The 72,089-nt window shown below is 38.3% G+C and overlaps 2 protein-coding genes across 3 annotated transcripts; one reads left to right on the top strand and one right to left on the bottom strand.

Moving 5' to 3' along the window:
• The first annotated feature begins 471 nt into the window (after nucleotides 1-471).
• Nucleotides 472-38,932, top strand: LOC108671877. Of its 2 annotated transcripts, none has more exons than XM_047885300.1 (8): nucleotides 472-552; nucleotides 7,150-7,864; nucleotides 26,492-26,629; nucleotides 29,312-29,592; nucleotides 29,808-30,051; nucleotides 31,288-31,469; nucleotides 31,698-32,582; nucleotides 33,016-38,932. In XM_047885300.1, exons 2-8 carry the CDS (start codon nucleotides 7,454-7,456, stop codon nucleotides 33,248-33,250), a joined length of 2,376 nt encoding a protein of 791 aa, XP_047741256.1. In that variant the 5' UTR covers nucleotides 472-552; nucleotides 7,150-7,453; the 3' UTR covers nucleotides 33,251-38,932. The 2 variants fall into 2 exon arrangements, with proteins under 2 accessions (XP_047741256.1, XP_018014958.1); XM_018159469.1 differs by lacking the exon at nucleotides 472-552 and adding an exon at nucleotides 3,102-3,496.
• Nucleotides 38,933-42,081: 3,149 nt separating this feature from the next.
• On the bottom strand, nucleotides 42,082-60,392 carry LOC108671868 (cytochrome b5 reductase 4). The gene is made up of 14 exons (XM_047885248.1): nucleotides 60,081-60,392; nucleotides 59,649-59,792; nucleotides 58,377-58,547; nucleotides 57,770-57,870; nucleotides 53,434-53,587; nucleotides 51,800-51,880; nucleotides 50,093-50,217; nucleotides 49,315-49,401; nucleotides 48,664-48,889; nucleotides 47,579-47,682; nucleotides 46,505-46,782; nucleotides 45,155-45,251; nucleotides 44,274-44,431; nucleotides 42,082-43,073 (listed from the first exon to the last, which is right to left on the bottom strand). The coding sequence occupies exons 1-14, from the start codon at nucleotides 60,268-60,270 to the stop codon at nucleotides 43,019-43,021; spliced, it is 1,971 nt and encodes a 656-aa protein (XP_047741204.1). The 5' UTR covers nucleotides 60,271-60,392; the 3' UTR covers nucleotides 42,082-43,018.
• Nucleotides 60,393-72,089: the final 11,697 nt, after the last annotated feature.

Consider the following 72,089-nt stretch of genomic DNA (forward strand, 5'->3'; position numbering starts at 1 on the left):
GCAGAATGCATAGCAAGATACTGACGTTCAAATATTGATGATAAACCGTTGTTTAAACGAAATTTAGTCGTAGTTATCGTTGTTTCGACGTCATTCTTTGCCTGGAAGGAAACGAAATATGCATCAAGTGAAGGAGAAAGGTGCCACTAGCTAGGGTTGCCAGATGGCAACAGCAGAAAACGGCCTATTCAGCTAGCGAAAAAGTTATAAGAAGACCTCAAATTCAATATATATAAATAAATTTGTAACCTGTAGTGCAAGAATTCAGTTTTCAGTGTTAGAAAAAACCTTAATCGTATGCTATCTATTGAAATGTGCAATAATTTTAAGGCTTTCATAGATTTTTACCCAAGATAGGCAGTTTGAAAAAATGGCCAAATCATTTCATTTGCCCAGTGGTGCGGCAGCACAGCGCGTCCCGACGAGACGCCGTTGCGTATAAACTATAACTAACGTCAGTTGAGGCTAGGATCTGCTAGTGCTTGCATGCTTGCTAGCGTAGCTAGTGCAATGTTGCGGGTTCTTAGTACAAGTTTTATGCGTCCTTACAAGGTAATATTGCGCTCTTTCTTTCTGGTAAGGTTCAAACACTCAAGAAACCTATTCAAATTATTTAATTGTTTTATATTACTGCGAAATTATCTTAAAAAATAGTGTTTAATACCAGCCAAAATTCATCATATTAAAATTTTAGTTGATTCCAGCTCAGGATAAAATATTCACTCGTTATTACAAAGAAGAACACTGTTTCTTACCATTACAAATTTAAAGTACGTTTAGATTATTCATCATTTTTTATTCATTAGGAAATTTTGGATATGATATTCTAGATTTCTAGAATTTCGGCGCTAAAGGTTTTTTACATCAACGTTATAGATAGTGATATCAGTAGTTACTCAAGTTAACCCTTCACTGAATTAAAATGACGTGTAGGACTAACGCTGGTCAAAAACAAAGTGAATAATGGAAATAAAGATAATTATTATTATTTTTGCCGATGTAATATCTTCAGTCACTAACCACAAATGGACACTTCGATGGAAACATTTACTTCTAGGACAATGTCGCTATTATTAATTTAGTTTTAAACTTAACCCAGGAGCAGATTTAATTAAGTGAAAAATACTTGATGACGTACGATGATGTTAAGCACAGTAACGCGTTCCCAAAAATGATAATAAAATCGATAAAAATACAGTATCAATCATAAGCCATTATTTACGTTAAATTATATATTTTGTGTATAATATACATACAATGATAGATATACAATTGTGAATATTAGATGTAGGTATTTCAGAACAAAACAGGGTTTTGAAAGCGCCACTATGGTTCAGACTCGCACATGTTCAAGAGACATCGTCCAAAAAGCGATGCAATTTTTGCCTTTTATGGGTCATTCTGACTCAGCTTGACCCATCAGTGTTGCGTGCAGAAATCGGGTCACTATTTGGACAATTCGACCCATGCATTTTTCTTAGTTTGCGTTGTCAAGATGTATATAGAGTCCATTATATATATGCACCCATCTGATAAGAGGGGCTTTGTCGTCCCATTTCTTGACGGTCTCTTGATAATAACTGAATTTTGTCATAAAAATACATGAAAAATTGTATTAATTTAATATAAAATTTAATATATAGATAATATGTTGCCGTGAAATAAAATTCAACGCTAAATAAATCTAAATCTTTTAATTATGTTTTTCTTTCGATAATTTACTTTAGTAGATCGTTTAATATTTTTTTGTTTTAATGCAAGAAAAATTCAACGTACCATAAATTTGTACTAACTAAACAATAATTATACTCACCACTTTTTGCGATATTTCATATATCAGAGAAGAATACATACTTTAGCTTTCTATGTAGTAATGAAAGTTTTCGAATATATCACAGTTTTCGTGAGCTGAATTGAGATGGCATTTTACAGCCATTTTTCTTCTGTGCCATCTTTTATGGAATGAAATTATTCAATTTAATTAGATGCGAATAATATTTAATTGTAAAATGTAGGTATTGTGGTTCACTCCTAAAAATGTCACGGACGTTTGGCGCCATATTTGTTTACCTTTTCCATCAGAAAAATAGAAACTTACAAAATTTAAGAAAAATGGCCATAGACGCTGGAGCTTCTGATTTTACTTCATCTAAGGAAAAATAAACGCAAGTACATGAATACATTGCATACAATAGTTTTAAAACGACGATCTAATGAATGATCTTAATTAATACTAAGAAACAATAATAAATTATTCGCATACCTATGATAGCCTATACAAATTCTAAGTGACGATCATTTGACTTTTCTAATCTAATTGTATTTCCATATTATTGAAATCGATTGACCATTACATTCATAGCTAATTGTACAGTTTTCACTAGAAATGAATAGCATTAACTATTTTAAACTTTGATTCCTGAATTTGGAAATATGACGGGTGGGTAAGCAGTTAATGCCTTAATATATCTCTACCAAATATAACGATGTATGTAGATGATGTAAAACTATACTTTACGTACCAATTAAATAATATTTTAATCAATGTATCAGTAGATGCCGGTCAAAGGCGTTAGGCATGATGCCGAACCAGGCGACCCTCGGCAGTCAGCAACAAATAAAGGAAGTGTCGGTTTGAAAGACAAGGACAGCTGGGATTGGTGGGAGGGAATCGGTGCGAGAGGTCGCAATTTGATTCAATGTTGAAGTAGTTTAAAAAATATTTTTATATTGCCTGTCAAACGCTTATAAATTCAAAAACAGAAATAATGTAATTTAATCAAATATATATACTGAAGTTAAATAATTATCTTCATCTAAAAACTTATGGTTGAGCTTTCATCCATTGACGGAAAGAAATCAGCTGATAATAAATTTTGAATATTTCTTAATTAACATAATAACATCATATATTTTTATTCATATATTTGATTATTCATTTAAATAATCTTCTGTTATTAGAGCTTTTTGACTTCTGAGGTGAGAAATAATATTTTTGTGACGGACTAGTTCGTCAAATTGTAAAGGATGACGGCTCTCCTTTGTATAAGCAGCTGTGGAGCGCGAGAATACTTGGCAAGTTCAGACAGTGTTAACGCAACGTCGTTTGTGTGAGGGTGTGTGTCGTCTCACCACACTGGTCGCCTAACTGTGATACATATTTTTTATTTATAAGTGTGTACAGCGACCACCTTATAAATTTCACACCATTTTCTTTCCTTCTGTTAAATTCTTTACAAACCTTTTATCGCGCTCGATCGTCAAACTAACTCTACGGAGTCATTTTATGGGAAGGCAGAGGAAGAACCTTTGTTCACGAAGCTAACCGACGAGCTTCAATTTTTACATCTCTCTTCATTTCTACGTAGTGAACATGTCTCTCTCTCGTAGCGGAAACGTATTTTCCGTTATCTCCATCACCTCTACTTTCTCTTCTTGTTTCTAAATAAGACTCGCTGAAAACGCAACGATGCAATAATAATCCACACAAACAAAGGTTCGTTTTGAGTGTCATCGATCTGGTTAGCTTGTCCCTGTTGACCCTTTACTTTACTCTTCAGTAGTTTAATAGTCATGTCAGTGTCAGTCCTGTAGCATAGGTACTGGCATTAGGCTTGTCACAGCTTGATTAAAAATACTATTATTAGTAGATTAGATTCCAAAATTAGATTCCATTAGTTCCAAGTTACCAAGTATAGCCAGAATACGGCAGTTGATAATTTTTATGTAAATTTTTATTACTTTCTTTCAATTTAATAATATAAATTAATTAAATAATGAATTGAATTTCAGCGCAGCCATTTTGTAAACTGGAACAATGGGCAGAAACCACCCGCAAATGCCAAATGAGACCTACCTAACCTAGCCTAGGTAAATGAAAATGCCTGTGCTGACTGCTGAGCTGTGCATGTATGATGTAGACTTTACTAATTTTTTTACTTTAAGAAATACAACACATTTTTGTTTGCAATTTTTAAAAACCACCTGTTAAATTTGACAATTTATTATTACTTTTTATTGGATTTTTTGGGAAATTTTCTCTGATGTTCCCGATTGGTGTCTTAACTTGCTCTAATGTGATTTAAGAAAAATCACCTTGAATATTAATAATTATTATATATTAGCATGATATAAAATACAAAAGTTGTCAATAAATATCTCCTTTATACCAAAGTGCATTTTATGATTTTTTCAATTTATTTGAATTTTTAGGAGACATTTTGATCATATTTAAGACATTCCATTGTGGTTTTGTAGAAAAAATAAACTTCATAGTGGCATCAAAGATATTACTTTGAGTTATATTAGCCTTATATGAATTCTATGCTCAACATTATTTTTATTATAAATCTAAGTTTTTTATTTTAGTTTCTCAATGAAAGTTGAAAAACCTACACTGGTCTTTAAACCCATTTTTTACTAATATTCACGATATTCACTCTCACTGTTTCAAGGCTTTAACATAATTTTTAGCGCATTTTCTCATTTATGGAAAAAAGGTGCTATTGTGCTCGTCATGTCTATCTGTCTGTCTGTGACTTCACATTTTTGTTGATTTTAAGTATACTTTTAAACTGCACTAATCGCAATGAAAACTGATTTATGCACAAGAAAATGTACTCTCTGTCACTCACTGCAGTGAGTACTGATCTAATTTTTTATATTATTTTTTTGTGTAACCAACTCAAGTCTATGAAACAAGTTTGAATTAAATTATTCATAACTAAAGACATCTGATTAAGTCTAGTTGTCAAGTCAAATACTTAATTCAAGAATAAGTAAACTAAAGACAAAGTCATGCATCTTAAATGAGAATTCAAGAATAAGTAAACTAAAGACATAAAGTCATGCATCTAAAATGAGGAAAGCAAATTTAAATGATTTTTTCTTGTAACTCATTGCTATTTTGGCTCCTAAACTAGACAAAGAGCCTTACACAGGATTAGAATTCTCCTATTGAGGAATGAAATCTCACAGCTCCAAAGTGACTATTTTTTAATACATCAGGAATTTTGTGGCCTGATTGCATACTTTTATTAAAAATCACATAGGAGGCAATTCATCTAGCAAGAATTTAACCCTTTACGCCCTGGCGTGACAAATTCGTCACACAGAAAAAAACATCGGTTTTCCAACAATTTCATGTTTTCTGTCATTTTTTTGAAAAATTCACATGAATAAAAAAGTCTTAGATTTATTTTTTACATATGTGTACCAAGTTTCAAAAGATCGCTGCCATATCTACTGCTCATTTTTATCAAACTACATAATTTTCCTTGATAAATTACTGTCATAATTATGGACAAAAAGGGAAGAAATCTAAATCTAAGGAGAGAAAGAAATCTAATACTACTGTGCAATTGAAATTGGATTCGTTTTTCTTTTTCAGTAAAAAATAAATTTTAATTCATTCGCATTTCTTTTATTTATTTCCTCTATTATTTAGAAAAAAATATGATGAATTTTAGTGGGAAAAAAATTATTATGAACTTTGCTATTTTTTAGGATTCATTATAATCATTCCCATATATTCTTAAGTTTGATTAGCGCAGTTTTGCTTAACACGGTAAAACTCGGGGATTTATTAACCATGTTAATCAAGGGATTGCTGTATACTCAAAAAATTTCAGACTTGTAACACTAGTAGTTTTTAGTTAGGAAGCAAAATTATGCAAAATCAAAAAGAAAATGTGTTGAATTAATATGTTGAATTAATATCAAAGTTGGAATTGATGTTAAACATTATAGGTTGGGTAATTGTAGAAAAATGGTAAAGTGTATCCATCTAGCGAAGATGACAAAAATTGCTAAAACAGCATCTAAGAATTTTGACAAAATTAGAAAACTCCCTAAATGAATTTTGACATGAGATACATACCTGGTGGTCTATTTTTTTATTTCATTGCATTATAATAGGTCCTGAATGGTTATAGCAGTAGTTAGAAGGCCTAGATTAATTTAGTTTGATGATTTTTTGATAGGTGTTTTTTTTACCTCCAATTGGCAGGGGTTGTTTTTAGAGTCTGTGACTATATATTTATGCCTAATTTTCCTCTTTGAGCTCCCATCAATGAAACGTGACCTGCCTCCTCTAGTCATGTTATCCTCATGTAATAAACAATATAATTCCTAATTTTGTACTGGATGCAATAAACTTTTAAGTTTCATTTAGATAATATGAAATGCTTTAAGCTCTGAAAATTGAACAAAACTTGTTTGTTACAAATATTACCTTGTTTATGTTAAGCTTGCATTACACTGGTGACTTGTACTTTATTAATGCTGTGCAAATCCTTTTTGATCTGGTGTTAGTCTAGAGTTACCATGTAAACCAGTAACTTATATATTTTATTATGAAAAGGCTAATCTTATAAATTTTGTGTCCAGTTAACTTGTTTTATGGTATAATGAGTCTTTTGACAGAAGAGGCTTTAGAACCCATCATTGTATTGCCAGAGTAATGAATTCATTACAAAATAAGTAAAGGTTGACCCTGTTACTAATATTATAATTTTTAATACATGTTTTGTTTGATATAATTAAAGTCTAGATAAATAGAATTATGTTGAAATTAGATGCCATTTATATTTTTGTATTCAAAGAGTCAATCATTTTTGTCAACAGTCCTGATTGAAATTTCAACCTAGGCTCTACATAAAATGAAATATGTTTGCATTGCAATTCTGCCTGGGGAATGCAGGGATGGTATATATCTATGTGTTTATTAACGGTTAGAGTCCCTTGCATTATATTCTTGTAAAATGCTGCTTCCAAGATTCTTTACTAATGTTGTCAAAACACAGAGTTGTAAAATTTATTGGTAAACCTTAAGCATTTAGAGTCTCCCACTGTTAACATATTTTGTCAAAACCATACTATTTTAATAGATTTGCATGGAAAATGTATACAATTGTTTATCTGTTATATTGAGCATGGTACTTTTTATATATGTCACCACTGACCAATGGATTGAAACTTTTTTGCTCCCTTTTGCACGGTAATGTGGTTTCCCTGATGGCTTGAAGAAAGCTCAACCCTGATTTTACAAAAATCATACATGGGTACGCTTTGGGAAGAGGCATACTATTTACTTCTAATATTTTTATAAAATATTCTATGAAATAACGTAGATAATTTTTCTTTTTCCAGGGTGTGGGTGAGTGAGTGGGGAAGTTGAGGCTGCTGTTGACGCTACTGGCAACACTGCTGGCTACCAACGCAACTCTCGGCTCACGGATATCTTCAGTGTTGCCATTTTCTCAAATTCTTCTGTTTTAGTCATTTCTCCCCTCTCCATTCTGTTGCTTTCTCTGAACTAATTTTTTTCTGGGTACTCTCAAGTCACAATCTTGAGAGTGAAATCTTAGTTGCTTAGTTCATCATCAGTTTGTCAGCAATAGTGACAGCAGTGTCAGCAACAGCATCAGAATATTGACATCATCACAGTACAGTCATGGTGGTGAGCAGCCAAGCAGAGGCAGCATCGCTGTGTGGTGATGGACAAGATATACAAGAAGCAGTCATGAGCAACCTAGATGAACACTCTGAGGTGCCTGTGTCTGGAGCTGCTGGGGTGGATGAAGAGATGAACATGGATGTTGATCTACATCTCAAACATCAGATCTTCTGCTCAACCTCTATGATCGCCAGCTCCAAGTATCCTCAAGATGGTCTGCCTGAGTGCGAGCCATTCCATCGCCATTTACTGCACTCGGTGTGCATGGAGGAGATGTACAATATATCCAAGCAGCCCATGCCATGTCTGCCCCTCAGCCCTGAGGTGGACCTGCATGAAGCCATCACAGAAGCTGTTGCACTCGAGCCCAAATACCAGCCTGCACTCACCCTTGTGATGCCTGCTCGGGTGAGTACATATTCTTATACTTATTTGAAATTTGAATGCATATATAATAGCATGTTGTATACATACCTGCTCATATTATCTACTGAGGAAAGTAGTGGTATACTGTACTACATTAAGAGCAATTGAAAATTACTTATGTGGAATTGTTTGAGCACATGGAGTGCATTTGATGACCTTTGTTCAATTTAGGCTACTATTTCTAATTATTTAAACTCGTTTTAAAGTTTTATTTACTTCAGAGCCAGATTTATTATTAGATCTGGAATAATTACTTGCTTTATTTTCTCAAATCTAAGTGCAGAGATACAAGTTTTTTGATTACTTGGGTGTTGCTCCACTCAATCTTGCATGTATCTACCCTGTTATCTGCTGATGACTCATGCTCTGGTGCATGGTCTGATAAGGTCTTCAAGTCACTACTTGTCTATTTTTGTATCAATTTCAACCACTCGCTTCTCAATCAAGTCTGCTTGTTTTTCCTCTTTTTGAGTTGAGCAGCAATATTTTGTCTGATCCGTGTTATATTTATGAGCTGAACTTTATTCATCGAATTTTGTATGTGTGAATCAACATTATTTGAACATTGTTTCAACATCATTTGCCAGTTGGTTAATTCTGTGCTGGTATGTTGAGAGGTGCTTACCTGCCACTCACTCATTTCTGTTGAACTGAACTGTTATCTAGAGCATAGTTGTTATTGTACTGAACTGTTATCTGGAGCATAGTTGTGTTCATTATTTCTCAGATTGTAAGTCATGGCTCATTTTCTTAGTAATTCTGTGGCCTATTTGAAAGAGAAAGTCTGTATATCAATTACAGAACGGTCCATCACATGATTTTGGTATGTTAAGTGTGATTAGGGCAATACCGTACTTGGCTGCTAATACAGTGAATATGACCTAGCTGAAAATATGACCCGAGTGACCACGTTTGTAAGATTCGCCCATAATTCCACCATCGTTAAGCATTCGTGCTTCGCTCGTACTAAATAGAGTACATGTACAGTACGTGATTTGAGTTATGTGTATATAAATGTGCGAGTGGCTGAACCGTGAGAAATATTTGTAGTTACGGTACCTAGATTGAAACCATGAAAAATATTTTTTATTGCGAAATAAGTTCGAAACTCCGTTCTCCATCACTGATGGCTTTTCCAGCTTAACGCACCTATCACAAACGAAATATCAACCTCTACGTGTACTTGGACCGCTACGTGTACTTGGGCCGCTACGTGTACTTGAGCCGCTACGTGTACTTGGGCCGCTACGTGTACTTGGGCCGCTACGTGTACTTGGGCCGCTACNTGGATCGTTATTGCTGAACGATTGCTGGATCGTTATCAAAAGAGAAGCATTTCTCAAATGCAGTAATGAAATGAATTTCGACACGGTTCTTGAGGTCATTTCATACATTTATTTTCTAAAAACTCTGAATTTCCTATCGTTATTTCTGAACGATTGCTGGATCGTTATTGCTGAACGATTGCTTTATCGTTATTGCTGAACGATTGCTGGATCGTTATTGCTGAACGATTGCTGGATCGTTAACTAAAGAGAAGCATTTCTCAAATGCAGTAATGAAATGAATTTCGACACGGTTCTTGAGGTCATTTCATACATTTATTTTCTAAAAACTCTGAATTTCCTATCGTTATTTCTGAACGATTGCTGGATCGTTATTGCTGAACGATTGCTTTATCGTTATTGCTGAACGATTGCTGGATCGTTATTGCTGAACGATTGCTGGATCGTTATCTAAAGAGAAGCATTTCTCAAATGCAGTAATGAAATGAATTTCGACACGGTTCTTGAGGTCATTTCATACATTTATTTTCTAAAAACTCTGAAGTTCCTATAAAAAAGTATTGTTTGCTAATCTTCTTTGTTACAAACTGTTAACTGAAAAACTCCAACTGTAGACTTTAGAAAAAACTGTACTAAACTCCACACTGTAGAGACCGAAACTTTCATTGCGTGAGGTTGAGACCTCCAACCCAGTGTCGTGCAGCTCACAACATGTCAAGGATTATAATTAATGTTTGTCACGTCATTATTGGCGTACACAAAGCTGCTGTTGGCGACAATCTTTGCACTCGTAACTTTTCAGGTCACTTCCTCTTCGGCTTTAAACCTCGTGGCCCCGCTGTGTTTTTGTTAGTTTCCTTGTGCTCTTTTATCTAGAACTGTTTTCGTTTGCCTGTATCAGGTATTGTTTTAAGTCATGTTCAAGTTGGTTCTAGCAACAGGCTACTTGTTTTTTGTTTATATTGTGATGGTTTGTAGTGGTGCTGAAAAACATTGAGTTTGATTTCATAATAAGAGTTACAGCTCGTTGTGCGTGCAATGCATGAAGTTGTTTTGCATTCAGGAAGAGATGTATTTATTTACAACAAAATTGATCCTTTTTATATCCAGAAGTATACATAGAATGGCCTTAAAACTGATCCTTAGCTTTTGTTTTAAAAAAGAATTAGTGGAGTGTTGCCATTTCCTTGTGGTGAGGTTAAGTGGTATAAATATTGAAGGTTAATGGCCACAAATTCAGAAAATTATATGTTGAAATTTCGGATCCCTAAATCTGGGCAGAATTTAAATTTTATCCAGTAGTGTGGTACCTGTACTACATGTAATCTTAATTTTATTGTCATTACTATCACTACTTTTACCTCAAATTAAATGGGTGAAAACGTGACATGACAATTTAACAAACAATTGATGAAAACGTTTCGGGGACATGCCATTAAATGCTTCATTAATTTGCCAGCTAAGCAAAACAAGCAGTCAAGATCAAGAATTATTCATGTAATTTAATCGCGATCAAGTAATGTTGTCAACTATCGACTCGACGATTTTCTTACGAAGCCTGTCCCTTCGATGGTTCAATTCTGTTACCTGATCTGAGGTGCCTCGCCGTATGGCGTTCAGAAGAGAGGAGCCTTGTGAAACTTCGTAGTTTCTACCAAACGCTCCGACGTAGTTTCTACCAAACGCTCCGACGTAGTTTCTACCAAACGCTCCGACGTAGTTTCTACCAAACGCTCCGACGTAGTTTTTACCCAACGCTCCGACGTAGTTTTCACCCAACGCTCCGAAGTAGTTTTTACCCAACGCTCCGACGTAGTTTTCACCCAACGCTCCGACGTAGTTTTTTCTGGGCGTGTCAACGAATTACACCGCAATGAACCCTTAATTTATTGAGGCACGTTTGAGGTAATACAGTGATCAGCTGTTGCAGCCTATCACCTGTACCTCTCTCATTATCCTGGTCACTGAACTTGAACCGAGCCACTCGCTTGCATCTCTCAGGCTTGCCTGCCAACATGCTTCTTCGCATACTCGGGATGTGTTCAATAGATGACACTCTTAGTGCCCATATACTCGGGCTATTTTAAATTGATGGAGCTCTTCTTGTGTTTCTTAACTTTATTGTAGTTGAGCCCACAGCTCAACCCTGACTTTGGGTCTCAATTGAAGCCACGGTTGTGCCTCCCCGCTGCTGTACTCGGAAAAATGAGCACGAATTTGTCCAAATTGCGATGCACTTTTTACCCTTGTGTGGGTCTTCCTGACGAAGTTCAATCCTGCAAAAGGGCGTATCCGTTTTCTGTTTGTGCTGTGGATAAGAAAGTGTATCACTATTTGGATTGAATGACCCATGTATTTTTCTGGGTGTGTTCGCGCGACAAAGACCGGAAGCGCTGCGCAGCAACCGTTGTGTGGGTCGCGCAATTCATCGCTCGAGCGCGTCACGTTAGCAACGTAGTTCTTCGATGTAGATGATTTTTTCGTCGCAAAAATTTATTCGTGAAAAACTGCTCTCTTCCCTGTTCATGCTATCTCGTTCACTTAGTAGCAGCTAACAATTTCTTCCACTTGATTCTTTTTTATGAAGAGCATCTTGCTCTTGCTGCTGGATCGTTATTGCTGAACGATTGCTGGATCGTTATTGCTGAACGATTGCTGGATTGTTATCAAAAGAGAAGCATTTCTCAAATGCTGTAATGAAATGAATTTCGACACGGTTCTTGAGGTCATTTCATAGATTTATTTTCTAAAAACTCTGAATTTCCTATAAAAAAGTATTGTTTGCTAATCTTCTTTGTTACAAACTGTTAACTGAAAAACTCCAACTGTAGACTTTAGAAAAAACTGTACTAAACTCCACACTGNAAGGTCGCTTAGCGCCGTGTGCATGTAAAGCTTACCAGGTCATGCTTGCAGCCGCCTGTCCCTGCTATCTCTCGCCTGCTGTACTCTCTCTCTGCTCTAGAACTGTGCTATCGCTGCTCTAGAACTGTGCTATCGCTGCTCTAGAACTGTGCTCTCTCTGCTCTAGAACTGTGCTATCGCTGCTCTAGAACTGTGCTATCGCTGCTCTAGAACTGTGCTATCGCTGCTCTAGAACTGTACTATCTCTGCTCTGGAACTGTGCTATCTCTGTCTCTTATACACATCTAGATGTGTATAAGAGACAGACCCAACGCTCCGACGTAGTTTTTACCAAACGTTCCGACGTAGTTTTTACTCAACGCCCCGACGTAGTTTCTACCCAACGCAGTTTCTACCCAACGCCCCGACGTAGTTTTTACCCAACCCCCCGACGTAGTTTCTACCCAACGCAGTTTTTACCCAACGCCCCGACGTAGCTTTCTACCCAACGCCCCGACGTACTTTCTACCCGATGACCTCGCCACATGCTAATCTACCCTGTAGATTGTCTACCTGCCATTTGCAGCTGGGCCGACCATTTTTGGCGCGTCGCGATTGCGTCACACTTCACCTGTACTTCAGTTCTCGTATAACTGTTGCAAGTGTTCGTAATTTATGTGCAAAAACAGATTTAAATTGTATGTCTGATTCATTGATGCAGTATATGTTGCTATGAATAATACTGGCGAGTTAGTATCGTAAATTGTCGGGTGAAAGTTGAAGCTAATAATCATTGTGCCTCTCTGGTGCGAGCGGGAAAGGGTTCCAATTCTGGCAGCGGCGTAAATTAAAGTGAAATTTACTAAAATGAATCGCTCCATGTAATTAACAATGATGTAAATAAGCAACATTCGGGGTTATAATTACGTAAAAATGTATTTATTCAAGAATTTGAATTCCCCAATTTGAACTTGAAATTTAACATTCATGGTGAACGACTTTTAACTGCAAGAGTTGTAGGTTTACTCAAGTACTATCTTCACAGCGAACTAATCCCGTCATTTGGAGAAAAATGTAATAGCCACGCCGTAAGTTGCGAGTGCACTGCACAAGCTTATACATACATGAAAAATGGCGTATTGTCCAAATAGCGACAGACTTTAGTTCGTTTACTGATACGCTCGTTTTCGGCCAGGCCACACAGGGGCAAAAAGTGTATCGTTATTCGGACAAATTCTCACTAATTTCTTCTGAGTGCATGCGCGCGGACGGCTGCATGCGAGGCTCGCTGCAGCTATTGCGCATCTGTGCATGTAGTTGTGGGAGGAGTGGGGAATTAAGGGTGGGGGGGCACATCCCATTCCCCTCCCCCTCTCCCTCCCCAGCAGTGGGTCCGGTGTAGAGGAAGGGGGATTAGTGGCCTGCTTGTGGAAGCAATGTTAATGTGTCTTGTATTGCTTGTTTGCAGCTTTCCTAATCCAATGTCCTGCTCCATGTATTTGGGTCGCTTCACCAACGATGCTACCGAACAGGCATCTGACGTTGAAATAACGTTGATGAAACATTGTTGCAACGAAATTAATTCGTTATCAACGTTGTTTCAACGTCATTTGCCTGTAATGTATAGCACACATTTGCTGCTGCTGATTTTATGTTGACCAACTTCATTTAGCTGCTAGTACCTTATTTATTCTACTTGAAGAACTAATTCTTTGTGATGAGCTAACATTTGCTTTCGTTGATGGTACCGATATTGTTTTTGATGAAAATGTTGCGATATCTTTGTCTATTTACTGTTGAAGTTAGCATGGCATGCTGAAGTAGTAAAGAGTTGGGTTATTGATGATTCCTGTCCTGAGGAGCGATCTCTCTTAGTCTGCCCTCTATGCTACTGCAAATACCGCCGTTTTTAAATGATAATAATCTAATTTATTGACCGTTCTTTTGTTTGAGTTGTTCTGTTATGAACTGATTTAAAGAACTGGACTCACGTTGCGCGTGTTCCTGATGCATATGTAATGAGTATACCGTATATATGTAATGAGGGCGAGCTTTTATTGGAGATTCAGCAAGAGTGAAAGGTTTTTGTGGCTTTACAAAGGAATTGTATAATTTTGAGGGCAATCAGAAACTCGAAGTCCAAAACCTCCTATCCAGCACGTATTGTTTTCTGGACTCGAAAACCTAACATTTAAAATTAACAATTAAAATAATCACTTTTGTTTATTTACAATGTTTCATCCCCGTAAATATAAGAGTAACCACGCGCTCATAAATAAATATTGATGACGTCAATACTGCTTTGATGCAATGTCCTGCCTTGCCTTGCACTGCTTGTTCAATATTGTATTATTCGTTCCATATTCGAAACGCATCCTCATAGTCGCCCACCTTTTTTTACCGAACCTTGACCGCCATTTTCCTCAATAATCTCAATATAAATGCCGTTTTACAAGCAGTCCAGTTTAGCCACACTGGCTGATAAGCTCTTCACTGCCCGGTTGTTATCCAATTCTATCAAAAAGTTATCAATGTGGGACAAGTTCACATGTGCACTTATATGAGGTATACAACACTGGAGTTTGAGAATATTTTTGTTTCTTTATTTCTAACTCACAATTTCTACGTTACGTTCTTATAATTACTAATATTTGTTTCTTGGGATCAACATGCCAGCACTTCAAAAAGTCTATTATAAAGGGTATTTTTATAATTAGTAATATTAGTTTCTTCGGGCTAACTTGCCAGCACCTTGTTTAAAGGATCAACAAGCCTTGTTCGATCGCTTTACGGCTCACAGTTTTTGGTATAAGTAAATCGATATACCTGGTAATAATGGTTCCATTTAATAAGTTTGCCAGCATTTCCTGTGAAAGGTCAACGCGCCTTGTTCAAGTTGCAGAGTGTTCGCCTTACGGCTCCAGGCTCACAGTTTTGGTATAATTGAATCAAATCGATATACCTGGTATTAATGGTTTCATTTAATAAGTTTGCCAGCATTTCCTGTGAAAGGTCAACGCGCCTTGTTCGTTTTGCAGAGCAAATGTGTCTTTGTTTGTGTCACGCCCAGCGGCGCCCACAAGGTCGCTTAGCGCCGTGTGCATGTAAAGCTTACCAGGTCATGCTTGCAGCCGCCTGTCCCTGCTATCTCTCGCCTGCTGTACTCTCTCTGCTCTAGAACTGTGCTATCGCTGCTCTAGAACTGTGCTATCGCTGCTCTAGAACTGTGCTATCGCTGCTCTAGAACTGTGCCATCGCTGCTCTAGAACTGTGCTATCGCTGCTCTAGAACTGTGCCATCGCTGCTCTAGAACTGTGCTATCGCTGCTCTAGAACTGTGCTCTTTCTGCTCCGGAACTGTACTGTGCTCTCTACTCTATAACTTTGCTGCTTTAGAACTTTGCTCTCTACTCTAGAACCCTGCATGGTTTCTAGAACTGTGTTCTCCCATTCAAGACTCTGTGCTATTACGCTAGACCGTGTGCTTCACTTCTGCCTTCGTTGCTTCATAACAAAGCTGCTCCTGTTAGGCAAAAGACTGTCTTGTTTTGCTTGCGATTTGAACTCCATACTGCCAAGTATGTGACACATCAGCCAGATCTCTGACTCTTCATTTCAAGAGTAACTTTTGGATCACCAAATTTAGTTATATTTTCGCGAAGTACATATTGTTGGTCAAGCGTTTTCTTACACTCATCTCTGTACGTAGCATAATTCTGCTTCTGAAATCGCTGGTAGCGTTGTGAGGATCTATCACGTCAATCACGTTTCCCGAGTAATGAATGCTCGTCGACGGTAAATTATGCACGCATGTTTCGCACTACGTCAATCGTCTGACGTCAGTAAACGGGTGAGGTTATTCCTGGATTGAACCCCAGTGACCAGCACGCTATGTAGAACAGCTTTGTTCTTACACCGTAAAATGGTTGATTGTTCGTCGAGGAAAACATATAAGAAGGCAAAGGTCTGTCCCGTTTAAAAATCGCCTAGGATTATTTGTGTTTATTTAATTATTTCAGGCTAATATATTTATAAGGCTAGGATTATTTGTATTTTTTTGTAGAAAATTTGTCTAATCCTGTCAGATTGTGTTGAAAAAAAAAAACAGTTTCATTATTGTATTTGCTATATGCAATATTCATCACATGCAAATCTCAAGTGAAATAATCTCAAAGGCATGTAATTATGGCTAATATTAAGCGTAAAAATATCATTTTCGCACCAATTAGTTTCATCAGGAAGGTGCATCTCAAAGTGAATGAGAAAAAAATATAACGCAGTATAGGTACTCACTGCAGTGAGTGACAGAGAGCGCATTTTCTCGTCGACGAAACCATGAAGTCACGGACCTACAGACAGACGGACGGACGGACAGACGGACATGGCGACCACATAAATGAGAACATGCGCTAAAAATGAACGCACGGTCTACCGCGACTGAGCGGTAAAGAGTATCTGGATCACGATCAAACACGATCAATGATACGAGCCGTCAAGGCGAAGTCGTGTGTCTTGGGAAAGCTTCAGGAATGTATGTGAAGATGAAGTTCAAACGAGATGATATATAATGTCTGTACGCTTGTACAGACATTATACAGACATTGTCTGTACGCTTGTACAGACACGAAACAAATTCGAAAATACAAGTTTGCTGTGGCAGACCATTCACTACAATTAATGTATTGCCTTTGTCACATTTCTGTCGACGCCTCACTCGGAAAAAAGTTGAACTTTTTCTAAATTCCGATGCACTTATTGCTCATGTGTGCTTCAATCCTGATCCATTTTGTCCCGGCAAAAATGCACCTAAATGTTAGTTGTAGAAAGTGTGTCACTATTTTTACAATATTATCATTACATTTTTCTACGTGATGCCACGATCAGCGGGCGCGTGACAGACAATCGTGACTTGACAGCGGCGAGCGGCCGCACCTCTGTCGGTGTGCCGCTCTACCTCTTGACCTTCTGTGCTGCTCTTGTGCTTTATGCATTATATATTCTTCGCCGTCGCTTGTTTATTCGCCGTCGCTTGTTTATTCGCTGTCGCTTGTTTATTCGCTGTCGCTTGTTTATCCGCTGTCGCTTGTTTGTTTATTCGCTGTCGCTTGTTTATTCGCTGTCGCTTGTTTATTCGCTGTCACTTGTTTATTCGCTGTCACTTGTTTATCCGCTGTTGCTTGTTTGTTTATTCGCTGTCGCTTGTTTATTCGCTGTCGCTTGTTTGTTTATTCGCTGTTGCTTGTTTATTCGCTGTCACTTGTTTATTCGCTGTCGCTTGTTTATTCGCTGTTGCTTGTTTGTTTATTCGCTGTCGCTTGTTTATTCGCTGTCGCTTGTTTCTTCGCTGTCGCTTGTTTCTTTGCTGTCGCTTGTTTATTCGCTGTCACTTGTTTCTTCGCTGTCGCTTGTTTCTTCGCTGTCGCTTGTTTATTCGCTGTCGCTTGTTTCTGCTAAAAATTGCGATTTTTCTGGCATCATTGTATTCACTTGGCGTTACTTGATACTATAGGGCCTTCTTCTTAACCATATTTATGAAAACTATATTCATAAGAAAGACACTTTTCTAATCCCTTCGCCCATGTTATTGTTTTGTAATTCTACGTCCGCTTGTAAAACTGTTGACATTCTGCGTGTGAGTTTGAGGCGTTTCCTTATGTATTAAGTTAATTGTAATTTGTATACGTCAAGTCAACACAATTACACGCCTAAGGTCTTGGTTCCCTCGTTATGGAACGACGATCCGATCGTTCACTCAGACAATGAATGGGTCATATTGTCCAAATAGCGAGGCACTTTCTGCACGCACCCCTGATATACGCACTTATGACGGGCCAAATTGGGTCACGCTGACGGTTACAACGGCAAAAAGTGCATCGCCATTTCGACAATGTCTTACTTATTTATTTGTGCGTTTTTTCGAGCTGGAGCTAACGATCACGGCCCCGGCCGGTGTAGGCTGTCCTTTGTTTCGGCTTGGGTGCCGAGTTTCTTGCGTGTCAGTTTCAGAAATGTAGGTCAGTTGGTCATTCCAGGCTATAACTTTGTCTAGTATTTGAATTGAGCTTGAGTGCTTTAGTGAAAAAAAGAGCCGCGGTCGATATTTCGCTTAAGTACACGTAGTGGTAATAAGTACCTACACGTATAGTGGCTTAATAAGTACACGTGGTGGCTTGATAAGTACACGTAGATGCTTAATAAGTACACGTAGTGGGTTAATAAACACACGCAGTGGCCTATGTGAACATAGCGGCTGAGTTTTCATCTGTTATTGGTGGGTTTAGCTTTAAGCTGCCAGTTATTGGGCGGTGGAGCTATGAATCTATTTTTGATAGTACGGACGCTGGAGGCAAATGTTACGTGCATTTTTGCGCTGCTTGTCTAGACAGGCGCCCAGCTTCCATGCTGTCGCTTTGACGTGAGTGTTTTTTTGTGAGTAATTTAAATGCTGTTCAATTTGTTAGCATATAATTCGTGATATAACTTGTGCGATTTGAGGGTACTTACAATAGACTTACACGTGCATAAATATAAACTTATAGGTACCTTATTCGTACCACCGTCAAATACTATTAGGAGTGAATTAAGGATTTCAGGTAAATACGTATGTGCTAAACCTTTGGCACTATGTACGTCGAGCGTGCAGTCATGTAGCTGGATTATGGACAGCCTTGTACGGGGCCAGTTTAAAGAGCCTGCCGCTGCTGCTAGTGCTGCCGCAGCCAAGGTTGCAGGAAGAAGCAATTGGTGAAGATAGCGAGGTCTTTAGCTCGAGGCTTTGGCACAGCACCTTGCATCTCGCCATCGCTTTGCGGGTTCCTTGCTTCTAAACGCTTTCTGCCTGCTCACTTTCGTCCATTCGCTTCTTCTTAAATTCTCCTCCATTCATGCAATCGCTTTTTTTATCGAGATATCATTCTGGCCGTTTTTTATATGCACTCTGTTTTGAAATATTCTTTATTTTTATTCTGATAGCCCACGTGAATCGTGGTCTTACATTTTTTCGCCGTCTTCTGTAAATGTTGAGTACTACACTGTTTTTAACTGAAAATTATTACTTTCATAGCTGTTGCCTCACGACCTATCATCTGAGAAATTATCTTCATAAAATGGACCAGCATTTTCTTCATAAAATAGACCGTCGCAAGCATTAACTTTGAACGACTGATAGCTTACAAGAAATATATTCGGTGCAATCCTATTAGATATGCAAACTTTTCAAATCTTTCTATTGTGTTATGTAGCCTCAGTATTAGGCCTTTAATGCCCATTACAAAATTTTTCTATGTCAAATAATTTTTGAGTTGTGGGGTTTTTTTTTAAAAAAACGAAAAGTGGTCTAAGTTACCCCGCCGGTCTAAGTTACCCCATTTTACGGTACACAGTTTTTAACTGAAAATTATTACTTTCATAGCTGTTGCCTCACGACCTATCATCTGAGAAATTATCTTCATAAAATAGACCAGCATTTCAACTCTTTCATGGCTCGAATTGTGCTTTATTTTTTTTTTAATTTCACCTCTGAACGACTGATAGCTTACAAGAAATATATTCGGTGCAAGTTGTACATACACACACAGACTGCTCACACAACTAGCAGAGTCGCAAGTGTACACGTGAGCTTAACTTCTTATTGACAGGCATACGTGGGAGGAACAGAACTTGTGCCTCGAGAAGCGCTGCTCTGAAATCTAATCGCATTACTGCATCGGCTTAGACTTGAAGTTGCTACGTTCATGTTATGATCCTGCACTGTGCTTTCTCGCTGTCAATTACTGTAATTGTTTCTTAATGATGATGATTGTGCATTAGTTGGCCTTAATTTGACGCTGGATGAGGCATGAGAATTGATTACGCTTGCGACGGTTTGTTTTTGTTAATAGTAATCTCGACCTTGACAGTGAAAAAATTGTCTTATTCTTAGCGTTTTCTCAGTTCCCAAGCCTAGCCGTCGGTATGACAACAGTAACATTTTTGTTTAGAATTTGTGACTTTGAAATTCTTTTTGAATCATCCAATTCTCATCAGCTTGGAATGAGGATTCAAAATAAGTTCTTTTGGTATCCAGATTAGCTGAATTCATTCTCAAGACGCGGCTTAAGTGTGCTCGTGATAAAAGGGTTCAAGTTGCTTACGGCGTGATTTTGGCCAGTGTAAATGCATTTATTCCCTGACACTTAAATTTGTGTCTGTAGCTTTCATTCAATTGTGTGTTTCTTTTTGTGCGTTCTTTTACCTTTTTTCTATCGCCTAAAAACTGACCTATACAAGTATATTATAATTAGAGCAAAGTGCGCGGGTTCAGTGAGAACGTTTCACGACTTCACGCTGGTGCCAAAACTTGAAGCTGCGATGCCAGGGCGTTTTGACACTTGCAAACGCACTTTCTTAATTTTAAATGTTTTGCCTCATCATTGGGAGAAATAATAGTAAATTAGTACTCTTTACTCCAGTATTGGGAGAAATGACGAGAAATTAGCACTATTTGTGCCATAATTGGGAGAAATGAGAATAAAAATGATGACTGTTTGGCCACATCATTTGGAGAAATGATTGAAAACAACGTTTACGCTAGTTTTGGGTTATCAAACCATAAAAATATTTCCAGTCTATTTCGAAAACTGGAGAAAATTTTTATAAAAATATTCAGCATGTATTCATAGCTGTGCGGGCTGCCTTCAACCTAATGTTATGGATCGCAAGCTTGAATATTTTATGCCCTAAACTGTATATGCTAGAATATATATTTTTTTAGGAATATTCATTATTCATGAATATTCATTCATTGAATTTGAATGTATTGTCGACAAAATTTCAGCTTTTATTTGTCTTGGAAGTCGTGGAATTGCGGGGCTGCAGCTGTCCTGTTCCAAAGCTAGTGTCCGTGGTGTCGAGAATAATTACGTTTTCGCAACTTCGCTACGTGTTCGCAGGTCGCTACGTGTTCGCAGGTCGCTACGTGTTCGCAGGTCGCTACGTGTTCGCAGGTCGCTACGTGTGCGCAGGTCGCTACGTGTTCGCAGGTCGCTACGTGTTCGCAGGTCGCTACGTGTTCGCAGGTCGCTACGTGTTCGCAGGTCGCTACGTGTACTCAAGAGAGTTTTACAATACTGTACAGCCCCTGAACCGCTAAGCTCATACGCTGCCTTCTATGGCTTTCTCCTGAACCTTCCTTCCCATCCTGGCGGCTCTATACCGTCTCTTCCTCCCTGTCCTGTATCAGCAACGTACACTTGGTGTATCATCAAATTTTACTCGTACGTTTTGTATGCATCTTTGGCGTGTTGTAAACTTTATTCAGCTGAAACTTGTCGTCCGTGCACCATCGGTTTTCTTTTAATTACAAATTGTTCAGTAGGAAACTTATCTTCGTTAATATAAAATTATCCCTAACTCTCGATACTTAGTACCAGCAAATTTTTTTTTTGTATTCCCTGCTATTTTTTTTAAATTTTAGATAATATTTGAATCGGTCTCTTGGTATAGTTAGCAGAAAGTTGAGTTCCGAGGACATCCTGCATTAGAAGTCATTGCACTGAACGCAGCTACTCCAGTCTTGCCCAACAGACCTGACTGCTGCAGTATTTATCCTTGTAACTTTCTACACGTCCCAGGATACTAAGGAGCTCCGTATCACGCTCACCACTTAGCATGACTGTCTTTCATGTGTCTTATATTTGGGATTTTCTTTTATTCGTTGACTCCTGTTACGTTCATGGATAGAAGATAATAAAACAATCGTTGAAATTGTCTATTTTCTGCTTTATGCTCTCTATCGATGTGTAAATCCGTTTTCAGATTGAAACGCACATTTTTTCAGGTTGCAAAAAAAGCCTGAAGGTTATCCTTGATGTTTCAGGATTGTGGGTAATGTTTACTTGCCCCGCATTCGATATGATTGGTGTAGTTAAACGAACTGTAAGTAGCGGGTTGACCCACTTGCTAACTACTTGTAGCCCCTGGTATTAACACCGAGTTTGTGGACTCCAATTACATAGCAGCAGAGTTCAGGGAGATCGCTGCATGCATCTCAACGAAACGACACGAAAATAATCCGTTCGTTGCCGCGTCAGATCACGTATCGCTGCTGCAGAGAGGCTGGTCAACCTAACCTTTCTCCTCACCCCCTCGCCCTTCACTTCAAGCCTTTCCTCTACTGTTAATTCAACACACAGGCGACATTAGTCTTTCAGCTGTCATAGATCTCATATCTTCACGCATCAATTTCTTAACCCTAATGTATGTGCCGGCTATCGTGAGGCTATTTTAGCTTCTACGGCCCCTGACTTTATTTTTGCTTGCTTTTATTCTTGCTGCAGAATCAGGAATATATGAAAAATTTATTGGAGTGATGTAAGTGATTTAATTTGTGAGTACTCGCTGAATTATTGTCGCTTGCTTTTTTAACTAAAAATCACCAGCTCCTCAGTAGAATTCATTAATTTCTAATTAATTTTCATTAAGTTTGTTGGGTGTGTGATTTCAAATGAAGATAATCGTTCACTTTAGGTGGTGTACGTCACTTTTGAATCCTACATCTCTCTTATGCACATTAGACGCCCAGCTTTCAATAGACTTATTTGGCGTCATTTTGTCCTACTTTTACAAATAACGTATTGGACTTTTCTCTATCTTAACTTTAGCTACCGATGTTCAAATATAACAGCACTCGATATAGTGCTACAAAGCGTGGTGTATGAAAGCTCCAAATAACCTCAACCTACTATATTAGTAGCATTCCTAGTGCGCCTTCCTGTTGAGTGTTGACTGCACACACAACGCGTCCTAGATCGCCGTGATTACGCGTTTCACAAGATGACATGTTTTGCCAAATGTGAATACATTATAATTAAGCCTTCTATTCTAGGTTATTTTGCCCTTGCTGTTTCTGCATGAGCTTTTGCAGCTTATATGAGCATTAATATTATTTCTCCGTGATGTAGGTATATAGCTGTTGAACTTCGTCTCAATTGAGTTGTTAAGTAAACCGTCGTAAATCAATAGATGTTGCCTAACTTGATGCGGTGAAGCTAATAATGCTACCTAATGGGGGCCGCTTGGACTTTTTTTATAAAATTTCGTATATTTCAGAGAAACAAGACCGTATAAAGAGCAACAAGACCGTATATTCTGATCAATTGCACCAACATATGGACGGTCTGCAATAATGACATTTACCACCTTTAGAAGGCAAGGCATCAGTAATATGTCGAGCGCTGCAGCACATCCTGACGGCAAGGATGACTCAGCTGTTTTCGCGTGCGGGTCTGGTCTTGGATTTCAAGGCTACTGCCGCAATGATACCTGTCATTTACGAGTCTAATTTAGGGTTAACACCTCTATAAGGCGGATGTGTGTGCAGGTTTCATGGTAATCCCGCCGCATTTTAAAGAACTGTGGACATACTCCTCGAGAGATGTCTTTCCGTGGTTGTTCGTGCTGAATAAAGTGCATGCAGCTAATGATCCTTATTAAAATTCCAACAGAAATCGGTAACTTATAAGATTTGAACTAGTCCCTCTTGGACGCAGCTTGTAGGTTGCTTGATCTCGCATGCTAATTTTTAAACGTGGTTTTATTGGGCGTTTCATTTGAGTTGCTGTTCTTTTACATGGTCTCACGGTTTTCTTGTAGTTGAAGAATTGTGAATTTGTTGATGCATTGCCAAAGATGTTTTAAATCTGTATATATAATTAAATGGGTTCAACAACTGCATAAGAGAAAATGATAGTCTATTTATTTTGCCTGCAATTACACGCTAATGGTCTGATTCAAAATGAAGCATTTCCGCTAGTACTACGTTATAATATAATCGAGTTTAGAAGTATACAGGCAGCTTCATTCCATGCGAGAGTTGAATCGTTGTAGGCACAACTTGTGTTGCTGTTGCAGCCCATGCGGGCATTCTATTTTGTATAGTGTAAACAAGAGACTTTTTGGTTGACCTTCTCTCTCGGGTACTATAAATAGACCAACAGGTGGCATGGATATAACCATTATCATCCATTAGATATCGAGCGAAATGTTGAAGTAGATAAAAAATTATGAATGAACCAATTTCTAAAAAAATTTCTTGCTTGACACTATTTTCATAAGAAATAAAACTGCTGATGAATAAATGTACTATTCTTTTCATATAGGTAGAAATTCTGAATGTTCATAACAAATAAAAATACTGATGAATAAATGTACCTACCATTCTTTTTATATAGGTAGAAATTCTGAATGTTCATAAGAAATAAGAATGCTGATGAATAAATGTATTGTTTTTATATAGATATTGCGAGCTTGTAGCACATCTTGTAGCGACGGTCATGTGGAAGACCTTCACTTTAAAGTAAGATTATCTCCACTGAAGAAGCGCCGCAAAACCGCCTCATCCGCCTCGTGACCAGCCAGCGTGGATGCTTCTCGAATACTTTCAATAAAAGAAGATAGAATTTTTTTTCCTATGCAAGCGTTTTTTTGTAAATGCTCGATTTTTCTTTTATTTTTCTCTAGTGTGATTATTATTTTTTTTGCCTTAAAGATATAAAATCAATTTAAGTGCGCTTGATCAAATTGTTTCGTCCAAATTTTTTTCATCACTTAAATTTACCTCCATTTTATTTATGCAAGAAGGATTTTCTCTCGGTGTAGCTGTGGCTGTTTTTCTCTTAGTTGTGTTGAATGTGATGCTGCTAGACTGCTAGAGGATGTAAGCCCTAACGGCCCCTAAGTGAAAGAAGATACAAAATGGCTTAAACTATCGAACACTTCCTGTCTGCTCAACTCAAGTGGGAATTATAGTGTAAATATTAATTATATTTAGCTAAATCTATCACCTTTCCATGCTAATTCTGCAGTACTTACAACAATCTATTGCATTGACGCTCCTATTCCTGCGTTTTCTTTCTTTATTATTTTTTGTTTGATCGTTTAGATGTGATAATAGGCTTTCTAGTCGACGATTGTTATTTTTTAATTTTCTCTTAGAAATGAGAACGTTGCTTTTTATGTCCTTTTTGGAACAACAAAAAAAATCGAGAAATCGGATCTTGAGTTGCGAGTCTCTGCCGTGTTAGGTATTCTATATTTAAAATGCATGATGTCGAAGCTGCGTTTTACAAGTGCGACTTGTTTGGCAGTGAACAGAATGCGTTCTTCCGGCCCAGCGCAAACAATGGGCATATCTTAACAAGCTGCCGCATTCGCAGTCCTTTGCTAGAAATTCTTCCATAATTCTCAGCTGTATCCATAATTCTCAGCTGTATTGCATACTGCCGAAGGTTGCTTGTTCCAGTGTCTAACCTATGCTTGTGAGGCGTAATAAAGTGGTCGTCCTTCAAATGGACAAAATCTGTAGGATGAAGGTGAAAAAAAGACGACCGTCTGCTGGACGATTGATGGCATCAGCTGCCGTTTGTGGCTCTGTGGCTGAGTAGTGTGCTTGTATTGCTAAATTTTTGCTTATTTTTTGAAGGATGAACTTACTGTTCATTGATATTCTACTGAGATTTGCAGTTAACTCGAAGTGAATTTGAGATTTGTTGTTGATATTTGCACTTCAGGGATATCGGTAATATCGACGCTCGAAGTGTGGATTCGATATTACTTATCTACTCGTGTTAAGTACGCGCAAAATATCGGGAAATTGGCTTTAATATATATCTAGAAAGTCATGCATCAACGTTCATTAGCATGTTCAACTGCCGTACAGAAATATATATATATAAGCTACTTGATCGACGTGCTGTGGTGGTGGCTAGTTTCGTTCTATCAGTCAAGAATCTTGACGATTATTTCACAAGTGGTGTGGTAGTTGTTCTGCACCTGGCTATACTGTAGGGAAATTGTACTGTCCGTGTTCGAAACTCAATGCTGCCGTTGTTGTGCACATCTATTTTCTGTGCATTGATTACTTCTTGTGATATATACCTGCTATTTTCGTGCCATTCACAGGATATATACTGAATGCTCAAGTTGATTCTCAGGGTAATGTCTCCGTTGACCTTCGAAATGAATTATTCCCATGTCTACTGGGATTAATTTTTCTAGTTATGTTTGTTAGCTGAACTCGACTGCATCGATGTTACTTATTTCGATTTAATAACTAGTTTACCATCGCACTGTTGTGATTTACTAACCGGTATACCTGGCCTTGTATTGTCCTGTTTAGGTCCACTTACTCGTGTAGTTTCTGACGCGCTTGCTAGCCCATATACTTTGTCTTTGTATTTCCCGTTTAGTCAATACTACCTCACGTACGTGTGTGACCTGTTAACGCGAGCACTTTTGTGCTTTGCTCACCCGTATACCTGGCCTTATATTTTTCTAATTGGCTGTATTTTTACTTCTTGTATTATTTAAGCTAACGAGTGAGCTTGTCGTGCGCAGAGCGACGAGATCACTGTATACCTGGCCTTGTATTTTCTAATGTGCTGTATTTTTACTTATTGTATTATTTGTTTTATTAAGCTAACGAGTGAGCTTGTCGTGTGCAGAGCGACAACGAGATCAGCGGTTACATGCGCAACTCGTCATGCCACGTGCTGAGGTTCCTCAAGATGTGGTACGAGCTGCCGTCCGACGCCCTCTTCCTCGCCATCAATATCATCGATCGATTCCTCACCAGGATGAAGGTGACACTTTACTTCTATTTCTTCCTTTTGATGTTGAATTGTAATTAATTTATGCTAGATTAACGTGAACTCTCTTTTGGCCTCAATAGACAGACAGCTCCCTCACCGGGGTGAGTTGACACTTGTATTGTATTTTCCAAGTTTGGTGTAAAATTTAAAGATTTATGATAGTTCGATATTGCTGTTTGTCGACAATATTCCTGCGCTATTCGGCAGGTGTAAGACCATCGCCTGAAGACTAAGATTTTAGGCTCATGGTTCTGGTCGGGTTTGAATTGCAAATCTATTAGCTAAATTATTATTTGCCGGCAATACAACATATTAGTTTTTTGTAAGAAGATAAGTTAATTCAACCGTATGTATTCCTGTAGTACTTGAGAATTTGCTTGCTGTAATTTGCGTGATAGTTATTGTTCTGTTTAAGGTTAAGGAAATATGTGTTAAAATGCAACACACATTTATGATTTTTAATTTTATAATCAGGCACATTTTGATTAATTTGGATGTTCAAACTTCGTCATTACACAAATACACTTATGATTGATCATTTGTGTTCTTTTCGTGTATGAACTCAGCTGCAGCATGTTCATCTGTGTCAACATTTACCTAAGCTGTTGACAAACTTAGGTTGCAGGCGGCCTCGCCGCTCTATTTCTAGAGCCTCGCATAGTGACGGCTTAAACCACACTCTAGTTTGATCCATGTCAGCTGTTTTAATCTCTTTGTTTGTACACAAACCTACTTATGTATATATGGTCTAATTTCAATTTCTTCAGTTACAATTTACCGAGTGTAGAGCTGTATTGATATGTAGGTTATATATTCTCCCTCCGGACGATAATCTTACTATTTCTTTATGATCAAATATCGAACTCCTCAATTTTAGCACCACATGGTACTAGAAATTAGTTTCTTCTTAATTTAATACCTACAATATCCTTTTTAACCTTAATTGCTTGCATTTTATTCATATTGAACAAATAATATTGTGCGTTTTTTTTTTTGTAAATTTTATTTTGTCAAATTATTGTAAGGTTTACTTCTCTTGTCACTGCAGAAGCTATCACGCCGTTAGAGGCACAAAATCTGCAGCTCCTAGGGAATATGTTTTTTTCTAATTGGTTATTAATATAATTTTTTCATCATGCAGGACGAGTTGAAGCAAGGAGTTTACCTCCTTCTAAAATGAGTTTGATAAAAGTACAAAGTTTACTTTCTATAATCCAGGTTGCACCACTAAAACCTGAATTTAGTCGCCATATATACATAGCTTCTAAAATCAAATGCTAACTGATTTTTCCACTCGCGTTTCGTACTCTGTTTCTGTCTCTTATACACATCTAGATGTGTATAAGAGACAGGTTTAAGGTTAAGGAAATATGTGTTAAAATGCAACACACATTTATGATTTTTAATTTTATAATCAGGCACATTTTGATTAATTTGGATGTTCAAACTTCGTCATTACACAAATACACTTATGATTGATCATTTGTGTTCTTTTCGTGTATGAACTCAGCTGCAGCATGTTCATCTGTGTCAACATTTACCTAAGCTGTTGACAAACTTAGGTTGCAGGCGGCCTCGCCGCTCTATTTCTAGAGCCTCGCCTAGTGACGGCTTAAACCACACTCTAGTTTGATCCATGTCAGCTGCTATATTCTCTCTCTGTTTGTACACAAACCTACTTATGTATATATGGTCTAATTTCAATTTCTTCAGTTACAATTTACCGAGTGTAGAGCTGTATTGATATGTAGGTTATATATTCTCCCTCCGGACGATAATCTTACTATTTCTTTATGATCAAATATCGAACTCCTCAATTTTAGCACCACATGGTACTAGAAATTAGTTTCTTCTTAATTTAATACCTACAATATCCTTTTTAACCTTAATTGCTTGCATTTTATTCATATTGAACAAATAATATTGTGCGTTTTTTTTTTTGTAAATTTTATTTTGTCAAATTATTGTAAGGTTTACTTCTCTTGTCACTGCAGAAGCTATCACGCCGTTAGAGGCACAAAATCTGCAGCTCCTAGGGAATATGTTTTTTTCTAATTGGTTATTAATATAATTTTTTCATCATGCAGGACGAGTTGAAGCAAGGAGTTTACCTCCTTCTAAAATGAGTTTGATAAAAGTACAAAGTTTACTTTCTATAATCCAGGTTGCACCACTAAAACCTGAATTTAGTCGCCATATATACATAGCTTCTAAAATCAAATGCTAACTGATTTTTCCACTCGCGTTTCGTACTCTGTTTTACACACAAAAATATGTTTCCTCATCACCCTATTCCCCTTCCTAAATTGGTTCCTCTTGATCCCCATTCCCCATCATAAATAATTTCCTCATGATCCTATTCTCCTTCTTAATTCAGTTGCTCATGACACCAACTCCCCTTCCTAAATCTGTTCCTCATGCCCCAATTCCCCTTCCTAAATCTGTTCCTCATGCCCCAATTCCCCTTCCTAAATCTGTTCCTCATGCCCCAATTCCCCTTCCTAAATCCGTTCCTCATGCCCCCAATTCCACTTCCTAAATCCATTTTTCATGCCCCAATTCCCCTTCCTAAACCACAGTTCCTCATGACCCTGATTCCCCTACCTAAATCATTTTTCATTCCCCTAGTCCCCCTTCCTAACTCAGTAATTCAAGTTCTTTTCGTGTTGCCAGGCTCTACCGAAGCACCTGTCGTGCATCGCGGTGTCAGCGTTCCACGTAGCATGCGAGGAGCTGAGCGCCGCGTCAGGGATCGCCGCGCCCAGCCGCGAGAGCGTCAGCCACATCAGCCAGAGCAAGTGCAAGTCTGGCGACGTGCAGCGCATGGAAGACATCATCAGGACCAAGCTCGAGCTGGGCATGCATATTCCTGAGTTCAACTTGACACGCCCCAGAAGAACCTGGAGGATTATGGGCGCCAACAGCAACCCTGTCACTTCGCTCACCTTCCTCAAGTAAGTGACCCCGCTAGTTCGTGAGGATTCTCACGAACTTGCAAACGAATTTAAGTTGTTAAAGTTCTGGATTTCTTTTACTGTCTGCATATTTACTAATTTCTAGCGTTAGACTCGTCTTTTTAAGTTCCCTTCTGTCGAGGACTTTGTTTTATTTTTTACCGTCTACTGTTATATCGATATTAAATTATAATTAATGATTATTCATGTTTCAGGCTTCTGTACGCGGGTCTGGAGCAGCTGCGCGACCGTCACTTCCCTGATCTGTCACTACCGCCGCTGGCGAGTCTCGTCAACAAGCTGGAGGTGGTGGCGTGCGACACTCGCACCACAAACTTCAGGCCCTCGGAGCTGGCGGTCGCCCTCCTACGCCGCGATCTCATCTCCCTCGCCAAGACGGACGCTGCTGCTGTCGCTGCCCGCACCGCTTGTCTTCAGCCACTCATCACGCTCTGCAAGGTCTGCCTAGCTGTGTCTGTCAGCTTAGTCCACACTATGTTAGCTTAGACGTGTCTTAGTCAGCTTAGCCTTCCCAAAGTCAGCTTAGCCTTCCCAAAGTCAGCTTAGCCTTCCCCAAGTCAACTTAGCACTCCCCAAGTCAGCTTAGACCTCCCTAAGTCAACTTAGCACTCTCTATGTCAGCTAAGCCGTGCTCGCTCAGCTTAGACATCCTCAAGTCAGTTTAGTCCTTGCTAAGTCAGCCTACTCCTCTCTTATCTGCATGACTCATCCGTTGTCAGTATAGATTTTATATGTCAGCATAATCTTTCCTATAAGCATTACCCTCCTTTTTACAACACTTCTCTTTAACTTCACTTCTTGTTTGTCTGTCACTTCTACTTATCCTATCAATCTGAAATTTTGCACACTTGCGTAAAGTTGGAGACAATGCATGAATCAAATGACAAAATAAATTATTTTGAAATTAAAATTTTTTTTGCAATATTAAAAAAACTGAAAAAATAATTTTGTCAGCTACAAATCTTATAACTGATATTTGACACACATTTACCTGTCCAATTGATTGGAAAATTCGCACACTTGTGTGAAGTCAGAGGCAATGCATGAATCAATTGACAGAATAAATAATTTTGAAAAAAAATTTATATATTAAAAAAATTTGATACATTATTTTTTTCAATAATCGAAAATAAAATGAGAAATTCATTGTACATCTTTAACATTGGAGACACTAGATTCTTTAGAAGTGTTGTCTTTAAAAAGTAATTTTTAAACGTATATTATTATCATTATAACCATCGCCATGTTAGCATTAGGACTAATAGCGAGTCTCTCCGTACAAATGTGCTCATGATGCTTGTAAAGTTTGTTCTTGTTACTTGATTACGAATTTGAATAAAAAAGTCGAAAATAACGAATGCGCGTGACGCTGAGCGAGTAGGGTTATTACATTTTGCATTGAATTATTATTAATCAAAATGTCAATTTAATCAAAATGTCAATATGATTTAGAATGGTCTTTCCAGCACGTGAATTATTAGATCGATTCTGATAGATTGAGCATCAATGCAAAGAGCTCATGATAGCGAATTAAGCGAGACTTGTTTTTCTCCTGTTGCTGATTCATTGGGGGTGATTTGCTACCATATTTCTAGTAACTAAGTATTAAATTTGAATGCTATTATCTTGGATTTTTAAGTAGACTTATCGTTTATTTGTAATTCGTGATCGCAGGTGAACAGCGATGTGTTGTGCAAGATTGAAGATCTCATCACCATGTTGCTGTGCAATTACGAAGACAACAAGTCTGGGAAGACGAGCATGGCGGTGTTCCAGAGGCAGCGACTTGTGTGGCGCCTTTCCAACAGAACCATGAGGCACCTGAAGATCATTTACAAGTACAAGAAGCAGCGCAAGTGAGTTATCAAGTCATCGGACTTAGCGAGGCAACGGTATTTGAAACATTCCCACATCAGTAGTTGAATTAAATAGAAATCTTCAGTAAAGATAATAGTCAAGCTGTTTGCTTGAAAAATTAACTCTACAATTTGTGTTTTCATAAAATCTATTCGAATTTCAACGAATTTAGTCATGAGTTATGCTGGAAAGTAATTTTTTGTAAAAATATTGATTCCGATTTCCAGATTGACCAGTATTGAAGAAGACGATAAAGCAGCGGAAGAGCTGGAACTTTGGACACCTACCGTCCTAGCCGACAACAGCGGCAAAAATTCCTCCATTTGTCTAGACTTGGATGAACAAAACCTTGCTAGCAGCGGTCCATCTGACATTTCCGAGCCCGCGGACGATACCCGCAACTCATGTGGTGCGCCCGAAATGAGCGACGACGAAATGGCTACGGAAGAGACTTCTCCTATGGAGAGCGACGCTGAAATCGTCAATACTCCCACTACATCTGGTGATGTGTGCGTTGTCAGCGAGGAAGAAAGTATGGACATGAGTGATGCGGAGGTCGATGAAAGCGATGTGGAAGAAGAATCGTCTGAGGAACAAGAGAAAATGGACGAAGATATACACCAGCACGTCAAAGGATCAAAGAACAAACCATCGACGGAAACTGTTGCTCACTCTCGCGCTGCCGCTGCAGCAGCCGGTTACCACAGTGACAAAGAGGAGAGTTACTGCCAAGTTGCGAAGAAAATTAAAGAAGACAAACCTCATCTGCAGTCTCCCAGATTGGAAACCTCACGTGCCATCGTCGGGGACGAGATACTGCGGTCCCGCATGCGTAGCTTCGTCAGAACTTCCCCACCATCGAAGATCACACTCACCCCCGTCCTTCCCCAGCCTTCGTCTGCTGTTCGAAACTTGACGCCGTTACTGCAGGGTAATTCATACCGGTACGCGCGTCCTCGGGCGCTAAGCGTGCTGGGCATTGAGAGCATCGATGGTGAGGTCAACGAGCAGCAGCTTCTGCCGCTAGTGGGCGTCAACACGAATATCTCATTCTCCTCGTCACGCAAGAACATCAAGAGGAAGAAATTCTTGCGCCATCTCGCTCGTGCCAGGTATACGTTACCACTTGTTTAGATGCATTAAGTTTCGTTCTTGGTTTTTATTATCTACTCGCCCTGTAGTGTGTTTCTTCACTTGCAACGATTGTGTTGGGCACAATCGAGGGTACCACATCAGAATTGGTATTTTTTTTCTCTTTGCGGTCGATATTATCTACAACATGTGTAGATTTGGGGACGAGGCCATTACCTACAACATGTGTAGATTTGGGGACGAGGCCATTACCTACAACATGTGTAGATACAGATAGTGACGTGCTTTAGGTTCTCTTGTAGCGCTCACTTGACTACTATTGTTGATAAGACTATTGATAGTCTTGAATATTGATAAAAAATGTATCCAATCTAGACAGTTTAATTTGCTAAGTCGTGGCCTGGCGCTTCTTCTCATTGTTCAATAATGCTAATATTCGTAACTGATGTGCAGGAATGAGGGTTCTGACACCGATATGTCTTTGGAGCAAACGTCCTCTGAAGAAGAGATGGACTCGGACTACGAGAAGGAGTTCCCTCCTCTGCCCGTGCCGCGTCCGGCGCTCGCTAGGATGTCCAGCATCGGAAAGAAGCCCGTCGCCCTCAAAAAGAAGAAAAAGAAGAGCGACGCCATGCCCTATGTCGCTAAGAACAAAGCCATGTCCGTTCACCGTATCGCCGTCAACTGAAGCAGCGGGCCGTAAATGTGCACCTAACCATCTTAGAAATTGCTTTGCACGATAATTGCACGACTCGAATTCTGAAGTCAATATTTTTTCCACGTACAATTCACTTGCAAGTCATGCATTCGCGGCGCCTTTCTTCGATTCTTTCATCTTGAATATATTTGCATGGTGGTCCCGCTCGACGCATCCCTGGATTTAAAGACACCTTTTCTCTTGAAATTTCTAACCTAATCAAAGAAGATGCCAGCTATCGCTGAAATGTTTTCACGGTCACTGATATTGACTGAGCCTCATTACCCTGCTGCTGTTATTCATTTGAGTTGTGTCACAGTATTAATGTTGTAATCACGACTCCTCATATTTATTGTTTTTCATTCAGATTTGTCAATTCAGCCTGTTTCCCTCAGACGTTGTATGTGCCGTGTCTCGCCGTAGACGTTCAATTTAGACGTTCAATTGTGACCGACACATTTGCCTGTTAATCCGCCCACCATGTGAAAAATTTTAGTCTAAATTCTACAGGGTGTTCGGCAGATTGACCAGCAATGCTACGGTCGGTTCTTAATTAGATGGTTCACTGTACGGTTTGATCATTGACACTAACAACTTTTGAACGGATCAAAGATTTCTATCCAGTTTCCTTAAGTGATAGACGTAGATACCAGTTCCTTCGCTTCAATTTGAGTTATAAATACAATAATTTCACAATGTAATAAAAGCGAGCCGAGCCGTAACAAGCATACAAAGTTTGCCTATCGGGTAGCTGTTAACCACCATCTACACTTCGTGAGAGTCGATTGCTTCGACACCGCACAGTAACTCTGTTCTTAGCAGTACTAGAGTCGGCGTTTGATCTCAGCGACGTCTTGCTGGTATCACCGATTCTCATGCTTGTCTGATGGTTGCATACAACAATTTTTATTAATATACTTTTCTGGAAAATTTGTTCTTATAAGTGAACAGAATAAAAATATTTAGTTTTCTGGTAGCTTAAGAATCATTGCTAATTTTCTTTGGCCATAAAAGAAAGGACTTTAGTGCAACGGTATGAAGTCAAAAAAATATATTGCCTTTAAGTTGTTGTGTAAATATAATTTTTTCGTTTTTATTATCAGCTATTGATAACGTATGTAATATTTGTTTGGCCAGCAGCAGGAAGTAGTCCTTACCTCGATTGATTTACTGAAGCTTTGACGTTCATGTTACGTTGTGTATACCTCGATGCTCTCATGTGCATTAACGGTCGGTTGCGAGCTTATAATACTTACTCGGATACATTGTCAATGATTTTCTCCTTTTTTGGTGTAAGATTTATGCAATGGAAATGTTGGTTTCGATGCATCTTGCCTCTAGGTAATTATTTATTTAAACATGAACGTAATTGTTGTTTCGGGGGACCGTTTGCGGTTCGGTTGGCGATAGCCGAAAATTGTCGAATAACTTTCACATATTTAGCACTTTAGTGGCAGAGTGCAATGTGAACTGTCGTTATTTTTATAGTTAAGTTCTTTAGTGGGCCAAAGAACTAGTTTGTATCTGCTGTCAAACTAGCTTTGTCCTCGCCTTGTCCACCGTTTCGCGCAATGTTACAAGTCACTATTATGTTCTGCTGTCAAAGAACTTGTTCTCATTAAGTTCATAGTAACAGTCAATAGTTAACTACCGTCTTAACTCTCTAACAGCCAATTGCTTCTATTTATTCGGTATCAGTAAATGGTTTCCTTTGATGACCTAAATGGGTAACAGTTGATAGTCGCTATCGACCTGAATGGGTAACAGTCTATGGTTAACTAGACTCCGCAATGATCACTATTTTGATCATTTTTTGGTCAGTGAGTACGTAAGGCTCCAGTGGTCAGAAGAGTAGAGTTAGTATAGGAAATGTTATCTTGGTACGGTAGTACTGACTTGGTATAAATCAAAGAATTTTCTCTTTTAATTTAAAAAAGGAGCCAAAATCGTGTGATGGGCTCCTGTTTACTATTGCTGCTAAACAATTCGACCAAGATTAATCAAATACTAGAAATACTCGTCATATTAAGAGACTCGTATCTTGCTTCAGATTAACTAACACTTTCTTGGAAAAAACCTAAAAAACCAGTCGATGTTGTCTTAACGCTGCCCTCTCCGCTGAACTGCCAAAGCTTCGCGTCAATTCTTTGCGTTCTAACTTTCATTGTAATTCTGTTACCCGCAATTGAAAAATTTATCTGCTGTTGTTCCATACAATTACACAGCAAACGTGTGCTGCTTTCTTCTGCTTCTGGTAATTGATTATATTGACTTGTACCTGCCAATCGAAGATGCTAGAAGTTTTATCAGCGATTTATGCAAAATAGTTTGAGTGCCAGCAAAAGTTTGCTCGGTTGCTCGCCTATGATCTCCCTAGAGGTTGGGTCATGCTTGCCTCCAGTCTCGCAAGTAGCGCGCTGTGTATAGTAGATTAGTTCATTCCTACAGAGATGTAACTCTTCTGTCGTAGTTGTTGAATTTCAACGGGTCTGGTCTGCTTTCGAAATGCGGTGTTTAGTTTCCCTACTGATCGCGTTCCTCGATCATTTATTTCCTCCCTGTTTATTTGCACAACTTCCACTATTGTAATCTCCAAAATGTATTTTTTGCTTATTGTTACCTTAGGATACCTCCTCATAGAAACACCGTTACCAAATCACCTGTGTTCGGAGCAGTACGTTTTCCCGCCGTAAGTAATTCAACTGAGTAGTCGAATTATCATTCAACTCGGTAGTTGAATTATTAGTCCGAATTCTTCGGTCGTTTCGAGAGGATGAGGCACGACTGGAAGCCTGGCTTGTAGTCGATTCCTGTGAATAATCTAGTGTTACATAATCTTTATAATCTAGTGTTATAGGAATAAAACCAAAAAAAGTTCAAACTAATCCTTAGGTTCTTGATATAGAGCTTGTGTGTAACGATAGATAAATATTACTTCTTATAGATATTTACTTCGCGCTTTCAAGAGATTTGCTGAAGTGGACTGGAAGTATTTGAACTTTGGTGTCCACATTTCTTTGTGTGCGCTTATCCCAATGTATCAACTCAATTCCCATGCTTGATTACTTAAAGTTTATTCTGGCATATCTTGAAGTATTGTTTTTCAGTTACTGATTACCCATAAATTTTCACCGTCTATTTGGATGCAACAACATCATCAGGAAATTCTCCGATCGCTTGTTGGTGCTACTGTATTCATACTTTTATGCACTTTATCCTTATATCTAATTTCGAATACACAACTTGTAACATTGTAACTCAAAATTTGACGGAGCTTATAATCGCCTAGTTTGCTCCTGACTTCAATCAAAAACTCTTCGTGAGTTGAAAACGTGACTGTAGTTATAATTTATCGAGCTTTGATGGTCGCTACATAGCCAAGCTTAATTTATTCGGAAGCGTTCAGTATTTTAGACATATTCTTGAAAGCTTTACATTGTATCCTTAACATCATTGCTGTTATATTCGTGCATAAACATTGATCGGAACTAATGGACCGATAAAATTCGCGTTTGTAACCACAAAAGTAATTCCTTAGTTTTGTAATCGAATGTTCTATGAACAGTCCAATGTTCTGTTCTGATGTAAACGATCGATTTTCTTGTGATCGTTACGAATAAAATGATGCGAATTACGGTTAGCGAAGCTGAGTCCTTCCTTGCTTCTATTTTGCTTTACTACTTCTGATTTTTTTTCTTGTGCAGCAAATTTCATTTAACTGCAGATGAGCTTATCAGTAAGTTACGTACAGCAAGTGTGAGGCACTTGCTTTCGAGATGTTCTGCCGTCTTTCCTCGTCATTAAATGAGAAAAGTACAAAAAAATTATCTTTACTGAAGGTTCACACTGATGTTGGTAGGTTAGAAGTTCGTTAGTTTGTAAGCACTCGGTACATTTTGTCTAAACATCTTCATTAATGAGCGTTGATGTGTAGCTGTCGCTGTTGTTGGTGTGCGCTTAGTTTGCTGCGAATGAAGTTCTATTGAGGTAGGGATTTTCTGCAGCGTTTTTCTTAGGCCTGAATGTATTATTCTTCTGAAAACTGATTAACCTCTCAGAGATTGTGGCTGATTATGCGGAGACTTATTTTAATTTCGGCTTCTTACAGCCTTACTCGTGTTTTTCGATGTGAAGTTTTCAATGATTGAAAACAATTCGTTTCACGAATTTCCATCGTTTGCTGAACTTGGTACTGATAATAATGCAGTATTTTTTCACATTTTATTGCTGCTTGTATTCCTGTTCCTTACTTTATTGATTTTATTTATTCTGAAATAATCGCATTATAACAAATCACTTTCATAATGTGCGTACGTAGAGGCTAGACATGGCATACATGTTGAAAGACTGTCCATTATGCGTTGGATTTAGAATTGAATGTTGATGGTTGGCTAGATATGGCATAGTTAACCTAAGTGGTGGCGTTCGACCTCCTAGTCAAAGTCCTAGAAACGAATCGTGTGATCAAATAACCGTGTCTCTAATACCTCGATGCCGCCATCCGGTCTACAGGGAGGAATCGTTGATGCTAAGACACGCACGAGGTAATTTGATGGTACATTTGATCCGCGAAGGTATGTTCCGTTGTGCTGAATCGTTTCCTTGGACTCTGTAAAGTAAACATATGCCGCTGGTTTATGTAAAATATTGTGTACCATTTTGTAGATAGCTGCTCTGTAGCTGAGATCTGTATAGCTGTTAGGCATGGTTTGTCTCTCTATCGTGAGAGGACAAGTGAAGCAATAGTCGTCTCTACTTGTTGGCTTGTCGACCATGTTACCTATTTTGTCTTCGCATTGGAGTTGAGGTGGCCCGATCAATCGATCGGGCCGCCTTTTCACGTTTGATTTCTGTGATTTAATGAATTTGGATCAATCATTCATCCAAGATTTGTTCTAACAGTTATCGAAAAGGTACTAATAAATGATCATTCCTGAGGGCCTGAGATCCGTGAACCGCATTTGCAATGATCAGGATGAGCGAGACGCGGCTGCTGATGAACAACTGCTGTCACATGCGTTTATTTTTATTCATTTCCAACAACAACCTTATATTTATTTTTGTGATTGATGTAAGCTTATATTATTACGTTGATTATGATTTCTCTATAAATTATTTTATTTGTTGCTAATATTATTGTTGGATGCGTGTATGACAGTACAGTTGTTCCGAGCATGGCTCAGTGGTTGGGTTAAAAACTCAACATTTTATGGCATTCCTGATATTCCGTCACGGGAGATACTGCCCGAGCCAACCATGTCACGATCGCCAGCCAAGATCACTGTTTTTGCTACTTCATTGCGGATCTTTTAGGCTGAACTGAAGGTTTCTAGATGCGTACCGAACCTGAAACCTAAAGTTGGCGGCAGCCGCTGGGTGACTGCCACACCTTAGTCTGCCTGTGCAACTGCTTTCGACAGATTCCTAGAAACAATAACACCTGGTGATGGCGCTGAATCATTCATGACTACGATGAACTTTGTTCTTGGCCGCAAAGTGTGGAAACTTGACGTTGAGAACATTGGTCATCACGATCAGGGTTCGTGTGGCGCAGCATTTACTGAACAGCGCCCGCCAGTTGAGGCGCGTTGGTGCGCTTTGTCACGACAAATTCACTTTGTTCATTCATCGTGTAACCGTCTGAAAAAAAAATACAAAAATATTTTCTTACAATCCTCTTTGATTTTTTCCTCGAGCAGAGTTCTTCAGCACTAATGATGAGCTGATTTGACTGCACTTTCTAATTTAATGGAATTTTTTGCAATTGAATAGGATAATAATTTTCTTCAGATACGAATGCATTAACAGCGAGAATGGTGATGTTGAAACAAACGTAAATGGGCACAACGATATATTATTTAGGAACAAAATAGATTATCCCTGATATGACATTAGTGTACTAAATTCTCTGTACATTTGGTAATACTAGAACGTAAGAGCCAATGGCATATAAAACAATTTTGTGAGACTTCAAAATTGTTTCCCAAGAAATTTGTCTAGAGAACTGACTAAGACTTCAGACATACGTGGGACCTCGATAGATAGGTAGTAATAGGCAGACTATTAGAAATATTTCCAATAAATATCACTGGACAATTGAAGAGCAACGATCCGTTGTGAGTTGATCACAGTTAATACTTTGCACGCACTCAGGGTGAAGGTTTATCGAATACTTTTTGGTAAAGGAGGTTTCTCGAATATTTTTTTAAACTACAGACAATATTCTGTATAAATTCTCTTAAATTTCCAAGAATTGGTTTAACTTTACATAATAAGTAATTAGACTGAAGATACTCAGCAAAAACCTGACAGAAAAACTATTTCAATCTTGCTCTGCCCATATTGGAACCTCTTAAATATAGTTTGTGTTGCCATTCATTAATTAATGATCATCAGTAGTACAAAGAAATGTACTTGTAATGGATTCTTCATGCCTACATTCCTGGAAATTAAAAAAAAGTTCAAGGCGTGATGTGCCGTCGACTTTTGTTCATATTTATGCGCTGCATACATTTTACATTCACGATAAAGTGCATGACATAGATTTTGAATTGGTGTAGATACATAAACTTATACTTATAGAGACAAAAATGTTTCAATATTAGGAACTGACACGACAAAAACAAGAGACCACCATATTGACACCATGAATTGAACTTCTTCCAAGTCCTGTAGGTTTGACGAAGATGAGTGATCATTTAAAAAAATTTAGACATTTTCTCATGAACATCTTCCCAGTTACACGTCAAACATCTATACGACGCACATACATTGAGGAAACAATATGGGAAACTGAAAAAAACTGTTAACACACGAAAAAAAAAACTTTTATACAATTTTGAATGTGATATTTTGCCCCTGCGCTCGGTAATGGTGATTGAAATGGTCCAAGGGACGTACATTCGAAAATAATTACGAGTTCATAACTCCGTAAACCAAGCATTGGCTGCGTTTCAAGCTAAACCCACCAATCACAGACGAGAAATGGACCACAACATTTGCCAAAGCGTGTTTTGATGGCACGGCCCTAGTTGTATAAATTGCCAAAAAATTTCACCTTCTGCTAGGACAGAAGGCACCTCAAGCGCAAATTGAAAACGCACAAAACAAAATCGGAACAATGAGAACATCGATCACAAGCGAACAAATTTTAGTATAACTTATGCTGGCCATACGAATAAGTCTATCACTAATACACGTGAGACAGCTAACTTCCGCTGCCAAGGTTTAACAGTAAACACAACTAACTGATAGTGAGCTTATTTCACTATACCAAAAATAACATAGGTTTCCCGGCAAGGGTAAGAACGAGAAATTAATTCATAAAGAGGAGAAAGTGACATACCTTTATAAATCTGATATATGTTAGATAGAGAAAAAAGGTTTCGTTAATCTCAAACATTAGCCGACATTATTTTCATAGTACAGGTTCAACCCATTGTCTACGGATACATTGACTGACCTCAATGATATTCCTATGGGAATGTATGAGTCGTCGTCAATACGGCGACTTGTCTTGACAAGACCCAGGCAAACCAAGCGACCGGCCGCACATGCAACATGACACACATGACCAAACTTCTTCCGTAAAAAAACACAATAATTACGTGGGCATAATTATTTGCATCTTAAAATTTTAATTTAAGAGCAGGATTAAATACTCAGCTGGTCAAACAACGACTAGATTTGAATGTTGAACTTAATCTTGACATGATAAACTTCAAATTAGGTTGTTAATTAACAACGCTGTTATATCGTTCAAATATCAATCAGTATTTATACTGCTTCATGTTATGAGAATACACTAATTTGTAACAAAATTACATCCAGAGTAAAGGCATTACATTTAGTGAAATAGACGAAACATAAAACTTTCTCACAGAAAAATTGTTACAGATTAAATTTAGCATCACCGCTCAACTTACTAGTGCTATGTTAATAAAACAGTCAAGTAATAGAAAGTGAAGAAAAAGACACAGTATTATCTAATCACAGTTGCCTTTAAGAAAATGCATTTATTGTTCATTTTCAAGATATAAACTTTAGATCTAACAAGACTATCGACACTTCCGAGCCAAGTGCCGCTGTTAAAAAGTTGATGGTCAAAGTCTTTCAGAAATATATTAAAATCTTCCATAAAAATATCACAAGAGAAGCGCCATGTTTGCAATAGCACTTTTATCACAAAATTGAACGCACTGCGAGTTCAAGCTTTCAATTTGATACGCTAGTCAAACTACGCCAAAAATATTCACATCTCTATATATAACCCCTCCAGGCTCCATTAATGCACAATTGAAATGATAGTAATTTTTGGGGGGAAAACCTGAATATAATTTACATGGTGGGGTGGCATTACCATCGGTAATTAGTATTGTACTAATTATATTATAGTAATAATTGTACAGATATAGTTGTGCACATCATCATCCTAGCGACCTTGATCATCGATACAATAGAGCAGCTACCGAGACGAATGCTATTCATGATCACTAAATGCGATCACTAATTGCACTAATTCGATCATTAATATCACTAACGCGATCTTAAATCGCATCAATATGACCATTATTCGCACGATCACTAATTGCATTATTACGATACACGATCAATAGCTTCCCATGGCAATGTAATGTGCAAGGATTTCATCAATAAATGTTTCACATCAAATTGTTATTACGCTAGCAAAAGCACAACTTGATCACTGTGCAACTATGAACTAACACATGAATAAAATATATATTTCTATACATAAAATGAGCATCAGAGTGAAACTTTTAATCAATGTCCAGTGTGTGAGGACGTTCTCAATCAATTGAACACTCAACGTCTTGACTCTCAGTGAACGCTCTTTATAGAACACTCAACATCTTGACTCTCAGTGAACGTTCTTACAGAACACTCAACGTCTTGACTCTCAGTGAACGCTCCTTACAGAACACTCAACGTCTTGACTCTCATTGTACGCTCTTAACTGAACACTCAACGTCTTGACTCTCAGTGTACGCTCTTTACTGAACACTCAACGTCTTGACTCTCAGTGTACGCTCTTTACAGAACCTCAACGTCATGAAAATAAATTCAAATCAAGTTCAACACGAAAAATAACCTGTCAAAAATGCATACTCATATTCTTACGAAATCTAAATATGAGAATTTCTCACTTAATCCTAACAAATATTTGGACACAATGCAGTACAGTGATTATGACATCAGCCGAAGACGTGATTTGTAGCAGCGCATTAATTAAGGACACAACAATTGATAATAATTGAGTGTGCATAATTATTTGCATCTTAAGATTGTAATCCAAGAGTATGATTAAATACTCAACTGGTCAACCAACGACTAGATTCGAATATTAAATGTTAAACTTAATCTTGACATGATAAACTTCAAATTAGGTTGTGAATTAACAACGCTGTTATACCGGTCATATATCAATCAGTATTTATATACGTACAATGGAACTGCACATAGCTAAAATATGATCCCCACCGACTGATTCGATTAGTTAGAGTCTAAGTTTCAAGTGCATAATCAAAATTGATTTAAAATAAATAAAATAAAGCCTGATTTCCATTTTAGTCATTTTAACCATAAAACCGATTCATAGACATTAACTAACGTCTCATAACAACAAAAAATTTGCGTGTTGGTGCATCAAAACACAAACATCCATTAAAATATTGAGTATTGGTACTGAAGGTGTGTCGTGGGTTGCCTGCCATCTTGTGAGATGAGGGCAAGCGTTGAAGTTCACCCGACGAAAGCGTGATAATCTTCTTTAAGATACCCCAACTGCCCGAATATCCTGGAAGAAAAAAAATATTACCTAAAAAATTAAAGTAGCTATAGAGCAGTGCAAACTATCAAGCCCGAACTGTGCGAATATCCTGGAAAAAACATCACCTTAAACAAGAAAGTTGTTAGAAACTTGAAGCAGAGAAAATTTTCAAGCAGGTAACCTAGTTCCTGGAATATCTTGAAAGAAAAAAAAACTTAAATACCTGAGTAGCTATAAACTTAAAAGCTTGGGAAAAAAAATTTTGGGAAAAAAATAATTCGGTAAAATTTTTCGAGTATGAAGATTTATTTTCAACGTGGTACATAACTATTATCTTCAAATTTAAAAACCCCCGATAAGAACACAAAAAATCGGAAATAATTTTTCCTTGCAAATAAACTGCCTTCAGATTTTGTGTGCATGTTTATCCCAACAAACACCACAGTCCCCCCTGATCAAGGGGACTATGAAGACCGAACTGTTCAAAGTTAACTGTAAAGAACTAACTGTGTAGAGTTAACTGTGAAGCACTAACTGAGTAGAGTTAACTATAGAGAACTAACTGTGTAGAGTTAACTGTAGAGAACTAACTGTGTAGAGTCAACTGTAGAGAATTAACTGTGTAGAGTTAACTGTAGAGAACTAACTGTGTGGAGTTAACTGTAGAGAACTAACTGTGTAGAGTTAACTGTAGAGAACTTACTGTGTAGAGTTAACTGTTGAGAACTAACTGTGTAGAGTTAACTGTTGAGAACTAACTGTGTAGAGTTAACTGTGTAGAGTTAACTGTAGAGAACTAACCGTGTAGAGTTAACTGTAGACAACTATCTATTTAAAGTTAACTGTGAAGAACTAACTGTGTAGAGTTAACTGTAGAGAACTAACTGTGTAGAGTTAACTGTAGAGAACTAACTGTGTAGAGTTAACTGTAGAGAACTAACTGCGTAGAGTTAACTGTGGACAACTATCTACTTAAAGTTAACTGTAAAGAACTAACTGTGTAGAGTTAAAGTTAACTGTAAAGAACTATCTATCTAAAGTTAACTGTAAAGAACTTTCTATTTAAAGTTAACTGTAAAGAACTATCTATTAAGAGTTAACTGTGAAGAACTATCTAATTAAAGTTTACTGTAAAGAACTATCTAATTAAATATAACTGTAAAGAACTATCTAATTAAAGTTAACTGTAAAGAACTATCTATTTAAAGTTAACTGTTAATAACTAACTGTGTAGAGGCGTCGGTGAAGCCCTTTGGTCCGCAGACGGCGAGGACGACGCAGCGGCCGCCGTCACCGACGGGCAGGAGAGGCTCGAGGAGCCGCAGGGAGACGCGCCCCCTCAGCCCTCCCCACCCCGGCCCCCCACACGACAGCACGTGGTGCACCTGGTGGTGTAGGGGGCAGTTAGTGGTGCACCTGGTGGTGTAGGGGGCAGTTAGTGGTGCACCTGGTGGTGTAGGAGGCAGTTAGTGGTGCACCTGGTGGTGTAGGAGGCAGTTAGTGGTGCACCTGGTGGTGTAGGAGGCAGTCATCGAGCCGTGAATGATCTGATAAGGAAGCTATCAATTAAAACTTCTGCATGAATAAGGATTATGATGAACATGTAATTAAATGTAAGAAGAAAGATGTAGAAGAATGAAAAAATTGATTATATCAGCGAATAACAATAAATTAGCAACTCAGGAGAACCAACAGTAATCAGTAAAACAGAAGAAATCAACAGGTCGGAGAACAGAAGTATCAACAACTCGTACTGAACCTGGGTTCACAGGGCTGGCCGTGCAGCCTCACCTGAAGAAGTTCGCTGTTCTCTGCTCTGAGATTATCAAGTTCATCTCGCCAAGGTATATCTTCTTCTGTCTTGTTGAAGAAAAGCAGTCGAACGCGCCTGAGAAATGTAGAACGATTGAAGATTTCGGTCAATTCAACCCTTTGTCGGCAGATGTATTAACCGCTATAGTTTTTATTAAAATATAAAGCCTTAAGCAAAGTTTGCCATTAGTAGACCAAAGATAAAAGGCTGTACAGACTAAAATAAATTTACAGCAAATTAACGTCTCCTACATTGCTCATTTCAATTGTTCACAGGGCTGGCCGTGCAGCCTTACCTGAAGAAGTTCGCTGTTCTCTGCTCTTAAATTATCAAGTTCATCTCGCCAGGGTATATCTTCTTCTGTCTTGTTGAAGAAAAGCAGTCGAACGCGCCTGAGAAATGTAGAACGATTGAAAATTTCGATCAATTCATCCCATTGTCGGCAGATGTATTAACCGCTATTTCTTACATTAAAAGCTAAAGCCCTAAACGAAGTTTGCCATTAGTAGACCAAAGAAAAAACGCTGTACAGACTAAAATAAATTTACAGCAAATTAACGTCTCCTACATTGCTCATTTCAATTGAGACATGAGGAAGGTATATTTTAGAAACATTCTTTAAACCCTAAGTAAAGAACAGAAAATAATAAAAATTTCTAATAATTTCATATGAAAAAATGTTATTTATTTTTTAAATCAAGTATAAAAAACACGACTGGCACGAAATCGAGTCGTAAAGAACGTTGTTTAATCAAATCAACACGTAACCAAAGTTGTTTAACGTGATCAACACGTAATAAATGTTATTTAATGAGGTCAGCACGTAAACAATACTGTTTTAACTAAATAACCATGTAATCCACCTAGTTTGAACGTCATTTGATTGGAAGGTCAGGTTTCATCAATCCCATAGGTCCGTGCCACAGGCATATGACGTTGAAACAACGTTTACTCAACGTTAATTCAATAAAACAACGTTTACTTAACATCAATTCAACAAAACAACGTTTACTTAACGTTAATTCAACAAAACAACGTTTACTCAAAGTTAATTCAACGAAACAACGTTTACTCAAAGTTAATTCAATGAAACAATGTTTACTCAAAGTTAATTCAACGAAACAACGTTTACTTAACATCAATTCAACAAAACAACGTTTACTTAACGTTAATTCAACAAAACAACGTTTACTCAAAGTTAATTCAATGAAACAATGTTTACTCAAAGTTAATTCAACAAAACAACGTTTACTTAACGTTAATTCAACAAAACAACGTTTACTTAAGGTTAATTCAATAAAACAACGTCAAGTTTAACATTAGCTCAACGCCAGCAGGGGCCATACTTTTAAAACTTGCAAGTGAACGTAAGTACTTACGCTCTATTTTCTTGTCTATGATTGGTGGATTTTGTTTGAAATGCAGTCAATGACTGGCTGATGAACTTCCGATCTCTTAACTTTTTTGAAAGTATAGGCCCAGATCTCTGATGGTAGGTGAACCAGCACCTCTTAAGAGCGAGGGAGTCGAGCATGACGGATATCATAGGAGTTGACAATCACATCACGCGACCCAAACCTCGTCATCGAATTCAACGAGAAAACGTTTACTCAACGTTAATTAAACGAAAAAACGTTTACTCAACCTCCTAAGAGCGAGGGAGTCGAGCATGACGGATATCATAGGAGTGATGCCGGTGCCTGCCGCTAGGAGGGCGACGTCTCCTACAGGAGCATCGCCAGAGTCCTGTATCTCCCTGACACCCTCCCCTTCCCCTCTAGACAGGCGCTCGACAGGGACTCCTTCTGCCAGGGACACCAGGTGGTGTGATCCTGGTAGTGGTCGAGGACGTCCTGAGGTGAACCAGAGGCGGCTGTGGTGCTGGAACAGCTCCTCGACTGAGTACAGTGGCAGGTGATACACCTGCACACATAAAACTCATGGTTATATTGTCCAAATAATGACACTGTTTAGGCATACGAGGAGCTGACTCATGTCACCGTCGGGATACAACTACACATATAAAAATCATGGCTTATATTGTCCAAATATTGACACTTTTTACCCATAGCGTGAGCAGAGAGCGGCCGTAGCACTGATACGTCCTTTTGATACGTCTTTTTTTCATATTTCAGTTTGCTTAGTTATTTTTGCACAGTTATTTTTATGTTTCACCTTCCCTATATGGATGTCTACTTTAATCTACCAATCTCAAAAATAATCCACATATACATATACAGATAAAAGACTGATTTTTTATATGTATATGAGGATAATTTTTGAGATTGGTAGATTAAAGCAGACATCCATGTAGGACAGGTAAAACATAAAAATAACTAACTTTTATTTACTGTATCTAACCAGTAATATTACGGTTAGGTTAATTGCAATAAAATTGCACTGATATGTTTTGAAAATGTTACGTACCTATATTACCATTAAATGTTTATGAGTAAATCCCAATAGCAGAACAATAAATATTTAGAGATTTCCAATAATTTTGGTCATTGTAGCGGCTAATGTAGCGGCGCTACATTTTACTGTAGCGGTTTCGGTAGCGCCCGCTACATTTAGAGCATGCAGCGGTAGCGGTAGCGCCGCTACATTTCAAAGTAGCGCTGCCCAGCTCTGATGACACTAAAATATATGACATAAACATGACTATAAGATATGACATATACATGACTATAAGATATGACATAACCATGTATATATAAACCTTGACGAGATAGTGGAGGCAGTTGCCAGGTGTCGCCACGTCGCTGGTCCAGGCGGCGACGCTGAGCTCCTCAGGCACGGCGGTGTAAGGCTTGCTTATGGCCGCTGCACAGTTTACATTATATTCAATATAATCCAAATAATAAAGTAATATAATATACTCAATGTTTCATAAGATATATCATCATTATTATGCATTACTATTCACTCAATGAATTATAGATGAAGTGAAGATATTGATTTTGAATATACTTGTCAAAGTTTGTTTGCAGACTTGAATTTTAAATATTACCCTGAGGCATGTATGGTACCCCGCAGGTACAGGCAGGTACTAACCGTAGGAAGGTACCCTGAGGTATGTGTGGTACCCTGCAGGTACAGGCATTACTCGCGCTGTAATAAATAGTACATGCGCTGTAATAAATGGTACTCGCGCTGTAATAAATGGTACTCGCGCTGTAATAAATGGTACACGCGCTGTACCATTTATAATAGAATACTCTTACAATTAATTAAGTAATTAATGATAATTAAGTAATACAATTTATAACACAATACTACTGTACTGTTTTTAATACAATACATATGACCAGCTGCTTTATTCAATGCTACATCCCAACAGATGATCACGTCAATTAAATGTATAGTCATATATATGACTCAACATTAAATCATTACCTTAGCCCTTATTGACCTTTTCTGTGAGAGAACGGGACTTGTTTTGGCATGATAATCTAAACAAAACAGCATTTCATAACCACGTAGTAATCGCTAATGTTGTTTTAGCCATTATGTTATCGTCAGTCCTTACAGAGCCTGCAATCTACAAGCTCATCAGATGAATTAGAATTGACATGTCTGTGGGATTATTTAGTTTAAATAAAGCTTCTTGAAGGCATTTGAAATTGTAAAGACGTTCAAAATATATTATACTAGTGTTCGATATGAAGCGTTTGAAGCCATCCACCTTATAGTCTGAGATTAGTTTCAATGTTTATCAGTATATGTAATTTGGCAGAACATATTTCGTGGAGCCATTTCAATTATTAAGATCAAAAATCTTTAATTTTCTCCAAAAAATCAAACGAGTTTTCTCGCAGACATTTGTAGACCAAAAGTCAAGCTTCTGTTTTATTTTATTTAACTCCAGCTTGACGTTAGCAACAGACTTTAATCTCACCGCCATCGTCTCGACATCAACGAAGTCTTCGTTGCCAGGCAGCGCGAGGCCGATGTTGGTCCATCTGATGCCTTCTTCTACCTTCATCACCTCGATGGTGACTGTACCACATCCACCACCACCCACCCGTACCTGTACATCATGGTTCAAGGCAAGGTATTCAATACGAACTCACGGTTAACTTCTGGGCACTTTATACATCAAGATGGGGAAATAAGTGGATTTAAAATAATTGTAAATAAATTAAAGCGGGTTTTAATTACAGGGAAAAAGTCCTTAGCTCACAAAAAAATGTGCTGAATGCAAGACTTGCAAAGAATTCATCATTCAGAAACTCCATTATCTCGAAATTGTTGCCGCTGGTAAATCAAAGCCCTCATCATTCCTACTCTTAACACCATTCTTACTCTAGCACCATTCTTACTCTAGCACCATTATTACTCTAGCACCATTCTTACTCTAGCACCATTATTACTCTAGCACCATTCTTACTCTAGCACCATTCCTCTGTCACTAATATCATTATCACTGATGCTATAGTATCATTATCAACTCACTGTAAACTGTCCCTGCTTGACTGGTCTGCTGAGGTCGAGCCGTAGTCTGTAACACCTCCGCTGCACCAGCAGGTCTACACTCAATGTCTGTAACCAAATAAAACTTTACAATCACGTAAACATTACAAATAGTTACGAGTTTGTAACTACGTCAGCCAATTACTGATGGATTTCCAAGCTAAACACGCCAATCATAGACGAGAAATCGGTCGCTATGGGTACTTGGGCCGCTATGTTTACTTAGCCGTTACGTGTACTTAGGCCGCTATATGTACTTGAGAGTGAGTTTTAATAGAACGGAGCCTGGTTCTTAAGCAAATTATGAAGCCAAAACAGAGTCTAGGGCATCAAGAGAGACAGCAAAACATTTTGCCTTTCATTGTGAACTAGCACTTTTCCCCTTATGCCCAGGATCGATAATACCATCAATTTTATTATACTGTTATGCCGAATCCCGTTGATAAAAATGAAATTAATGTATGCTCGCTAAAAAAGCCACCCGTTCATAGCCACATTATACAAAAAATATAGAATTCATACTCAACCCTCGTTTAAAATTATAGAACAATATATCTGTTTAAATATGTTTATTTACACCAATTTAAGAAAAAAACTTCAATTTTTGATCTAATAATTTTCTTTATACATACACATTATGATCAATAGACAAATGGATACATAAGATTATACAAGAATAATACCTACGAAGGAACAGCAGGATAAATTGATAAATTCCTGAAACTGTATTATAAACAAACGTCAGAAGCTTCATGCGAACCTTGTTTTTGAGATGAACTGTACAGTGGCGATGTGTGATCCGCGGCCAGCGACTGTACACCGTGACTGTGACGGCTGTATTGCTCTGGTACCAGTCGTACGAGGGCTGCCGGGCCTCTACAGTCCCTGTGTGGTGGACAGTCAGCGGGAATTATACAGACTGTGTTGCTGACAGTCAGCGGGAATAATACAGACTGAGTTAAGCCACCATCCATAAAAGATTCAATGACAGAGAATTGCCTGTATTTTACAGATATATATAATCGAAGAAAGACATAAGAGCAAGAGATGCATATATACAGGCAAAGCTATAAAAGCCATCACTACAATACACTCATACATTCATAATGATTGTTCACCGGACTTGATATCTTCGCATATATCATACAGACACTCACAATTAAATCCCCTTAACGCTAGATTAACTCAATCATGGAACTAATGAAACATTGTGCCTTGCAATAGCACTGACGTATTTTCAAGATATAACCACCAATCACAGACGAGAAAATAGCCGCTACGCGCACTTAGGCCGCTGCATGTACTTAGGCCGCCACATGTACTCAGGTCGCTACGTGTACTTAGGTCGCTGCGTGTATTGAGGTCGCTGCAGGTATTTAGGCCGCTACGTGTATTCAAGTCGCTATGTGTACTTAGGTCGCTATGTGCACTAAGGCCGCTGCATGTACTTAGGCCGCAATATGTACTCGGGTCGCTACGTGTACTTAGGCCGCCAGGTGTACTAAGAACGCTAGGTGTACTAAGGCCGCTACGTTTACTTAGGCCGCTGCGCTTAATTGAGCAAGTTTTAATAGTACGACCCCTCGGCTACAAATAACGAAATCAAAATAATAACCTTTAAATTAAAAATGGGAATAATACAGTCTGTGTTGCTGACTATCATTGGGAATAATACAGACTGTGTGGTGGAGAGTCAGCGGGAATAATACAGTCTGTGTTGCTGACAGTCAGCGGGAATAATACAGTCTGTGTGGTGGAGAGTCAGCGGGAATAATACAGACTGAGTTAGACCACCATAAAAGATTTGATGACACAGAAATGTCTGTATTTCACAGATATACTACTATTATAATCGAAGAAAGACATAAGAGTATGAGATGCATGTATACAGGCAAAGCTATAAAAGCCTTCAATTTTGTCTGCTTATATACTTTCATCATGATTGTTCACCGGAGCTAATATATTCGCATATATCATAATGACAATCATAACTATAGCCCCTCAACGCTAGATTAACTCAATCCTGGAACTAATGAGGCGTTGAGCCATGCAAAAGCACTGACGTATTTTCAAGATATAGCCAAAAATCACAGACGAGAAAGTAGCCGCTACGCGCACTTAGGCCGCTGCATGTACTTAGGCCGCCACATGTACTCAGGTCGCTACGTGTACTTAGGTCGCTGCAGGTACTTAGGTCGCTGCATGTACTTAAGCCGCCACATGTACTCGGGTCGCTACGTGTACTTAGGCCGCCAGGTGTACTAAGAACGCTAGGTGTACTAAGGCCGCTACGTTTACTTAGGCCACTACGTTTACTTAGGACGCTGCGCTTAATTGAGCAAGTTTAAATAGTATGACCCCTCGGCTACAAATAACGAAATCAAAATAATAACCTTTAAATTAAAAAACAATGTAAAATTCAAAGTCTTAAATAACGTCAATACAAATGAGGCAGTAAAGCGCCTACCGCACGACTGGGTGGGCGACAGCGGAGGCAACTTAGGCACCGTGTCGTCTTTGGTCGACCGGGACGGAGACTTGCCTCTGCCTGTGTAATTAAATAAAAATCAAAACCTAAATACATATAATAATTTGTGTAAGCTTTATAACTATCATCACTCAACACAGCTTGTTTCAAAACTATTACGTTTGCCAATAGAATATATTTAAGATGTTGGAATGTATGCCAATTGTTGAGCTGTTAGTTACTTAGTGAGAAACGTAAGGCAAGTATCATGAAGACTATGAAGACATGAGGCAAGTATCATGAAGACTATGAAGACATGATACATTCAACAATATCAACAAATCTATACACCAGGAGATATTCAACAAGCAACAAGCCAACAAAATTATCTATACACCAGAAGACATTCAACAAGCTATACTTCAGAAACCAAAGCCAGATATTTGCATGCTGTACAGAAAATAATGCCATCAAAGAACAATTTCTTTATTATTTTATTTATATTATATATTATTATATTTATTTTGCAGCAGAAACCAGACTGAACTTGGGACCAAATAAATAAACAACGTTAAAAGAAGCGACTACGATCCCGTATATCTTGGACTGAAATAAGGCCTATTAAGATTGCTAATACTATTGTAAAAAATGCAACATATGAAACGTAACGTCTTGCAGTTTGCACGCTTATTGTTTGTGATCATGACTGTTAATTTCATTATTAATTAGAATGTAACCTGATGAATAGCATTAATAAGGTGCGCTTCTAGACTGCATCAAACTATTTGTTGGATAAGCCCAAGTAAAGTACAGCAATATTGGACTGATGAGAACCTGAGTAACCTTTGAATTTGTTAACGGGAGTCGAAATAAGAACCTGAGTAACCTCTTACATTTGTTAACGGGAGTCGAAATAAGACCTGAGTAACCTCTTAAATTTGTTAACGGGAGTCGAAATAAGAACCTGAGTAACCTCTTAATTTGTTAACGGGAGTCGAAATAAGACCTGAGTAACCTCTTAAATTTGTTAACGGGAGTCGAAATAAGAACCTGAGTAACCTCTTAAATTTGTTAACGGGATTTGAAATCAGAACTTGAGTAACCTCTTGAATTTGTTAACGGGAGTCGAAATAAGAACCTGAGTAACCTCTTAAATTTGTTAACGGGATTTGAAATCAGAACTTGAGTAACCTCTTAAATTTGTTAATGGGAGTCGAAACCACATATGAACGTTTTTACAGATAGGGAGCAGATGACATCACATTAAACACCACATTGCATGGTTTTTTGTGTGGATCCACGCACACAGGGAAATCATAATAATAAATGTCGTGATACCACAAGGTATGATTAGTGCAAGCAATCTGTGCGGAAACATATATAGGGCCAGAGAAGTTTTCACGCATATGAGACATTAATGTGATAGATCACAGGGACAGCGGGGCCTAACTGGGTCATGTTTGGCCCTTTTGCTGGGCCAAACTGGGTCGAGATGACCCACACAAAACACTTAAAAGTGCATCACTTTTTAGAAAAACGTCTTGCTCACTTCTCAGAGTGCGGTGTCGAGGCTTGCGAGCAAAACGTGAATAATAATAATGTAATATGGAATGAAATGCCAATAAGGGCCTCACCCTCGGTTAGTAACCTAGCGAAGGAGTTGAGGAGAGGAAGGAAGGCTTCCTGGGGCTTACGTAGGACTTTGCTGCAGGATGTAGGAGAGTCCTCAACCAGATGTCCTACCAGGCACTTGGCCAGCATGCTCTCGAAGTTAACCCACTTGTGCACCTGTACGAGATATGGCGTTTTAATCTCAAGATTAGACTCAAAATGCTCAAGAACTAAAGGATGAAATTAGTGAAATTCAAGGATGAAATTAGTGAAATTCAAGGATGAAATTAGTGAAATTCAAGGATAAAGTTAGTGAAATGAATTCTAAGTTGTCTAATCCAGGTTTTAAAACCTAACCCATGGTTTTAAAAACCATAGAATGGGGGTTTTTCGGGGTTTTAAAACCAAATATCATTGAATAATTTGGTAAACAGTGGAAATGATAACAGTTATAGCGAGCTTATTGATTCACACACTCATTAACTTCACCCACTAATGCACAATGGATCACATAATACGTAAGCCTTAATTTCGCGTTTTGGTCGCCAGATTGAATTGCAAGAATAATATCTGCACACACTTAAAGTTCACCCATTTATGCCCCTAAACAAAATACGTCAGACAATAGCAAGATTAGGTAGGATCCACGCAACCATTAAGTTCACCCATACCGCCATACGTGAACTTCCACAAAATAAGCAAGTGGCAATTACAAAATTAGGATCCACACAAAAACGATTAAAAGTTGTCTCGGTAATTATTTAATTAATGTTTACTTTATTTCTGTACAAGAACCATGACCTCCGTAATACACTTGTGCGCACAAATGTTCCGTAATTGTTACATAAAAATGTATTGCTGCTGATCCATAATTTTGTTTGAAATAATAGGGAACAGTTTAATAATTGCGTTGTCACAAATTACTGACACCGATTCTTTACTATTGAATTCTGGGTCACGTAAGGATAATTCATCATCTCAATTATTTATCGATCAATGTCTATGATTGCTGAACTAAAGCAGATGCCAGACTCGACGCACCTAAAGCTTCGTAATTATTGCAAGCCAAACATTTCATTTCATTCATTTTCATACTTAATATGTATAAGCCAAAAGTTTCATAACATTGCTGCCCAATAACACCGGTGACTTCGTCATGTCGAAACACGCGTCTCATTTCCAAAATTACAGTGTTCCTGTCATATTTTAATAATAAACCTATATTATAATATACAGAATTCCCGTGTGTTTCCATAAAGTAAATATATAAAATTTTAATGATAATGATTTTACCATATCAAACTTTAATTATAAACCTTTAACAAATAATAATCTCCAGAATTACCGTGTATACACGCGCAACACATCTCATTTCAGAACCGCTGCGTGAATTTCCCGCTGATTATTCACATTCATTATTGAGATTTATATTCATCATACATGCACGCACCTCATTGAAGAGCTCCGTGGCGTCTCTGCCGATGCCGCGGCTGAGCTCGTCTTCACCGCCAGGATGATACTCGAAATATGGCGTCACGTTGTACACTTTACCTGACAATTGTAATGATAATTACTGTAATTTGTTACATTTGTTGTACACTTTACCTGACAATGTTTCTCGCCGACATCGTCTCGCAGGCACGCAGACAGCGGTCTCGCTGTCACGCAGACGGCGGTCTCGCAGGCACGCATATGGCGGTCTCGCAGGCCCGCAGACGGCGGTCTCGCAGGCACGCAGACGGCGGTCTCGCAGGCACGCAGACGGCGGTCTCGCTAGCCCGAAAACGACGGTCTCGTAGGCACGTAAGCAGCGGTCTCGCTGACATCATTGCAGCATATACTATATACAGCGTCCATTGGTTATTCAATCTAACAAATATTTTACGAGTATTGCGACGTGATACTGAGAGTAGAACTAAGTTAGTACTTACATCACAGTGGTACTGAGAGTAGAACTAAGTTAGTACTTACATCACAGTGGTACTGAGAACACACTTGTACAATGAACACACAACGTAGAACACACACACTTGTACAATGAGTAGAACTATCACTTTATTGCGTGTAGGCACATTCCAGCACGGAATGAAAATCAGGAAATAGGCAATCTGTATAATCACGCATTCCACCACACTAGGACCATCACCAGCTCCTGCAGGACTCCACTTGGTCTCCGCCGACACCACGACCTTGTCGAGGAGCTGACTCATGTCACCGTCAGGATACACCTGCACACATGAAAATCATGGGTAATATTGTCCAAATATTGACACTTTTTACTCAGCGTGAGCAGAGAGCGGACTTAGCGCTGACACGTCCTTCTGCCGGACTAAACTGGGTCGGGATACCTGAACAAAGTCTCACTTATTTTTCTGAGTGTGCGAACGTCATTCAATATTGATGTAGCATGACGACGAAAATACCAAGAGTCAATACAAACTAATATTAATAATAGTAATAATATTAAAAACTATAAAAACTCGTCCAATTACACGGGCCGGCCGATTTCTTGTTCATCATTGGTAGGTTTAGCTTGATCGGCTGATGGAGTTAAGCATACTTATAATATAAATAACATAAATAGTTATGAGCTTGTAAGTATTTCTGATACTATACTACCACAGGTTCACAGCGGTCAGGAGACAACAAGCAAGGTTCAGAATTGAGTAATAAAGGGCACATGTATAAATCAGGTTATTATGTCGTTCAAATAATCGTTATTAATAGTTCAAACAATCTTCATTATGTTGATCAAAAAGTCACGTGTATAAATAAGTAACTAAGGCTTGATCAATAGAACAAAAACTATAATGAAGTGCAGGAATGACATCACTAAATGTTTCAAAACAAATAAAACATTCTAATACGAAATAATTCAGACACCATCGCCGATCCATGAGTTGTTGTGGATGAAAATTCAGTGCATATTCAATGAACATAGCGCACTCTACAGACAGCAAGCTCAATAAACAGTGACTATGCTATTATATGCTGAACTTATGAATCACATTATTTGCTGAACATAAGCATATAGGTAAGATACATTATTTATGACACTATAAGGTGAGATAAACATGGATAAACATATATGACAGTATAAAAATTAGATATACATGGATAAACATATCACACTATAAGGTGAAATAAACATGGATAAACATATAAAGGATGAAATTAGTGAAATTCAAGGATGAAATTAGTGAAATTCAAGGATAAAGTTAGTGAAATGAATTCTAAGTTGTCTAATCCAGGTTTTAAAACCTAACCCATGGTTTTAAAAACCATAGAATGGGGGTTTTTCGGGGTTTTAAAACCAAATATCATTGAATAATTTGGTAAACAGTGGAAATGATAACAGTTATAGCGAGCTTATTGATTCACACACTCATTAACTTCACCCACTAATGCACAATGGATCACATAATACGTAAGCCTTAATTTCGCGTTTTGGTCGCCAGATTGAATTGCAAGAATAATATCTGCACACACTTAAAGTTCACCCATTTATGCCCCTAAACAAAATACGTCAGACAATAGCAAGATTAGGTAGGATCCACGCAACCATTAAGTTCACCCATACCGCCATACGTGAACTTCCACAAAATAAGCAAGTGGCAATTACAAAATTAGGATCCACACAAAAACGATTAAAAGTTGTCTCGGTAATTATTTAATTAATGTTTACTTTATTTCTGTACAAGAACCATGACCTCCGTAATACACTTGTGCGCACAAATGTTCCGTAATTGTTACATAAAAATGTATTGCTGCTGATCCATAATTTTGTTTGAAATAATAGGGAACAGTTTAATAATTGCGTTGTCACAAATTACTGACACCGATTCTTTACTATTGAATTCTGGGTCACGTAAGGATAATTCATCATCTCAATTATTTATCGATCAATGTCTATGATTGCTGAACTAAAGCAGATGCCAGACTCGACGCACCTAAAGCTTCGTAATTATTGCAAGCCAAACATTTCATTTCATTCATTTTCATACTTAATATGTATAAGCCAAAAGTTTCATAACATTGCTGCCCAATAACACCGGTGACTTCGTCATGTCGAAACACGCGTCTCATTTCCAAAATTACAGTGTTCCTGTCATATTTTAATAATAAACCTATATTATAATATACAGAATTCCCGTGTGTTTCCATAAAGTAAATATATAAAATTTTAATGATAATGATTTTACCATATCAAACTTTAATTATAAACCTTTAACAAATAATAATCTCCAGAATTACCGTGTATACACGCGCAACACATCTCATTTCAGAACCGCTGCGTGAATTTCCCGCTGATTATTCACATTCATTATTGAGATTTATATTCATCATACATGCACGCACCTCATTGAAGAGCTCCGTGGCGTCTCTGCCGATGCCGCGGCTGAGCTCGTCTTCACCGCCAGGATGATACTCGAAATATGGCGTCACGTTGTACACTTTACCTGACAACCGTACCGGTAATTACTGTAATTTGTTACATAGGTAATTTCTTGTACACTTTACCTGGCATCTGGGTTAATATAATTACTCACATGTGCTACGTAATTTGTACGCCTTATTAGACGTTCATAAGATAACGCAACATCGTAATTAAAGTTGGCATGAGATTTAAAATGACATGTTACTAATGTTTTCCAAGTGCGAAGCTCAATTGATGTCGACAATATTAGCCAAATGTTCGAGACAGAGAGCAATTCAGATCCTAGAGCAACAAAAACCAGTTCTTTAGAAATAAAAAGATAATTCTTTCTCATGCGAATCTAATTAGCCTTAGTTAACTTATTCCCTTGCATCAGTTTCATACGAGTAACTAGGAAAAATTCAACACCTAAACAAATAGCATGATTCGCTTCTGAATCATTGCTCAGTACAAACTCTACTGAACAACTGGGGTTAACAAATAGATAATTTTGACAAAGATGTCAAAAAAAACGAGGCCATTACTGACCTCTAAGAGCCAGCCAGGCATCAGTCCTGGTGTTGTGCTTAGCGAGCTGCCGGGGCGTGACCTGCAGCAGTCGCCCCCCGGTGCCCGCGAGGTCAGGTTGTGTGTGTCCCAGCCGCACCCAGTCCATCAGGCCACGCCCTTTGCGGAGTGCCACCTTGTTGCGCGGGTTCCCTGCGTCAACATTATGTCAGAATAAGGAATTTTTCTTAATATACTTCAGAATGTTATGTACGTACAATTCAATGTAGAAGTTATAATAGTTGTGTTAAGTTCAGCAATATAAGTGATATAGTATTTCGTTGGTAGACAGATTCAATTTATACTACCTGCAGAATTTCCTAGTTAGGTAAAATTAAAATCCTTTGTTGGTGGACAGTTTCAACGCTTAATGCGCAGCAGGATTTCGTTCTGTCAGTACTGGTTCAACATGATTGACACACAAGCAGATTGAACTTAATTGACTTCCAAACAAATATAATTCAAATATAATCGTGAAAAGCATACCGATTACATCAGTTGTTGGGTAGACGCGCTGCGGCCTAAACAAAATGCAGCAATTCCGTTCCANAGTGGTACTGAGAGTAGAACTAAGTTAGTACTTACATCACAGTGGTACTGAGAGTAGAACTAAGTTAGTACTTACATCACAGTGGTACTGAGAGTAGAACTAAGTTAGTACTTACATCACAGTGGTACTGAGAGTAGAACTAAGTTAGTACTTACATCACAGTGGTACTGAGAGTAGAACTAAGTTAGTACTTACATCACAGTGGTACTGAGAGTAGAACTAAGTTAGTACTTACATCACAGTGGTACTGAGAGTAGAACTAAGTTAGTACTTACATCACACTGGTACTGACAGTAGAACTAAGTTAGTACATACATCACTGTGGTACTGCGTGTAGAACTAAGTTAGTACTTACATCACAGTGGTACTGAGAGTAGAACTAAGTTAGTACTTACATCACAGTGATACTGCGTGTAGAACTTAGAACACACATACTTGTACAATGAGTAGAACTATCACTTTATTGCGTGTAGGTACATTTCAGCACGGAATGAAAATCAGGAAATAGGCAATCTGTATAATCACGCAGCCCACTTTTTGATTCCATACATAATTATAAAAATCAACAATTTGGAAATCGATATAGTACAGGTGTTTCTTCAAAATGAAGTACTTAATTTTTTCAATATTTTCATCATTCAAAATGAAGTATATCATTTTTTTAAATATTTCCATCAGTTTGGTATGTTGAGTTCAAGATATACCAGTTGCAGAGGCCGTTGAAAGGCTGGCAGCAGTAAGGGAGTTCTTGGGCTTGTTGGCCGTGAAGACGGACGACTGGACGGGCGCTGGAGCAGCTAGAGAGTCCATCCTGGGGGTGATGCAGGCGCCAGGCAGAATGGGTTCACCTGGCGCAAAGAAAAATTATTCGATTGTTACTTTCATACAAATTTAATTCTATCTGATCAAATTTATATGTAATAACATCTAACAAGCAAAATTCAATTGTCACTTTTATGCAAATTTAATTCCATGTGATAAAATTTATCTGTATCAACATCTAACAAACAAAAATATTAATAATTTCCTATATACAAATTTTTATCAAGTAAAAAAGTACATCCATCATTTCTATTCTTCTTTGCAATTAATAATTCTAAACTTTTTTTAAGTGAAAGGAAAATGTATATACTCACTAAATGAAGCTGCAAGGGATGCAACAGGAGGTGGCAGCAAATTACTGAAACTTTGATCACTGCCAAAACTTTTCTGAGTCCCAGCTGCTCCACCAACATTATCAACAGTTTTAGACTTCTCCTCTGTAGGTGTGATAGTCACGCTGCACACAGGAGTTCTGTCACTTTCAGTTTCATCCACTGAAGTCATCTTGGCACACTTCACTAATTCAAGGTTTCTGAGATTACCATCAATTCAATACCTACTTTAGATGTACAATTGCCTAATTCTCAATTTAAAATCAATTTTACTCATTTTTATGATAAGAGAAATGAACCTGAAAGAAAAATTCATTTTAATAGGATGAATAGATACTTAATATTCCTCATGAAACAGCAGTAATCAATATTTACTCAGTTACAGTGGGTATATGAACTGTAATTTAAGAAGAAATCAGTGTATATAATTGTTCTAGTGTTCTAATATATTTATGATATTAGGGAAATTTAAAATTTATCCAAGAATTTAGTAATGGATTTTTACCTTTACTTACAAGTGAAAGAGAAAATAATACAAAGAATCTGCGACAGACCATATCAGGCCTATTGTTCAGTGCCAACATTACTATGCTATGCTATGCTATGCTAAAGCCACCATCTCTGTCACAGAGCAAATTTTCAAGTAGTGATATAGAACTCATTGTTAAACACACAACTTTATAGTCTTGAAGCAACAAGGGAGTGAAAGGACAAGGTTATGTAGCTCTTTATGATGACAAGTGGAACTTTAAAGATGGCATGGCAGAAAGCCCATCAAAAGCCTGACCCAAAATCAATTTTCAGAAACTTTATTTCTCTTTTTTGCTTTTTATATACCGTCAAACGGGGTAAAAAGGGACGAGCGAGGTAAATTGGGATGCGCATCCCACATTTCGTAGAAATGTTGTAGCAGCTAAACTAATCAAAATATTGCAACACTAAAAATAGTGGTGTAAACTTCAACATTTTTACTATCTATTATGTATAAAGCTAGTCAAAAAATCAAACATTTACTATCTCTAAAAAATTGCTGAAAAAAAGTGTGAAAAGTACGATTTTGGAGAAGTACCTCTGCTAAGGTCTGGAGCAAAAAAAAAAATATATTCTCCGTATTAAAAAATTTCACTTACACAAAAGTTGCACCCAGATGTCGGCTTGAAAACGGAATTAAACAAAAACATATGATGGTTGTCACTAAAACATTATTTTCTGTTTCAGGTATGTTTTTCACAATCTTTTTTGTTATAGTGAAACTACTTGACTCAATTAAAATTGGGCGAAATTACAAACCATCATGTAAGCTTACAGATATAGAAGAAATGCTACATGGCTGCTGATATGAAGCTTGCAGTGGACAAGGTCATTGTCAATGCTCAATGGCATGTCCATGGATACAGCAATATATATTACATTAATTATACGGTAATTAATGAATATGGTAATATAATATCAATAAAGGAAAAACAAAAAAAAATCACAGAAAATGTAATTTATTTTACACCTACATCATCTACAATGAAAGAGGACTTCAAAGTACTGTTAGTAATGCATGAGTACACTCTGCATGCTTCAAACGTTTCAAAATTAACTTTTATTGCAAGTGTCCCGGATTACCCCGTTCCCAGGGGTAAATCGGGATGGTTTTATTTTGCGTCTGGCACCTTACGAATAGCATATGGAATTCTTTTGAAGATGCCATTGGATAGCCCTTAAACTTCAACATTTTTACTATCTATTATGTATAAAGCTAGTCAAGAAATCAAAATTTACCTTCTCTAAAAAATCGCTGAAAAAAAAGTGTGAAAAGTGCGATTTTGGAGAAGTACCTCTGCTAAGGTCTGGAGCAAAAAAAAAATATTCTCCGTATTAAAAAATTTCACTTACATAAAAGTTGCACCCAGATGTCGACTTGAAAACGTAATTAACGGAATTTGCCTATCTCATTTCAAATAAAAATGGCAGCCATTTCCACATGGCAGGGAAACTCAGGACACCCCCCCGGGGTAATTAGGGACACCCTTAAAAATTAGGGGTAATTAGGGACACCCTTACAGTAGAACCTCAGTTAGCAAAGGTTCCAGTAAACAAAAAAATTTATTAACAACAAAGAATTTTGATTACATTTACCTTGCTCAGAAAAAAAAATTCACTTATCGAAAAATTAGTGCATCATCGGTCGTCACAAAATTGTACATAGAATGCTATATATAGAATTGTGCACTGGGCATCATAGAATGAAAAGTAATTGACCTAAACTATGATTTATTTCTCCAAAACATATGATGGTTGTCACTAAAACATTATTTTCTGTTTCAGGTATGTTTTTCACAATCTTTTTTGTTATAGTGAAACCACTCGACTCAATTAAAATTGTGAAAAATTACAAACCATCAAGTAAGCTTACAGATATAGAAGAAATGCTACATGGCTGCTGATATGAAGCTTGCAGTGGACAAGGTCATTGTCAATGCTCTATGGCATGTCCATGGATACAGCAATATATATTACATTAATTATACGGTAATTAATGAATATGGTAATATAATATCAATAAAGGAAAAACAAAAAAAAATCACAGAAAATGTAATTTATTTTACACCTACATCATCTACAATGAAAGAGGACTTCAAAGTACTGTTAGTAATGCATGAGTACACTCTGCATGCTTCAAACGTTTCAAAATTAACTTTTATTGCAAGTGTCCTGGATTACCCCATTCCCAGGGGTCAATCAGGACGGTTTTATTTTGCGTCTGGCACCTTACAAATAGCATATGGAATTCTTTTGAAGATGCCATTGGAAAGCCCTCGCAAAGAGCTATAAAATGAGCCTAAACTTGCTTCTGAAATGATTCATGGTAAGAAGTTATTAACAAAAAAACGCTCAAAACCATCCCTTTTTATCCCGTTTGACCGTACTAGCATTTTATATACGTACTAGCTACCAGTTATCCTTGTTTATTTCTGGTTTCACCAAATTTTGAATTTGTAGACTAAGAAAATTGCCAACATTACCCAATATATGTTGTTAGGGGCTGCAGTTTGGCAAATTAATTATTTATTGAGCATTTATTATTGTTTGAGCATTATAGCATTTATTATTGTTATTTCTCTTTCGTGTCCCCAGTGCCTTAACACTAAACAAGTGACACCTAGTAAAAGTTAAGTTATTGCATGTGAATGTGAAGCAGGGTTTTAGAGAGAGTCAGTTTTCCATAGTCCTGCATAACTTGCGCTCATACTGACCTGCTACTTACCCATGCTGACTGACCTGCTGTAAATGAACATGCTTTCTGTCTCTGACTACTGCCTGCTGATCTGTAACTAATCTACCCCAAGATTAACATGGCTCTTTATAGGTGAGTCAATGGAAGACTCTCATCATGCATCTCAGTCCTAAATTTATATGTAAATGTTTGAATATGTTGTCAATCATCCCTTTAAATTGTTCTAGAGTTTAGTAGTAGGTAGTTCAATGTGTATTTATGTGTTTCAAGTGTACTTATTGGTTCCAAGTGTTTTATTGTTGGGTAGGTTTCATGTGTTGTTCCTGCACTTTTGGAGAGTGGCAATTTGGAGCGTCTTCTGGGCCAGGTTGGGGCTAGTGGATCCCACACTGACCTGGGGACCAGGGCTTGGGTATCTCCCAGTTTACTCTAGACTATTTCTGTACCCTGCCAGTTGAGTCTCCCCCACTGCTTTTATGATTAATAAAAAGTGTGGAGTTGAAACCAGAACATAAATGGAAGACAGTTTACTACAGCAGGAACGCACAAACTTCAAGGTATGTGCTAGCCTTTTGTATTGTATGAAAAGGAGTGAATTGACAGTTTGACAATTGTGCATGCCCTGTACTCCAGGTGACCATTTATTCCTAGGAAGGTCTTGTAGATGAAGTTGGCTATTTCAACTCGGTTGAAAGATGAAGGTGACAATTCCAGTTCTCATGGGGTGCCAATGTAAGGTCAAGATGGCTGATGAAAATCCTCAAGAGATGCCAATGTAAGGTTGAGGTGGCTGATGAAGATGCTCCAAAAACGCCAATATCTTGAGCTGAGAGGCCCTACTTTCCAGCCTGGGGCACAGCTTGCTGCCGACACAACTGGCCCGCCTCTTTTGTTCATTTATGGTTGTGTGTAACTAACTTTTGTTTGCAAAGGTGCTAGTGTGTTGTGCGGCAGTCAGTCCCGGTTGGTCGGAGCAGAGAAAAGCATTGATCAGTCAAAATGTCATTAGACCATGTTCTTTTATTTATATTACCTATAGAATTCCACTAAGGACTTCACCAGGTTCAGTCCGTTCAGAGAGTAGTTATTTTTCTCACTAAGCAAATAACTTCAAATGGGCTTCCCTTACAACAAGAGCTTTTGAATGGTACTAAAATTGTTGAAATTGCCTGATAATTAAAATAATATAATTAAAATGATAATTATTAAATTGCCTGACAATTTAATAGAGTCAAACAACGAAAGTGAGATGTATATGTGGAACATGAAGGTGAGCAAATGGGCACGTAGATGTTGGGCAGTGGTGCGTAAGTGTGGTATGCATGAAGCATGGGTGCGCCAAAGGCTTGCTGGGCCAAAGGACGAATAGGTGGTGACAGTATGCGGTGCGATTGAGATAGAGTGGGATGAAAAAGAATGGAAAAAATAAATAAATAAGCAAGTGAGAGACTATAGGCTGAAGGTGTGGAAGCAAGGAATGGAGGGAAAGGACACTCTAAGACTGTATCAGATGAAAGCAATGCCAAAATATGAATGTATGTATGATAATAGTAGAGGCAGGGATCTCCTGTTTTGTGTTAGGGCAGGTGCGCTAGGTGTGAATGGACGTATATGCAGGTGGAATGAGAGGAGGGAAGATAAATGTTTTATGTGTGATGGGGATGAGAAGGAAACTGTGGAGCACTTGTTGATGGAATGTGGGGCATATGAGAGAGAGCATCAGTCTATGATGGAGGTGATTCTGAATGAGAGACGTGAGATTAACAAAGCGGGGTATGAGAGAACAAGTGAAGAGTGGATGGCAAAAATTATGGGTCTGTCTGAAGGAGCAAGATCAGCTATGTTTGAGAGTGTGAAGAGATGTTTGGAAAACATGTGAAGAGATGTTTGGAAAGCATGTGAAGAGATATTTGGGAAACGTGTGGAGGATGAGGGAGAGGAAGAGGATGATAAGAGTGGGGTCTTGAGGAACGGAGGGTTGAGAGAGGGAAGGGTGGGGACTGGGAAGACATGTGACCATACTGAATTGTTTTAGCATGTTGCTTTATTTTTTGAGGCTGTTTCAAAACAGAACAAAACAAAATTGTTAAGCTTTTTTTCTTAGGATCACTGTGAATACAGTTTAATTGAACTGTTTTGTTATGATACGAATATGAACTTTCAATTTTTTGATGCTAGTAAAAGTTTAGGCAGCGTGTATGACCGATATAAAGGTTTTGAGTTGTGACCCGGATAACACTACGCATTTCAATTTCAGGAAAAAATGTGAAACTTTTTCATTTTTATTCTAATAATTTTACTTGTATTTATATGGTATTTCTCTATATTTCTAGCAGGATCCCAGGAGGGTCACCAGTCCATACTCCATAGTATGATAGTGACAAACCAGAGATTTTTTAGAACCAGTTCATTTTTGATTTCCTCATTTACCCAAGATTTAAATCAATTTCTTATGTATGATAATGCTGGTACCGGTATCCAGGATACTATACTGGTTTACTTATAGGACTCAGAAATGAACTTGAGAAAGTGTCTAAAAACTCTCTGCTTTGCCACTATGCGCGGCGGGCGGGCTGAGTGAGTGAGTGACCGGTCAAGGGCTTGGAAGCTATCCTTATAATAGTTTTATTAATAATAGCTTTTTTGGTGTTTAGTAGGCCTGTCACCGATTCTTAACATCGCAGAACATTCACAGCATTTTGCAGTCTTGAACTCGCAACTCACTGCTACAATTCTGCTTTGCCTAACTGCCTGGCTTATATAGCCTTTTTTTTTTGGTTATTTCTTTGACTTTGACTTTGAAGGGTTGAGGTGTTGAAGGCCTTATTAGAGGCCTGGGACCATACTTTCAAAACTCGCTAAGTTAACGTAAGTACTTACGCTCTATTTTCTTATCTATGATTGGTGGATTTTGCATGAAAGGCAGTCAATGATAGGCCAATGAACTTACAATCTCTTAACTTTTTTTGAAAGTGTAGACCCTGTTCACCAATCATGGTGACACATCGTATTAAGCAATGTGCGTCAGTGCGTGGTGGGTTTCAAACAGGCTGGAATTCTAAAATTCGTGGTTCACATAAAAAAAAGCGTTCCGCCTTAAAAAAAATGTTCCAGGCAACTAGAAACAGGTTTGCAGGCCGTCAGAAATCGACTTCGCTTATGATAGCTATGATCGTATGAATGTCAAGTCAGGCAACACAGAGAAGGTCCCATGCAAGATTGTTAATTACACGCGTCACTCACAGATGAGCAAGAGGGATGGATCTACAGAAGGAAATACTATTTACTCCCAACATAATAGTTTCAAATTATATATAAAAAACATTTATGGCACCTATTTGTTACCTCAGCTTTCAAATTGAGGAGAAACTCATCGGCAGTTGGAGAATCTTCTCGAAGAAAAGGCAATGCACAACAAACAACATGACACTTCACAGTTGACTGACTAGAATAGACTCAATAGTCAATAGAGTAGTCAAAAGTCAAAAATTTAGCATTCAAACCTTTAGATTCTGTGGACCTTGTGATTTCTTCATTATTAAAACTTTAGAAGGCTCACACTATATCACGTAAAGATTTCACTCAATTATCGTCTCGAAGTTCGGGAGCTTTATCTGCAGTAATGTTCTGTAGTTACCTCACCCACCCATTCCCACCGATTGCGTAATGAGAACTAAAGACTAACCATCATTAGATTCCCGCCACTGTTGCACACGATTGATTCTGCATGCATGTATAATATTTATGAAGGTTATTAAACCATTCTGATTTCTGTTGAATGTCAGTTACTGATAAATTTTTAATATAGAAGTTTAAATCTGAAATACAACTTTTCGTCCTAAATTTATTGGGTTAATTCATCGATTTTCTATCCTCTGATACAAATTAGAAATTGGTCAGGTTGCTTTGGCCAGAGTGGCGGTAAACGGCACGATGATTTACGGTTCTCATGTCAAAACAGCGAAATAGTTAGCAAAGGGGCAATGATAACACATGAAGATAAATTCTATAGTTACTATATTATAGAAACCTAGGCTAATACAAATCGGCAAGTCGGCGAAGCTTAGACTTAATTTACACGGGATATAGTCCTATACTGTCACACAAAAATATAAAGAGCTGACAGAATTTACACAGAAATAGTATATGTGTTTAAAGGGTATCCTATCCCGACCTATCTACCCAGTTATTTCATTTCTATGATCCCCGTCTCTACAGAAAATAAGACAGTTTCTAACAGTTTCCCGAATTACATCACTGGAATTTGTGGATGACGGTGGAGCCACGGCGCAGCGGACGGCGAGTTTTCCAAGGCTAAAGTGCCTGTGAAGATTTGCAATCAAAATTCTTCGGTCCGCGTTCCCTGGTGTGCGTTGTTCTTGGGGGATGCGGTCTTGGTTACTTCTGTAGATGCTGTTATTCCAGAGTAAAATTCTATCTCAGCGGATATTTGGTCGTAGCTCCTCGGATTTCACTATGTCGAATCCTTACTTCTGTAGATGCTGATATTCCGGAGTAAAATTCTATATCAGCGGGTATTTGGTCGTAGCTCCTTGGATGTCACTATGTCGAATCCTTGTTTCTTCGTCGTTGCTTTCCTTTGGAGATATACAGCGTGGCCAACGGATGTTGTCTGAATTTGACGACGTGACCCGAACACCACAATTGGTTTCCTAAACTCACTGTTCCAAACAAAGTGCGGCAAGATCCTCCGCGCTCGACTGACTCCGTGCTCGACTGGCTCTGCCCTCGAACTGATTCTGCGCTCGTCTGGCTCTACGCTTGGACTAACTCTCACTACAGCGACTCTTCTTTATATAGTCCCGCTCTATCGTATAGACCCGCTCTCTGGCGGTTGGCTTGAATCTTTAATACAAATAGAGTTGCGATCCCTACTAATTTCTACACTAATCACACTCACAGATGAGCAAGAGGGATGGATCTACAGAAAGAAATACTATTTACTCCCAACATAATAGTTTCAAATTATATATAAAAAAACATTTATGGCACCTATTCATTACCTCAGCTTTCAAATTGAGGAGAAACTCATCGGCAGTTGGAGAATCTTCTCGAAGAAAAGGCAATGCACAACAAACAACATGACACTTCACAGTTGACTGACTAGAATAGACTCAATAGTCAATAGAGTAGTCAAAAGTCAAAAATTTAGCATTCAAACCTTTAGATTCTGTGGACCTTGTGATTTCTTCATTATTAAAACTTTAGAAGGCTCACACTATATCACGTAAAGATTTCACTCAATTATCGTCTCGAAGTTCGGGAGCTTTATCTGCAGTAATGTTCTGTAGTTACCTCACCCACCCATTCCCACCGATTGCGTAATGAGAACTAAAGACTAACCATCATTAGATTCCCGCCACTGTTGCACACGATTGATTCTGCATGCATGTATAATATTTATGAAGGTTATTAAACCATTCTGATTTCTGTTGAATGTCAGTTACTGATAAATTTTTAATATAGAAGTACTGTGATGATGCAAGCACTGTTTTTTTCAATGAAACAGCTGTGGCATCTTGCAGAGACTCATCAGTGATGATGATGGACTGAAAGTGGAAGTGTGCTGGACGTTCCAGATGTTTGGGTCCAGCTTTCTGATTTGCTATGTTTACCAGTTAATATATTACCCCTCTGGAATTCCACACTGGTTTCAAATACGAGTTTAGTGATACTGTGATAGCAGTCCAGGTCGTACTTGGTGTTGGTGGCTAGATTAGTCCATATAGTCCAAATTTAAAGTTTAAAGTTAGTCCAAATTTCTTTTCCTAGTAAAGACTATAACTGATCTGATGAATTATTTATCACTGCTAACAAGTCTAGTGGAGATTTTAAACCACATGTCTTTACAGCACAAGTGATAAAAGAAATCTCAAGCCTCGATGTCACTTGTGTTGTCAGTGACATTGGTGGTTGCGGGTTGTAGCCTTAAGCCTTAGGTGATAAGGTGAAGAAGTTGCACGTTGACCGCATGTAACACTGGACTCTTCTTCTTCTAGAGCTAAGGGAGCTCTGGAGACTCGTCCAAGGTAGCCCCCCCCCCCCGACAGAAAAGTGCACAGGATTTGCGCAACTGTAGGCAAAAAGACAGAGATGAGACATTGCAGAGAGCAGCCATGTTAATTCTTTAGCAGGCAAGCATTGAAATATCCAGAAATTAAAATTTCAGAAACCATTTCAAGAGAGTAAGAAGTATTATACAATATATTTATTTATATGAATTTTTGCAAATTTTGCCTATTGAAGGTTTAAATCGCACTTGAAGAATTCAATAAATGCGATCAGTACACAAAATTTTTCTTTATAATTAAAATTCAGTTTATGCAAATGAAAAATTAGAAACATACAAATTTAATTCAATTAAATTTAATCAAGTTGCCAAAATAAATAAATATATATATTGATACTTCGAAATTATGAAGAAAATGCGGAAAGAGCATCAATTCCATTGTCCGAGTCAAAACCTTCATTTAAATGCTCATATTTCAATTTGTGGACTTTGCAGCTGGTGATGCTATAGAATAATAGATAGAACGATGGTTAGATAATTAGTGATTGACTGAGGCATTATAAGGATGCCTCAAAAACAAACAGGAAGCCATGGTGAGGCTTTTTGTGACGCGATTTCAAGTGATCATATATGGTAACTTACCCATTATTGCCATGAAAGGGTTAAGAGACTGGAGCTGTTTGATTCTAAAATCAATGATAAATATTGCAAGAGATTTATTTGAGCGATATATACATATTTCATCGCAGGTTAATGACTACTAACATGCCCTGCACAGTGCCTCAAATGAGATTGTGGACTCAACTGAAGGTCCAGCCTGGGCAGCACAGCCTGGAGCTTCTTTTGACCAAGTTGGTCTAGCAAAGAGAGAGTTAATACTTTACAAAAACAAAACTCCTGTGGGCTCGTCTCTGAAGGATCAAGGGTTAAAATGAATTTAAGGTGAACAGTAGCAATCTTTACAAAAAGCAGTCACAACCTGTAAATAGCTATTATGTATACCTAAAAGTTTAAATAAGAACTGGTCCTGAGTCCCGACTCCCGAGACGACAGCAGAATGCTCCTAACACTGGACTTGGTTACTTGGTTAAGATGAGGCGCGTCACCGTCTTGAGTATTGGCGCCCGCAATCCGCATTCTTCAGGTTGCATTAGATGTTGCTGAGCATGTTGGTGGCTTGGAGGTACTTGATGATCAGTTCAGCAGGGAATTCAGGGGTTGTAAGCGAAGACAGGCAGAAAGGGACAGAGAGGCGAGTGCATGCAGATTTCACCTGGTCGCGTTGAGGAGTCAGTACCGGGCAACTAATGAAGAGGTGTTCGAGGGTGAGACGGCTCTGACATGTTGAGCACTGGGGTGGGGGTGATCTTGAGAAGTGGTGGCCATGAGTTAATAGGCACACTCCTAGCCGAAGGCGCGTGATTGTGACTTGGCGAGTCTGAGGGAGAAATTGCTGAGCTAGTGGGCCTAGTGTTGGCTTGAAGGAAGTCAGTTCTCGTGGTTTTTCAGTCCATGCTCTCTGCCATATGCTGCGAAATGAGTGCATGATGAGTCTTCTCAAATCAGCAGAGCTGTAGGGCACCTGGGTGATTTGGGCAAGCTCCAGTGAGGCACGGGCAAGTCTGTCAGCAGCCTCGTTGCCTTTTATTCCAACATGTCCAGGTACCCACTCCAAGGTAAATTTGTTTGGTATTGTAGCCATAAGCACATTTTGTATCCAAGGTACCAAGTGATGTCTGGAAGGGTGGGCTGATTGAAGGCTGGTGATGCAAGCAAGGGAGTCAGTAAATATTACAAATTTGCCTGTTTTTTCTGCAGTAAATTTTATTGCAAAATATATTGCATACAGTTCTGCTGAGAACACTGAAGTGGCAGGTGGTAGTTGGGCTTTAATTTTGAATAAGGAGCTATAGATTCCACATCGTGATTTGCAGTCACTTACAGAGCCATCTGTATAGACTTGGTGGTGAAGAGGATATTTATGGTCCAGTAAGTCCTTAAAGGCTTGCTGCCATTGCTCTGGAGAGGTTTCTTCTTTGTGGTGTACAGCTAGTGTGGCATAGGTTCTGATTCTGGCTGGGATGTATCGTGCTTGCATGGGCACTGTGGGGATATCCTGTGACTTCAGTTGAAGTTTTCTAAAGCCCTGATATGCTCGGCCTGTAGCTGGTAGCGGTCGTGCCAGGTGTTCATATAGTGCATAGGGGTGGTAGTTGAGTAGCACGAGTCTTGCTGGGTGACGCGGTATGGTGAGGGCGCGGGCACAGTATGTCAGTAGAATCTGCTGTCTTCTTAGGTTGAGAGGCATCAGGTCTGCCTCTGCCTCCAACTTTGCGGTGGGTGTACAGCGTAGTGCCCCAAGTATGATGCGTGCAGCCTCATATTGAATTCTGTCAAGCTTTTGTAAGTGGGTGTCTGCTTCTGGACTAAGTAGAAAGCTGGCATAATCAAGTTTGGATCGAATTAAGGCAGCATACAGACATTGTAGTGTTGAGGCATCAGCTCCCCACCGCCTGGCAGCAACCACTCGTAGTATCCGGAGGTCAGCTTGGCTCTGGAGGTGAGGCTTGCAATGTGCGAGCCCCATGTCAGTTTTTGATCAAATGTAACTCCCAGAAAACGGACCTGGGACACAAGTTGTAGGTTTGAGCCATTTAGAATTAGTTGCTGGTCTGGAGTTTGGTGTGATCTGGTGAACACAATGGCTGTGGTCGTCTCTGCAGAAATTGTTAGC

This window comes from Hyalella azteca, unplaced genomic scaffold (assembly GCF_000764305.2).
Source record: "Hyalella azteca isolate HAZT.00-mixed unplaced genomic scaffold, Hazt_2.0.2 contig2126, whole genome shotgun sequence".
Taxonomy (NCBI): Eukaryota; Metazoa; Arthropoda; class Malacostraca; order Amphipoda; family Hyalellidae; genus Hyalella; species Hyalella azteca.

Excerpts from the sequence above, each read along its gene's own strand:
- LOC108671877 (XM_047885300.1), top strand. The coding sequence starts at position 7,454 with ATGGTGGTGAGCAGCCAAGCAGAGGCAGCATCGCTGTGTGGTGATGGA. Across the intron at positions 7,865-26,491 it reads CCCTTGTGATGCCTGCTCGG|AGCGACAACGAGATCAGCGG; the intron begins GTGAGTACATAT and ends TGTCGTGTGCAG. Across the intron at positions 26,630-29,311 it reads GATTCCTCACCAGGATGAAG|GCTCTACCGAAGCACCTGTC; the intron begins GTGACACTTTAC and ends TCGTGTTGCCAG.
- LOC108671868 (XM_047885248.1), bottom strand. The coding sequence starts at position 60,270 with ATGACTTCAGTGGATGAAACTGAAAGTGACAGAACTCCTGTGTGCAGC. Across the intron at positions 47,683-48,663 it reads AAATGTCTGCGAGAAAACTC|CGGCCATAAGCAAGCCTTAC; the intron begins GTTTGATTTTTT and ends TAAACTGTGCAG. Across the intron at positions 45,252-46,504 it reads GACTCCCTCGCTCTTAGGAG|GCGCGTTCGACTGCTTTTCT; the intron begins GTTGAGTAAACG and ends TACATTTCTCAG.